Source organism: Pelodiscus sinensis, chromosome 29 (genome assembly GCF_049634645.1).
Source record: "Pelodiscus sinensis isolate JC-2024 chromosome 29, ASM4963464v1, whole genome shotgun sequence".
NCBI classification, from domain to species: domain Eukaryota; kingdom Metazoa; phylum Chordata; order Testudines; family Trionychidae; genus Pelodiscus; species Pelodiscus sinensis.
This window is the reverse complement of record NC_134739.1, coordinates 4,264,583-4,336,671: the sequence shown is the minus strand read 5'-3', so window position 1 is coordinate 4,336,671 and position 72,089 is coordinate 4,264,583.

The window sequence follows — 72,089 nt, the reverse complement described above, 5'->3', positions numbered from 1 at the left end:
TTGGAGAATGGAGCTGTCAGATTGTAACAAACCTCTACTGAACATGTGCAGATGCCAATTTTCAGAAGCTCGTAACAACCGAAATGGAGCTGATTTTGACAGATAGGAAGAAGGCAGCTCTTGGACCTAAAAGGGACACTCCAGCCAAATAAAAATCCTGCTTCCAAATATGGGGTTGCTAGAGCTACTCTGTAACAGTTTAAAGATGTTTCAAATAATTCTAGTAATGTATTTTCCCCTAATTTCATTCCTAGAAATAAAATGGTTTTTTTTGTTTGCTTGTTTGTTTTACTTTAAACAGAAATTCAGCCTGATGTTTGGAAAATGACAGCTCAAAGTTTGGCAAAAATTCCACTGACTTCAGTGGAGCCAGGATTTCACTCTATAGCTACGTCTGCATTGCACGATTATTTCAGAATAAGTTAGTCTGGAAGAAATGTTCTGAAAGAACTTATTTCAAAATCGCACGTCCACACTACAGGGAAGCCTAAAAACTAATCCGAGGCAGGCTCCCCTAATGTGGACACTCTACCTCAATATAGAGCCCCAAAGTAATTACTTTGAATGGCCTGGGGAGGAGCTATTTCGAATTAGCAGCAGCAATAGTCCACACTACTGCAATTCCAAAATAGCTATTTCCGAAGAGGCGTTATTCCTCGTAGAATGAGGTTTACAAACACCGAAATAAGCCTCCCGTTATTTCAAAATAATTTCGAAATAATGGGCTATCTGTGTAGACACTTGCATAGTTATTTTGGAATAAAAGACGTTATTCCGAAATAATACTGCTGTGTAAATGTCTGTGAGTGTAGTTAAATCCCACACCATTCGAACTGGGTGAGAAACAGTTGTCCCAGCTCATGAACATTTTCCAGATATCAAAAAATATTGTCTTGTCCGAAATAGGAATGAAAAGTTGAAATCTTAAAAAAACTCCAGAACCCGAAAATAAAATGTAAACAAAAATTGCTTTGGATCAATTGAAATGCTTTGCCTTGATAATTTTGACACTTTTAAAATTTTAATTTGGATCATTTAAAAAATATTATTTTAGACTGACGCTTAATTTAGATAAAAAGTTTCTTTTGAACCAATGTAGTTCTTTTTGCTTGTTTGTTTGTTTGAGACCTATTGATGCGGATGTTTGATAGTTTCAAAACTTCTGTACACTTTTTAAATAGAAAGAATAGTCAAGATCCACAAAAGCCACTAACCCAGAAGAGTTAATTTGGCCTGAAGCCTTGAATCTCAGTCCTACCTACATGCCCCTCTCCACCATGGGGCTGGAGTGCCAGGGGAGTGAAGTGTCTCAGTTGAGATTGGGTTGGGATTGGTCCTGCCTTGGGCAGTGGGCTGGACTTGATGACCTCCGGAGGTCTCTTCCAGCTCTACGATTCTATGATTCTATCAGTGAGCTTGGAGGTTTTGGAGGGCTTGTTTTTTTGTTTCTCCCTTGTATGGTCCCCAGCTGATTTTTCTCTGGGTCAATGGCCCCCAACCCAAAAAAGGTTCCTGCTCCTCCCATAAATACAGACAATGCTGAAACCTTTTGTGTTGGACATAATATTTTATTCCACAATAAAGCCTGGCCAACAAGCTCCCAACTGGGGTCAAGCCCTCATCTGGCCACAGCATCATAACATTCCTGCACCCCCACAAACCTCAACCCTGAGCCCATCATACACCTGAACCCCCTGCCCTGAGCCCCTCATACACGCCAAACTGATCTCCTGCACCCAACACCCACAAGCCTGTGGCTTGCTCAGCAGCCCAACCCTCCACCTGACCCCATAGACTCAGACTTTAAGGTCAGAAGGAACCATTATGATCATCTAGTTTGACCCCCTGCACAGTGCAGGCCACAGAATCTCACCCACCCCTCCCAGAATAATCTTCTCACCTATATCTCAGATATTGAAGCCTTCAAATACTTTGAAGGCTCCAAGATGCAGAGAATCCTCCAGCTGTGATCTGTGCCCCATGTTATAGAGGAAGGCAAAAAACCTCCAGGGCCTCTGCCAATCTACCCTGGAGGAAAATTCCTTCCCGACCCCAAATATGGCGATCAGCTAAACCCTGAGCATGTGGGCAAGACTCACCAGCCAGACACCCAGGAAGTTCTCTATAGTAACTCCTATCATCCCTCCAGTGACCTATTTCCCACTGATAATCAATGGCCAATTAGTTACCAAGATCATATTATCTCATCAACCCATCCTCTTATCATAGAATCATAGAACTGGAAGAGACCCCAGAAGGTCGTCAAGTCCAGCCCCCTGCTCTAGGCAGGACCAATCCCATCTAAATCAACCCGGCCAGGGCTTTGTCAGGGCAAGCCAACACTCCCCAGCCTGGAGCCACCTCCCTGAACCAGCATCCCCTTCTCCACTTCCTCCTGCACACAGATTCCCTCCCAGAGCTTGCACCTTTCATCCCTTCCCACACCCAAATCCCTTACTCCCACCCCAGAGCCCACACCTCCTGTCTCAACCCAGTGAGAGTGAATAAGGGCTGGGGACAGCAAGTGATGGAGAGGAGAGGAATGGAGAGGGCAGGGCCTCAAGGAAGGGATGGGGTCTGAGCGAAGTGATGGGGTAGATCTTGGCTTGCCCTGACATTTAAAAAGTGATTTTGGTTGGAGACCCCTGACATAAAGCAATAGCTTGGCATTCCTCTGGAGAGTGTTCAGGTGGTTTGTGATACATCAGTTGCTAGCAGAAGTTAAACTTGCCATTTGAATAAATTGGAAGTTCATTTCCTAATCAGAGAGGGTCACAAACAAGTCCTTAACATGCTATCAATCCAGAATTTTGTCCAGGTGTGCCACCTGTTTGATGATCTATTTATCAATGAGGTAGGCTTTAAGTAACTTTCTGGAACCTTGTCTGATTTAGATTAGGTAAAGCTAGTAATAATGTCATAGGAATTATATAACATAATTGTTGACTATCAAACCCAGTGATATGTATCAACAATATCCCTTGCTAATCTAAGTCTTGTGAGTTCTTGTGGTTTGATCACAAGTCTTGTGACAGCAGGCATTTTTCTTAATGCACCAGCTACAGGAGTCATGTGACTTTAAGAGTATTTTAGTTTTTAAAATTTTTTGTTTTGTTTTGTTTTTACAGTGAATTTCCTGCCCTCAACAGGTGATTCAAATGAGGCCTAGCATTTCAAAAACCAGAAGGGAAAGTAAAACAGAAGAAAATGCTTCCCATATCTATCTTCCTCCATAACGATTAGATTTATCGCCACATCTTTTGTGCGTTGTTGGGCTATTTCTCTGAAAAAACTCATGGAGTGTCCACACCTCAAGCACATTTTTGTGCAAAAAAATTGAAAGAACAGAGGGGTTTTTCCGGCATAGGTATTCCTCATTCTACGAGGAAGAACTCTTTCGCAAAAAGGTGTGTGTGGATGGGGAAGCACAGGTGTCCTGGTGGGCATTCTGTGCATACTAATCACAGATTACTTTTGAGAGAGAGCATCCATGCAGTCTGGATGCTTTCTTTTGCAAAAGTGCTTTTTTGATGCGTTTTTGCAGTGTGGATGCATTCCTGCGCAAGAAGTTTTTGCAGAAGATCTCTTCTGATAAAAGCTTCTTGTGCAAGAAGCCTGCAGGCCAGACATAGCCTTGAAGTCCTACATTCCATCCCAGAATAGGCAATTTCAGTAATGGATAAAGCATCAAGAGTTCTGGAGACACATAGGTGTGAATTTCGCTCAGAACGAAGAGAGGACTTTGGTCTCAGAAACTTTCACCGGGATTAAATTCACTTGAGAATTTTTTCCATTAAAGTAGCCGATAGAACTGCTCTTTCTGCCTTGGGGGCTGCCCCTCATCCCCCCCTTCTAATTAACCTGCCTAAACTCATCCACGTCTGGGCAGCATTAAAAAATAAAAAAGACCCGGGAATTCGGTTAACAAAAGTAGATTTTGCCAAATTCATTTCTATTCTGTTTATCACTTTCCACGTAGCAAAGTCAAGACCAGGCATGGATGTGATAGAAGGAAGTCAGTTATAATTTCTGTGTCCTTCAGGTGTTTCTCTTTCCCCGGGAATCATAAATCTCCCTGCCAAAAATAAAATGCTCAGCTTGGTGATCTCACATTGCAGGCTCCCAGGGCTATCAGGAGTTAGAAATTATCCTCACTCACTTGCCGAGTTGCAGCAGGAATTGGCTTCATTCTCAGCCATCAATCCACGCCTGGTAACTCGCTTCATTGATGATCTCTGGTGTGGCTGCCTGCTGTGTAAGAGGAAAGGGCCGGAAATGGCTTTTGGGGGGCTGCATGTTTATCTGAAATCAAGTTTAACCTTAGGGTGGAAACTGTACTCGGTGTAGTGAGCCTGGAAACTTTGGGTACGTCTAAACTACATGGCTCCGTTGATAGAGTCCTGTAGATTTGTTTGTTCAGCAAAGGGAAATGAAGCCGCGATTTAAATAATCGCGGCTTCATTTAAATTTAAACGATCAGCTGATCAGCTGTCTGTCGGCTCAGCGCGGCAGCCATTTAAATTTAAATTATTTAAATCGCGGCTTCATTTCCCTTTGCCGATCAGCCTAATCTACATGGCTCCATCAATGGAGCCATGTAGTTTAGACACACCCTTTGACTTGAATGTACGTGGTAACTTATAGGTGCTGCGGCCTAGGGCCGTCCCTACCCATTCGCGGAATGTGTAGCTGCGTAGGGCTTCCAAAAATGTGGGGCGTGCCTGGGTCTTAATATCCACCACCCACGTCTTCCTGTGGCTCTGCTTCCTCCAGAGAGGAGCTAGTTAACTTAGCAGTGACACAGCCTGCCAGAGCGATCAGCAGGACGCTGAACCCGAGAAAGAGCTGTTCAAGTGGAGCCATTTACCAGGCATTTGCCCACCCCAGCTACAGACGGTCTGACTTTACCGTGTTAGTTCACAGGACCGGGCTTTCAAATTTGCTTTTCAAATATTTCATTGGTGTGTTGGTGCAGGTTATAAAGTCTCATCCCCCGCCTCCTGGACTGCCATGGGAGATAGGGACCGCATAGGGCCCCCTCAGTCCTAAGGACGGGCCTGCTGTGGCCAGGTTAGTCACAGCCCTTGTTAATCTCATTGCCACGCTCCGCTCTGCCTTGCGGGGCACAGAAGAAAGAAGGGTGCGACCCAAAGGGCCCCCCGTGAGTCTGTTGGTGAAGGAGTCAGACACAGCTGCCGTGCTGGCATCTGTGATATGGACGCCTGTCCCCTCGGGAGCAGGGCTGACACGCACTGAATCATTTCACATCCACTCCCATGGAGCCAGGCTCTCCAGGGGGCTGAGTTAAGCCGATAAATACCTCTGGGGATCTGACTGTTGATCAGAGCCGATTGTAACCGTCACTTGGGAAGTGAAAAGATCCGTGTCCTGCCACCCATCACTCGTGCGATCCACGTTGTTTTCTTGACTCTTAGGGTATGTCTACACTACCCCGCTAGTTCGAACTAGCGGGGTAATGTAGGCATACCGCACTTGCAAATGAAGCCCGGGATTTGAATTTCCCGGGCTTCATTTGCATAAGCGGGGAGCCGCCATTTTTAAAACCCCGCTGGTTCGAACCCTGTGCAATGAGGAGTAACGGTAGTTCGAACTAGGAAGCCTAGTTCCAACTACCTAGTTCGTGCCCCATGTAGCCGCGCTGCACGGGGTTCGAACCAGCGGGGTTTTAAAAATGGCGGCTCCCCGCTTATGCAAATGAAGCCCGGGAAATTCAAATCCCGGGCTTCATTTGCAAGTGCAGTATGCCTACATTACTCTGCTAGTTCGAACTAGCGGGGTAGTGTAGACATACCCTAAGAGCCAGACTCTGCAGCCTTTATCTTACTCCTGACATGGCCCCATTGTTTTCACACTGAGAACCCAGGTAGAAACGTATGACAGGGTGTAAATCAAGATGGGAGGGGGATCTAGTTCTTCCTCCCCTTTGAGTTCGTTAGGGAGCATGTCTGGGATCATTTAAACACAGAGGCACAGCAATTCTGAGGTTTTAGTTCAGTGTTTACTCAGGCTAAATGCTCATTGACTTCCGTGGGAGTCTGGTGGAGTGAAAACCTCACAGTGATTCCAAGACAGAGTTCATTGTTTGTCTTAATGTCTGTCATTCACTCCACTTCAGCTCTCTCTGCACTTTAGGTAGAGACGTAGCCACCCATTACCACGGTAGCTATTCAGCTTCACAAAGAGAAGAGTCGGGGTGACTTGGTCACGATTTATAAGTACCTACACAAGGAACAAAAATACCGTACTAGAGGGCTCTTCAGTCTAGCAGACAAAAGTCTAGCAAGATCTAATGGCTGGAATTTGAAGTGAGACAGATTCGGCATGGAGATCCGACACACATTTTTAACTCAGAGAGTACTTAACCACTGGAACATTTTAACAAGCCCTGTCCTGCATTCGTCATCCCTGGGGATTTTTAAATCAAGATGGGATTTTTTCCCTAAAAGATCTGCTCTAGCTCAAAGAGGAATGAATTCAGAGAAGTTGTATGGCCTGTGTAGTGCTGGGGGTCAAACGAGGTGATCATAATTGTCCCTGCTGGCTTTTTAATTTAGGAATATGAGCAACTCCCATGCCTGAAAGTACTGATAAGGGCTAGAAGAGTGTGTCTAAACTACATGGCTCCATTGATGGAGCCATGTAGATTAGGCTGATCGGCAAAGGGAAATGAAGCTGCGATTTAAATAATCGTGGCTTCATTTAAATTTAAATGGCTGCTGCGCTGAGCCGACAAACAGCTGATCAGCTGTTTGTCGGCTCAGTGCGCTAGTCTGGACGCTCCTGCGCCAACCTGAAAGCCCTTTATCGACATCCCCGTTATGCCTCGTGGGATGAGGTTTACCGGGGAGGTCGATAAAGGGCTTTCATGTCGGCAGGGGAGCGTCCAGACTAGCGCGCTGAGCCGACAAACAGCTGATCAGCTGTTTGTCGGCTTAGTGCGGGAGCCATTTAAATTTAAATGAAGCTGCGATTATTTAAATCACGGCTTCATTTTCCTTTGCCAAACAAACAAATCTACATGGCTCGGTCGACGGAGCCATGTAGTTTAGACGTACCCGAACAGTGCTAAGTCCCCAAGAATGGGGCCAAAGAAACGAAACAATTTGCACACGGAGACAGTAACACAAAGGGAGCTGATCGCAGGTTTTGTACGGCGGAGAGAGGAGCGCCAACCACTGGACCACCTTTTCCTTGCTGGGAACTCAATCCTAAGCAGAAGTAGGTTTTTGTGAATTTTCCTGACATCCTTGGGGTGCTTTAAAAAACGGGGGGAATCCTCCTAGAGATCTTTGGAAAGGCCTCTTGCTCAGCAATTATTTACACAAAATAAATTGTTGAATGAAATCTTGCATTGCAGCAGCGCCTTCGAAAGAATATGATCAGCACTTGCCACTTGTGGACCAATTGCTTTTAATTGACATGCTATCTACAGAAGAGACGGACACAGTTTTGGAGCAAATGTTTCATAGGGTACGTCTAGACTACAGAGCTTTTCTGGGATACCGAAGATATCCCGGAAAAGCTTTGCTGCATCCAAGGAATACGTCTGCTTTTCCGGAAAAAGAATTGGAAAAGCAGACGTGTTTTTTCAGCATCCCTGTAAACCTTGTTCTACAAAGAAGCAGGGATGTTCTGAAAGAGGGTTTTTTCCTGACATTTGGCCCCAAGTAGATGGGCCAAATGTTGGAAAAGCCTCTTTCGGAAGAAAAGAGGAAAAAGATATACACATTGCGGTTTGCAATTTGCGTATCTTTTTCCAGCTTTTCTTTGTAGTGTAGACACAGCTTTGAATATCTATATCTGCATATCTACATCTTCATGGCTTTGAATATCTACATCTGCATTAGCACAGGCCATAATTTAGTTTGAGATTATCTAATCCATCTCACCCCTCTCCCTGTAACTCTCTAAGCATATAATGCAGCAATATCTTGCCATTTAGTCTGACAATATTGCTGGTTTCCGGAAAGCCCCTGCTTCTGGAGTCATGTTAACATGTGAGACTCTCACCTTCTACTAAAAGTGGTTTTCCTTTTTGCTGTGAGAAGTTGGGGAGGGTGACTCATGTACACTCTACAGCTCAGGAAACAGAATGTGGATAAAAAAGAGTTCCCAGATGATTGTATTTTGAAAAGCTCCCGATTTTAATGCTTGGGGCTGACCAGACTACCGTCTGCTCACAGGGCCATCGACCACAACAACATTTTGAAAAGCAATTTCCTCTCCCAGACATGGTGTATCATTCCACCGTGTGTCACTGTCTCGGGTACTTTGTGTTTGAAGAAGGAGCTTTTCCCTCATTCTTTCTTCCTGATGCATTCCATGGGGGAATCGGATCTTTTTTTTATCCCGGCATACCTCATCTTCCCCCTGTACTGGAAACACTGAGCTGTAATACCATCACCACTCCCCTAGGAGCTAGGGAGTGTCAACAGATTGGGAAAATGTAATCACCTGGCTAAAGCAATCAAAACACTCAGCCTCAGAGATGGAAGTGGACCCATTTCCCTGCATTGCACCTCACGTCCATTCTCTGTTTGTGGCACATAATGGACGAGTGCCCTGTGGGCTGCAATATTTGGGTCGCATTTTGGTTTGGGGCTGGTGTGGGTACTGGGTGGGGCTGGTGGCCTGTCATGCTGGAGGTCAGACTGGATGATATAGTGCTCTCTTCTGCCTTAAACAGTATGAGTATGTCTAGACTGCATCCCTCTGTCGGCAGGGGGATGCAGATTAGGCAGGTCGACATTGCAAACGAGGCAGGGATTTAAATATCCCGCGCCTAATTTGCATAAAAATGGCCACCACATTTTGCCGACTCAGCGCTTTGTCGGCAAAAAGTGGCAGTCTAGAGGGGGAATCTGTCGAGAAAGAAAGCCTTTTTCGACAGATCCTGCAAACCTCGTTGCGGGAGGCGTAAGGGATCTGTCGAAAAAAGGCTCTCTTTCTCGATAGATCCCCTCTAGACTGCCACTTTTTGTCGACAAAGTGCTGAGTCGGCAAAATGTGGTGGCCATTTTTATGCAAATTAGGTGCGGGATATTTAAATCCCTGCCTCGTTTGCAATGTCGACCTGCCTACTCTGCATCCGTCTGCCAACGGAGGGATGCAGTCTAGACATACCCTATGACTTTAACATTGCTGGCTCCAACCCAAGGCTCTGATCGTTTGTCCATGTGTGATGAGTCAGTGTTTTCAGGACCGGAGAGGCCAAGGTACGATAGTCATTTGGTGTAAAACAGAAATCAGTTACATGGAGAATAATTGAAAGCTTATGGCCTAATAAATCTGTTAGTCTCGAAGCCCTGGTCTACACTAGGGAGTTGTTTCGAAACAACAAACGGAGCGTCCACATGACCAAGCCCATTATTTAGAAATGAGGGGCTGGTTATTTTGAAATAACTCCTGTTTTCTGTGAGAAATAACACTTATTTTGAAATACTGACAGGGCGGATACTCCGCTGCTGCTATTTCAAAATAACGACTCCCTAGAATCAGTCTAAGTAATTACTCTCCAGTGCTTCCTGGGGCTGTATGTCGAGATAGCGCATCCACATGAAGGGAGCCTGCCTTGGACTCATTTTGAGGCTTCCCCATAGTGTAGACACTCTATTTCAAAATAGTTATTTCAAGAGTTATTATTTGGAAATTATTCCCTTGTGTAGACATGCCCTAAGGTACAGACTAACACGGCTACACCTCTGAATCAATTCAGAGTTAGCTGTTTTCGCAGGAACTACCACAAGCAAATACACAATTCAGCAGACCATAAACCCACCCGTTGTACGTTCCCTTTTCCATGTCTCAGTTTTCAGCCTCCAGAGGCCAGAGTTTGGAGGACAAGCTTTTATGATGTTTAGCTGCCCTCTTGTGCAGTCTTGTTTCCCGGTTTGAGTTCCAAGTTAAATAAAAACACATATTCCTCGGTGCAATGTGTTGGCTTCTTGACTGATCACTTATCCCACCTCTCCTTGTCTGGTCTGCAGCGCAAGGTCTTGCGGGGTGGCGGCTGCTCTTCCCTGCTGTTCCTCTCTGCCCCTCAAACCCAATATTGTCCTGTTCTAAGCTCGCCGTGCTTCAGAGCTAGGCCCACCAAATTCGGTAAACAGCTTCCTGTTATCCGAACTTAAAAGCAAAGTCAGGGTTTGGTTGTGTGTGTGTGTGGCGCGGGGAGAGGCTGAAACTCCCTCCGATGCTTTTCGGGGCACGTAAAACCGTACAGAAAAGAGACAGAATCACAGATGAAAGAGCCTCCTCCCCCAGCTGGGACTGTCCCAGCCCCAAACCTCCCACCCTTCAGATGCCCTTTAGGAGGGTTTTGGGGGGATGAAGCTCCCCCCATTCATACAGGTGACATTGCTGGGTGTTCCCCTTTGTCAGGGAGCCAGGGGAAAGTGCACAGTTTGCTTCATTCCTCACTCTGGCTGGGGAGCACAGGGGGCAGATGAACCCGGACCTGCACCAGCCAGGGAACATGCCCCTCTCTCCACGCTTTGCCCATGGGAGCTGCAGGGGAGAGGCGCTTCTCCCTGGCCCCCAGCCACTGTGCTGAGAGAGGGCTGGGGTAGTTCTCTTCCCAAAGCAGCCTGCATCCCGAGCCCCTCCTGCCCAGCCCCACCCCAGAGCAGTGATTCAAATGAAGAAAAACGTAAATAAATTGAGTTAAGGATGTGAGTAACTTTTGAGTAAATCTGCTATAAAATAAATCAATTGCCACACAAATACTGTACGTACTTTTCAGTGCATAGTCTATGGTTCAGTATAAGCAAGTCATTGTGTGAAGTTTTCGCTGGTACTGACTTTGCTAGTACCTTGCTGTAGCCTGTTGTAAAACTGGGCCAATATCTAGAGGAGTTGATGTATCCCCAGCATACCTCTGCGTAGCCTGGCCTGAGAAGCCCTGCTCCAGAACAGCCCAGCCGAGAGCAGCTGTTCTGGGCTCTCCTTCTAAACATTCTAAACACCATGGCTGTGTCTAGACTGGCAAGTTTTTCCGCAAAATCATGTGATTTTTGCGGAAAAACTTGCCAGCTGTCTACACTGGCTGCTTGAATTTCCGGAAAAGCACTGACTATCTCCTGTAAAATCATCAGTGCTTTTCTGGAAATACTATGCTAATCCTGTTCGGGCAAAAGTCTTTTTCCGAAAGACTTTTTCGCAAAAGGGCCAGTGTAGACAGCACAGGACTGTTTTCCGCAAAAAAGCCCCGATTGCGAAAATGGCGATCGGGGCTTTTTTGCAGAAAAGCGCGTCTAGATTGGCCACGGACGTTTTTCCGCAAAAAGTGCTTTTCCGGAAAAGCATCCTGCCAATCTAGACGTGCTTTTCCGAAAATGCTTTTAACAGAAAACTTTTCCGTTAAAAGCATTTCCAGAAAATCATGCCAGTCTAGAAATAGCCCATGAGGCTGCTTCTGAGCAGACAACTTGCTCTGCTCCCATCACCCTTTGGACATTACACAGGCTGCCCTATCCACATATTTGTCTTAGTGAGGAGGCATTGATTGATTGATCCTGTTGTGGTCCTACATACAGCTGAGGATACTTTGAAATCCTGCTAGGGCATGTTTGCATCTGTAGGTGCCTAGCTAGATCTGACCTTTAGTGCATTAGACCAGGTATGAACTGCACTGTCAGGCACACTGGAAACAACACATCCCTATGACCATCCCTCCTGGAAGCATGAATCACGGTCATGCTAACATTTAGGATTCCTTTGCAGGCTTCACTGAGACTTCTCATTCCTGTTCCAAGATGGAGCATAATATCTTTCTAAAGAAGCACCCAAATAGCCAGAGAACAATCCAAATATCACTGAAGCATCCCAAATGGGCTCTTTTTGAAAAGCAGACAAGGATTTATCGTCCCCGAGAGCTCGTTACAGTAAGCGAGGAGCCTTATGGCACTAGTAACCATGAGATTTACAGCTTCCCATCCGTCAGCGGGGAAGTTCTGTATTATACAGGCTTTTACCGCTGGAACGCCATCAAGACGAGGTGGGCACATGAAGATGAAGTCTCTAGTTTCCACAATAAAAATGACAATTTAGGGGTTGTGTTTAAAATAAAAGATTCCTCCAGCCTCTGGGGATATCGAGCTCTTGCAAACAGATTTGTCGGGAGGCTGTAGAATTGAGTGCACCAAAGCTAACGAGGCGTAATGAATTCCAAGCTTGGGAATGTTCCATTACTTAGAAAATGATTCTTCCTCACATTTTCCCTTCTCTCTCGGAAGAGGGCCAGTTCATTAAAATACTCTTTGTGGAGGTGGTTAACAAGGAAACCAATGATATGCTACTCCCTGGGTGGGGAACCTAGGCTGTGTCTAGACTACATGCCTCTCTCGGCAGAGGCATGTAGATTAGACACATAGGCAAAGGCAAATGAAGCCGCGATTTAAATGATCGCGGCTTCATTTACATTTACATGGCTGCCGCGCTGAGCCGACAAACAGCTGATCAGTTGTTTGTCGGCTCGCCGCTAGTCTGGACGTTCCCCCTGTCGACATCAAAGCCCTTTGTCGGCAGCCCCGTTATTCCTCGTGGGATGAGGTTTACCGGGGCTGCCGACAAAGGGCTTTGATGTCGGCAGGGGAGTGTCCAGACTAGCGCGCTGAGCGGACAAACAGCTGATCGGCTGTTTGTCGGCTCAGCGCGGCAGCCATGTAAATGTAAATGAAGCCGCGATCATTTAAATCACGGCTTCATTTGACTTTGCCAAAAAAACAAATCTGCATGGCTCTGTCGACGGAGCCATGTAGTTTAGACATACCCATAGGCACTAACCTCCCTCCCTCACCCCCCTCTGTTCTAAAATCTGATTTGTCAATTGTATATGTGTTCACTTTTCTTTGATTGTATCCCTTTGGTATATATGGTCGTGCCAATTTTCTTCCACAATTTGATCTGAGGAAGTGGGTCTGGCCCATGAAAGCTCATCACCTAATAAACCATCTTGTTAGTCTTTAAAGTGCAGCATAGAATCATAGAATAATCATAGAATCATAGAATAATAGGACTGGAAGGGACCTCAAGAGGTCATCGAGTCCAGCCCCCCGCCCTCAAGGCAGGATCAAGCTCCGTCTACACCATCCCTGACAGATGTCTATCTAACCTGTTCTTAAATATCTCCAGAGAGGGAGATTCCACCACCTCCCTTGGTAATTTATTCCAATATTTGACCACCCTGACAGTTAGGAATTTTTTCCTAATGTCCAATCTAAACCTCCCCTGCTGCACTTGAAGCCCATTACTCCTTGTCCTGTCCTCAGAAACCAAGAGGAACAAATTTTCGCCTTCCTCCTTGTGACACCCTTTTAGATATTTGAAAACCGCTATCACGTCCCCCCTTAATCTTCTTTTTTCCAAACTAAACAAGCCCAGTTCATGAAGCCTGGCTTCATAGGTCATGTTCTCTAAACCTTTAATCATTCTTATCGCTCTTCTCTGTACCCTTTCCAATTTCTCCACATCTTTCTTGAAATGTGGCGCCCAGAACTGGACACAGTACTCCAGCTGAGGCCTAAGACATAGTCCTGTCTTTTGTTTCTAAACTCCTAGTAATAGCCAACTGCTAAGAACTAGGCATGTCAGCTACTAGTCGACCAGCTGACTAACCTACAAGTATAAGCTTATTGGATAGTCGACTAGTGATGTGACTAGTTGCTTCCCCCGACCTCTATCAGAGGCAGCAAAGTGGAGGAGCAGGAACTGGTGCTGAGTGGAGCCAGCTTAAAAGCCAGGTCCCCCAGCACTGTCTCCATGGGGAACAGGGGAGGGAGAGACCCAGCAGGAAACGATGCGAGCGCGGACTGAAGCAGGCTCCGCTCACGCCGCTTCTGCTGCGATTCTGCTTTTGAAATGTGTTGGAGCCGCGCCGGGGTTCTTGTACATTTCAAAGGCTGAGGGACCGCAGGAAGCACAGGCCCCGCTCCGTGCAGAGCTTCTGCTTTTGTAATGTACAAGAGCTCCGCTCTGCAGTTCAAAGGCAGGGCCCTTATGGACTATTGGATCGAGTAACTCATCTAAATTGAACATCCCCACTAAGAACTACACAAGCCGCTTTGATTCCATCCACAGACACATGCGCACAGGCACACACAGCGCATGCTGTCCAGCAGTAGATCATAATGGGAATGACACTGCAACACCAGGGCTTGCCGCACTGCTGAGAGGAGGGCCTTGCATAGATGAAGTGGTTTCCCCATTGGAGAGATGGCAGCCTGTCCTCACTGAGCTTCTGCCCACTTTGCTTTGGCAGGTGCATCATTAGGAGAAAAGCCCCAGTGCCACTGGTTATCAGTGTTCAGACTTTTCAAATTTCGATGATTTGGGGGAGGGGGAGGGTGCAGAACTGTTTGGAATGCTTCTGTGAGCAAAGTACCTCAGGTATTGTGAGGTAGTAGGTTTGGGGGAATTTCATTTAAAAATATGCTGGCTCAGTTGGAGTGGATGCAAATTTCTCCTAAATACCAATCCCCTCGGAGGATTAATGCTAGGGCTTTCACTGTAAGATAGATGGTATGACATTTTGAATTGCATACTTAAGAAGTGGGAATCTTTCTGAATATAAATAATGTTTTGCCTTAATTTTCACTTTAGACAGGCACAAATAACTTCTAGGAGTAAAATCTATAGCTGGCAAAACTTCCAGATAATTCAGGCCACTCAATTAACTTCATGCATGGCTAAATGTTGCAGCTTTCTCCCCCAAAGGAATCAGAACATTACCTAGTGCTCATTAGCATAGCAGAGATAAGTCACTACTGTCTGAAAAAGATAGCTGTCTAGTAACACTATGCTTCTTTGGGTTTGTGACTCTATTTTTGGCCATGGATGGAAAATTCCTTCTAGTTCTTTGGAAAATAGGAGACAGAGGAAACCACCCATCCTATTTGGGCCCATCCATTTTTTGAAAATTCTGTGATTTTTCTGGAGATTTTTTTTAACTCCACCCAGAACCAAACCAATAAATCTAATCAAGAAAAGTTTTCCCTAGAACAAAATTTCAAAGAAGAATTAATGTCAGGGTGACCAAAATGTTTCATTTTGATACAAATCAAGCCATTGTGTTCCCATTTTGATTTGGAAAAAACAACTTTAAAAAGTTTTTATCTCAAAACCAACTTTCATTTTGAAGTGAAGAACAGAAGCTTTTCATTCCAAAAGTGTTGTGCTGGATGGGAGGGACATCCCAACATTCAGTTAACTAAATTGCTTATAAAGGCTTAAACCCAGAACTGTTGGTATTCAGGAAGTGTTGGCAGGGAGCCAGGAGAGCCAATGGGAAAAGACTGTTATTTGAATAAAACATTTTTGCCTGCTTCAGTCTCCTGTGTGTGTGCGAGGGGATGAAAGTCAAAGATGAAGTGAGCAATAGGAGCCAGACATGAAACTTTAGCAATATCCATGTCTAGAAAGGAGGCAATCTTGGAATAACATATGTGAGTAGACAGGGAATGTGTAGTTAGATGTGATCAGGTTGTTTTCATTATTACTGGGTTTGTGAGACTCCTTGTGCTGACTTACCCCACCCCTCTACCTAGTACACTGTAGATGTATGTCCACATTGCGGTGCTATTTTGGGATAACGTCCATTATCCTGAAATAGCATTCTGCACTATCTACACAAGAATCCTGTTATTTCAAAATGCATTTTGAAATAACTGGCTTCTTATTCTGGCTTCCTGTAAACCTCGTTGCACAAGTATTAAGGAAGACACCGAAATAGCCATTTATTTTGAAGTTCACCACTGCGTAGACAGTGTCAAATTTTGAAATAAGCTACTTCGAAATAAGCTATGCAATTTGCATAGCTCAAATTGCATACCTTATTTTGAGGTATGTGCTATTGTGTAGACGTTCCCAAAGTGCCAGAATGGGGAACAGTCTTTGCAAGTGTCCAGGTAGGACTTTCAACCACATCAGAATGCTTCATTGTGCTGTTTTCTTCCCCTGCATTAAATGTGGTGATATTTTCCAAAATGTTTAGATTCCAACAAAAATTGACATTTTTCAATCCAAAACCGATTTTTAAACATTTCCCCATGAAATAAAAAGATCCTCCCACTCCCACCATTTTCCAGCCAGTGGAATGATTACCAGAGACACGCCCCCTTGGAGCAAGTCAGAAGCGAATGCTGATCTCTTTTCCTCACAGTTTTCCTGTGTCAAGTTGCGTATTTGGGGAAACAGACACTTTTGTTTCAACATTCGCTCCCTAAAAAAAAATTATGCTCCCATCTGCCTCCAGCTTCACTGATGACACTGGCCTAGGCCACATATACCACAGTGCATGGGGTTATTCCTCTTTGCATTTGACTCCTCCAGTTGCCCTCAGAAGTCTAAGAAATTCTTGGTGACTAAGTGCATCCAAGGGCCCAAACCTCAGCGCACCCAGCATGCTGACTTAGTGGGTACTGGATCGTTTCTCTTCGCCTAAGCTGAAGGATGCGGCACCGGCTCACTGTAATAATTCACACCTCTGTCAATGTGCAGGCCAATAACAATTACACATAGCATGGTGGGAGAAGGAATTACCATTCAACGACAGAGCAGACTCTATAAGTAATTAGCATCTAGTTTTATGTGCATTTGTCTGGAATTTATTGCACGAGAAATTGCTATCGTGGGCTCGTTGCTTTTAACTAATAAATCTGTATGTGACATTATGGCTCAGATTGTTGCTGCAGCTGGTGCCACGGCAGTGTCACTACTTTCTGCAAAATGCCACCACAAATTGTATCACTTGAGGTGCACAGATCAGTTAACACTGATTTGTGCACCTCAAGCAATACCTCTGGCTCCTCCTCGCCTTTCACCTCGCTGTCTTTTCTCCAAGGCTACGTCTACACTACAAGGTTTTTGTGCAAGAAGTCTTTTGCAGAAGAGTTCTTGCACAAAAACTGTGTGGACACTCTTGCACAAGAAAGCTCTGATGGCCATTAGCAGAATGGCCAGAAGAGCACCTATGCTTTTTCGGATAGGCTCTATTTGCGCAAGAAACCCCTGTGGAGCGTCCACACATGCTGTAGCACAAAAAGGAGTTATGTTTCGTAGAAGGAGGTTTACTTACATTGCAAAAAGCCCTGGCTGCGTCTACACTGGCATGATTTTGCGCTAATACTTTTAACAGAAAAGTTTTTCCGTTAAACGTATTTGTGCAAGAGAGTGTCTATACTGGCATGTGCCTTTGCGCAAATGATTTGCTTTTGCGCAAAAGCATCCGTGCCGGTGTAGATGCTCTCTTGCGCAAGAAAGCTCCGATGGCCATGTTAGCCATTGGGCTTTCTTGTGCAGAAAATTGATGTTACCTGTCTACACTGGCCTCTTGCGTAAGAGCACAAGAGGACTTATCCTTGAGCGGGAGCGTCAGAGTATTTGCGCAAGAAGCACTGATTTCATACAGTAGAACATCAGTATAGACAGGCGGCAATATTTTGCGCAAAATCAGCTGCTTTTGCGCAAAATCTTGCCAATGCAGACACAGCCCCTCTGTTCTGCCATTTTACTGTAGATTTACTTGCGCAAAAGCGCGCTTGAGGTGTGGACGCGCTGCGGGTTTCTGTGCAAAAACGAATGTTTTTGCACAAAAACCTTGCAGTGTATACGTAGCCTCAGGTGCTTCCATGGGCCCCCTTGGACATGTGGATGGCCACAAGGTGCCTATCGGAGGCCTCAGGGTGATGTAGTAAGCAGCCTCATGCCTCAGTTTCCTTCTTGGTTCTTCACATCATCTCAGCACGGCTTTCCAGTGGTCAGCTAGCCCCTTTTGCAGGATTAATTTATTGCCACAAGTCCTTCCACCACAAAGCAGAATCAGAGCAGCACAGTGCAACAGGTACATTTTGCTGGTACAAAGAAATAAGGCCAGAAAACTGAAGTTTTGCACCCGCCCATTTTGATGTGATTACTCTGCTGAAACAGAGAGCCTTTGCTTGAACTGGTATTGCAATTTCTACTCTATACTATGTCTAGTCTACGCCTCTCTGTCAACAGAAGTGTAGGCACATCAAAATTGCTAATGAAGCAGGGATTTAAATATTTCATGATTCATTAGCATAAACATGGCCGCCACTTTTTTTTGAAACAGCTTTTTTTTAAAAAAAGGCAGCCTAGGCGCGGATCTGTTGAAAATAAACCCTTCTTCAAAAGATCCTGTATTTCTAAAAAAAAAAGAGGTTTGCAGGATCTTTCAAAAAAGAGTTTATTTTCGACAGAGCTGCGTCTAGACTGCCGGGCTTTTTTCAAAAAAGCTCAGTTTCGAAAAAAAGCGGCCGTGATTTTTATGCTAATGAAGTGTGGGATAATTTAAATCCCTGCTTCATTAGCAATTTCGATGTGCCTAATCTACATCTCTGTCGACAGAGAGGTGTAGTCTGGACATACCCTATGTTCCGTATTTAATCTTATAATGGTGGCGAGGAGTCCTATGGCACCTTATAGACTAACCAAAGTGTTGGATCATAAGCTTTCGTGGGCAAAGACCCACTTCGTCAGATGCAGGTAGTGGAAATTTCCAGAGGCAGGTATAAATATGCAGGCCAGAATCAGGCTAGATATGATGAGGTGGATCCAATCAGGGAGGATGAGGCCCACTTCTAGTAGCTGATCTGGAGGTGTGAATTCCAAGAGAGGAGAAGCTGCTTTTGTAGTTAGCGAGCCATTCACAGTCTTTGTTTAATCCTGAGTTGATTGTGTCAAACTTGAAGATGAACTGTAGCTCAGCAGTTTCTCTTTGAAGTCTGGTCCTGAAGTTTTTTTTGCTGCAGGATGGCTACCTTTACCTTTAGATCTGCAGTTATGTGTTCAGGGAGATTGAAGTATACCCCTATAGGTTTTTGTATATTGCCATTCCTAATATCTGATTTGTGTCCATTTATCAATTTATTCCTCGCCGCTTTTGCAGATTCAGATGAACACGGCTGCCCCTCTGATACTAATCTTATGTTTACATGAGATGGGATTTCGTCAATGCAAGACTGCCAATGAGAAGAGGGGAGCCAGGTACCTAAATCCCTTTTGGAAAGTGACTTAGGCTTCTAAAGCAGTGAGGCATTGCAATGCTGAGCACCTCAACAACTAAATAGCTTACTTAAAAAGTTGGGCTATAGCCTCTCTGGGCCTCAGCTCCCCATCTGTGAAATAGAGATAATAGCACGGCCCTGTCCGCCGTGAGGCTAGAAATGTTAAAGACGTGAGGTGCTCATACGTTAGGATAAAGGCAGATAAGCACATTAGCTAGATAGCAAGATGCTCGTCCCTGGGCTAGGGGAGGTGTGAACTTTCAGATAAAACTGAAGACCTGCAGAGTATCAAAGATCCCATACCATTTGGGGAAAAACAAGGGGAATTAGCCCCAAGACCCTAGCCTAATTCTCATTTTGAATCATTACATTCTAGCTCTCAAACTCTCCCAGCAGCTGGCTATAATAGTCTTCCCTTACAGCCCAGGACTTCCATGTATTCTCTCATTGACTTGCAGTCTTAAGCCGTTGTTAATTTTAAAAACTCCCCAGCTCACCTCCAAAATAGCCTCCAGAGCCTTGCAGTGCAAGATAAATGGGAATCCATGTAATAGCAATAAATGGCTTGTAAGGCAGCGAGCGTTTCAGCTGGTTCCTCGGTATTTTTTTTTAACAGCCTGTTTAGACATGATCTGCCACTGAATTACAGGATGTTTCAGAGCTCCATCTATGGATCCCCTTTGCTAAACTGATGGGCCTGTAGGTGTGGATGTGGTCAGGTAATCGGATTTTTTCAGCACCCACCAGAAGCTTTTGGTGGACAACCTATACTTGTGTTGTTCTATATCTCACAATATCTGGGTGTCTGACTCATGATTTGTCAATGCTGGAGGTTGGCAGTCCATCTTCATTCAAGTAAGAGTCTTAAAAACACTCCTCCGACAATCAAAGCCAATACGTGTAACAGCAAGTCTTTGGCTAGGGTCCTCACAAGAGGGATTGAACCCACGACATCTGGGCACACACCCCTGTGTGCAGACACACACGTGAACACACATACACAGACCCACACCCACACCCAAACATACATACTCCCTTTGCTGCATAAGTTAAGAGAACACACTAAAGCTCAACCAGTTGTTATGGGCTTGATGTAGAAACTACTGGGCAAAGTTCTCTGGCCCATGATATACTGGTGGTCAGACTAAGTGGGCTCTCCTGGCTTTAATCTCTAGGGCTGCATCTAGACTGGCATGATTTTGCGGAAATACTTTTAACGGAAAAGTTTTTCTGTTAAAAGTATTTGCACAAGAGAGCGTTTATACTGGCATGTGCCTTTGCACAAAAGATTTGCTTTTGCGCAAAAGCATCCGTGCCAGTGTAGACGCTCTCTTGCGCAAGAAAGCTCCAATGGGCATTTTAGCTATCAGGCTTTCTTGCACAAGAAATTAACTTGGCTGTCTACACTGGCTCTCTTGCACAAGAATACTTGCGCAAGAGGGCTTATCTCTGAGCGGGAGTGTCGGAGTATTTGCGCAAGAACCACTGATTTTGTACAGTACAAAGTCAGTGTTCTTGCGCAAATACTCGCGGCCAGTCTAGACAGGCAGCAAGATTTTGTGCAAAAGTGGCTGCTTTTGTGCAAAATCTTGCCAGTGTAGACGCAGCCTAGGAGTCTGTGACAATGCAGGCAGAATTTATGGGCCGCTGACATATATGTGAGCACTAACAGCCAATCTCAGAAGTGGGTTTCTTTAGCAACATAAATGGCATTATCTGTCCCGACATTATTTTTATTTTAATTTTTTTACAAAAAGCCAATTCTTTTTCCCCACAGAAAATTCCCTGTTTTCCAAATGGCACAATTTACCGACCTTATGAGCAGAACATAAAAGACCAGTGGCATGTCCGCATCTGGCAAGGAGAACTAGCTGGGGGAGCTTATTTCTCCTGTGTGGTCAGTCTCCCTAGAAGGGGAAGACTGCTTCCTGGTGAAATATCACTTCACTGAATGGACAACTTGAGGGTCTGATGGGGATTTCCTCCTTCACTGGAGGGGTCACCAAATGTAATCAATAGGCAGCAGCTTTAAAACAAACAGACACAAAGAAGTATTCCTTCACACAAGGGTTTCTGTAGACCTTGCCGAGCCAAAACCCCCTCTCCCGGCTCATACTTAAGGCAGAAGACTGGCTGCAACCGAAATGGAGTCAGCTGCCATGCAGAGATTAAGGAGCAGAGCTCATACTCCTGCCTCTGATTTCCAACTTGGAGAAGCTGGGCTGGGGTAGCAATGTGTGTGCCGGTGGGGAGGGGCAGGGGGATGTGCTAAGGGACGATGCAGTAACCATGGCATGGCACTGGCGCGAAGGAACAGCCCGCAGTTCGATGCCTTACACTCCTGTTTCAAAAGGATTAAGTAGGATTTATTTAATTGGTGCCTTGGCTCTGCGTTGCCCTCAGCACAGGGTCGATGTGAGCGGCAGAGAACGTCACATGCTCCTGTCAAAGCCCAGCCTCTCCTTGTGTGTGCTCTTTAAAACAAACGGATGGATTAACATAACCTGGGAGCTAACTGATCTGATTGGGCAATGGGTTGGGGATATTCTCCAGGGGGAAGAAATGAGCCAGTTCAACCAAAACACGTTGTCCACAAGGACCTTGATAAACATGGGAACAGGGAGATCCATCGCTGCGAGAGATGATGCAAAATACATACAACACGGCACAGTAACTCTTAAGCTTCATGGGATCTGCCAAGCACTGATTGACGGGCACAGGAAAATGCTTCCTCTGATTGGCCAGATGCCAGCCTCTCTCGCCCACTTGTGTAATAGTTCAGTTCCCCTGCTGAGGCCTCCCCCCACACACAGTGGGGCTGTGTCTAGACTGGGAAGTTTTTCCGCAAAATCAAATGATTTTGCGGAAAAACTTGCCAGCTGTCTACACTGGCCGCTTGAATTTCCGCAAAAGCACTGACGATCTCATGGAAGATTGTCAGTGCTTTTGCAGAAATACTATGCTGCTCCCGTTTGGGCAAAAGTCTTTTTCCGAAAAACTTTTGTGCAAAAGGGCCAGTGTAGACAGCAGAGATTTGTTTTCCGCAAAAAAGCCCCGATCGCGAAAATGGTGATCGGGGCTTTTTTGCGGAAAAGCGCGTCTAGATTGGCCACGGACGCTTTTCTGCAAAAAGTGCTTTTGCGGAAAAGCGTCCCGCCAATCTAGCCGTGCTTTTCCAAAAATGCTTTTAACAGAAAACTTTTCCGTTAAAAGCATTTCCGTAAAATCATGCCAGTGTAGACGTAGCTAGTGGTGATAGAGGTTGGGGGGGAGCACACGTGCTACTCTGGGTCCCAGCAGGTCCCAGCAGTCTGCTGTGTTCATTCCACTGCTGCTCTAATTCTGAAGGCCACTTCCCCGCAGCCCTGCACTGTCTTTGCCCTTCCCTCAGAGCCTTGTTTTAGTGGAGTTCCTACCCAGAGCACCATCTGTTCTCCCCCAGCTCCAGCAAGGAACTGCCTTCTGCTCTGGCCCTGAAGCTTCTTTTGTACTGACTTGCTGGGTCCTGATTGGCTGCTTCCCAAACAGTCCCTCTAGGCAGCTGGGAGGACCTCTCCACTGCCCTTTTTTCCTCTGGTGGGGTGTGACAAAGCTCTGCAGTCTCCAGGAGGGGACTTCTGGGCCTAGTCCACCCAGTTATCGTGAGTCTATGGACTGGAAGACACCTTATCAACCACTGAAGCTTTCCTTCTACTAATACTCCCCAGACAAGTTGTCTAACATGTTAGGATGTGCGAATTGTGTCCCATTTTTGGTAGCTCTGAGAGGAAATTAAAGTTTGAAATATGCAACAGGGTGATGATTTGCAATCTTAGTTGCCATGGAGCACAGAACAGAGGCTGATTAAAAGGGGCGGAGAGGAATCCATAGTCATTTCGCACTATTGTGTATTCCAGGCATATTTGCTGTCCATATGTCTTGAAAAGGTGACAGCAAAAAGATGGGGTATGTCGTTACCAAGCTTGCTGTCCTTCAGAGATACCAGATCACAAGTGCTCTGTTTGCAAAGAAGAAGGCGACCTGTGAAAATTCAGCTGGGGGTCTGAGATTCCCAACGTCCACTGTTCTTGGGCACATCTTTGCCAGAGATAAGGGTTCCACCCAACTAAAGCACCCCGTAACATCTGTGCAATGCTGTTTCCTTTGGATTACATCCTCAGTGACACCATTCCTCTATCTATCCTGATACACACCTTCAGGCCCACGCAGGGGAGGTTAAAGGGGGAATTTGCCCCAGGGACCTGTGATTCAAAGGGGTGCAGGGTTCCCTGCCACCATTGCCGCTACAGTGGCAGTGGTGATGACCAGCACCCCAATTCCTCTGAATCACTGCTGGAATGCCACGCCGCATGCTTCGGGCTGTGCTAAAGGCAGAAGGGGGTGGTGCATCTGGGTGGCTCTGGGGGCTGCCTGGGGGTGGCGTGGCGGGCTGGTTGTCCCTGGGCCCACCTCTTCCACCCAAGGCCATGCCCTTTCCAGGAGTATGGAGCCATCCCTTCCTCTCACATTGCCAAGGGCCCACAGAGGCTGCAACTGCCCCTGCACACCTCTCTGTCTGTCCCTGTAACCACCACCCGCTAGTATATATGCCACACTCATCACATAAACACTGAACATCTCCAGTAGGTTTGCTCTACCATAACCAATAGCAACTTCATCATTAGTTCAATTTCTGTTGCACAAGAAACAGTAAATTCCAGGTCCAGGGGCTGTGCTGGGTCTATTGGGCTTGCAAGGAGTAAAAACTTCTTTGAGTCATTCATGCCAGTTGTTCTGGCTTGGATACCCCGGGGAGCTGAGTTGCCGAGTAGGATTGATTTTGCAGTCACACGCCTGTGAGGAAGTGCAGCTCAGAGAAAGGCTGCTTGTACATCTGGCTGACGCTCCATTTTCCATTTATCTTGATGCTACTTGGGCTCTGCCGAGCAAGTCACCTGCTCTCGTGTGGGTTGGCATCACACTGCTTTCAGGGAGCTCTGGCAGCAACTCGGCTCCTTGTTCCACACGGGAGATGATGTCAAGTCAGCCGGGCGTCTGAGCCAAACAGGAAGGTTCAATAGCCAAGCAGGCCCTATGCCAAGAAATTCAGCCCTTGGTTTTCCAGCAGGGAGACTCCAAAGCTCTCTGTAACTAGTTTCTTGTGAGCAGCGCACTGTAATTGGATGCAAGATGCAGTGGCTGTCTGCCTGTGTACCGGCTGGCTCGTTTTCAGGGGAAAGGCGCAGCGCAACACTATTTCCAAGTGGACAGTTATTAAAGACCTGCTGTGTCGGGGCGTGCGGAGAGCAGCACAGGCAGAATGCATTATACCCCTTACTGCCTGCGGCCTGCTCCCAAAGCACAAGGCTAATGCCACTCCGAAATGTGTCTCGGCAGGTATGGTGTTGCGTTAACAAGAAGCACGAGTCCCTTAGAAAGGTAAACAAGCAGTGATGCCCTCGTTTTCCCACTCCCAAGTGTCCTTGCAGCCTCCAGAGGCTATGCCCTAGTGGCTTTCTGGAAAGCTTCCTTGGACCTCCTAGGAAAGCAAGGGGGGCTGGACTTGATGACCTTCTGGGGTCTCTTCCAGTTCTATGATTCTATGATAAGAGGATGGTTGGATGAAATAACATGATCTTGATAACTAATTGACCATTCATTATCAGTTGGAAATAGGTCAATGGAGGGATGATAGGAGTTACTATAGGGAACTTTCTGGGTGTCTGGCTGGTGAGTCTTGCCCACATGCTCAGGGTTTAGCTGATCGCCATATTTGGGGTCGGGAAGGAATTTTCCTCCAGGGTAGATTGGCAGAGGCCCTGGAGGTTTTTCGCCTTCCTCTGTAGCATTGGGCACAGATCACAGCTGGAGGACTCTCTGCATCTTGGGGCCTTCAAAGTATTTGAAGGCTTCAATATCTGAGATCTAGGTGAGAGGATTATTCTAAGAGGGGTGGGTGGGATTCTGTGGCCTGCACTGTGCAGGGAGTCAGACTAGATGATCATAATGGTCCCTTCTGACCTTAAAGTCTATGAGTCAAGGATCTTGTTGGCCAGGAAGACTGGCCTGGGTTTTCCACTTCAGGGAAGTGGCAAGATAGTCAGACGTGCAGATAGCAGAGAAGCACTGCAGGGCTGGGGTGAAGCCACTTCTACCCCTGTGGATGAAGGAGAGGAATTCACGTTCTGCACATGTGGGCTCGTAGTGGAAGCAGCACCTCAGACAAGTTTCCTCTCAAATGCACAGGTCTCTCCCGTGTGACTAAAGGATCCTTCTCTTATGCCCAGATCTAGGGCCTTATGTTTTCTGTTTTTATTTCATTTAATTTTTCCTGGGAATTTATCAAGGCCTACATTGAAAATTGAGAAGAAGAAAACAAAAATCGGTCTCCGAGTATGTTTTACAGCAGAAGGAAGTATTCAAACGTTTCTTTTAAAAATAAACGCAGGAGAGAAGGGTGAAGTTGTAGGCTGTGATGGACCGGAGGAGTGCTGGCCAGCACCTGGTGACTAAGGGGTTAAACTCAGGTAGCCAGCAAGGAGGTTGGCAGGGGGCCAGAAGAACCAACGGGAATACGGTGCTGAAATTTGAATTGTATAAAATACCTTGCCTGCTTTCTTTGTGTGGGCAGGTTAAGCCAAGAGTTGAGGGACACAATATGATTTAAACTCAGACAGGACTACCATGCCCCCAAGGAATTCAGGGCATTGAAATGGACCGAACCAGGAAGGGATCATGAGTAAACAAAAGGAAATGTGTATTTAGTCACAATTAGAGTATTTTGCTTTATTTTTGCGCTTTGGTTTGAACTGTTCTATGTGTATCCATGCTTCCCCTTCCCTTTTCACTATCTAAGGGTATGTCTACACTAGCTCCCTAGTTCGAACTAGGGTGGCTAATGTAGGCATTCAAACTTGCAACTCAAGCCCGGGATCTAAATATCCCACGCTTGATTTGCATCTTCCCGGACGGGCGCCATTTTTGAAATGTACAAGTCCAGACTAACTGCCCGCGTCTACACACGGCAGGGACCCGGTAGTTCGAAATAAAGCCTTAGTTCGAACTACCCTACCCTCCTGGAATGAAGTTTAACAGGTAGTTCGATTTTAATTCAAACTACTGGGTCCCTGCCGCATGTAAGCGCAGGCAGTTAGTCCAGACTTGTAAATTTCAAAAATGGCAACCAGCCGGGAAGATGCAAATCAAGCGTGGGATATTTAAATCCCGGGCTTGATTTGCAACTTCGAATGCCTACATTAGCCTCCCTAGTTTGAACTAGGGGGCTAGTGTAGATATACCCTTTGTTTATATCTCAGAGTCAGTGCATCTGTGACTGGGGAGGGGGCGGAATATTAATAATTTTTCTGGGTAAATATTAGGGTTGATTCGGTTGATGGAAGTTCAGGAGAGGGTATTCAGTAGATCAATGCAGTGATGAATGGAATTCAATATGGCTTGGTGCCATAAATGAAACAGAATTCAAAACACAATGCCACCTCAGAGCTCAAGAAAACAATATATCTCTGATCCCAATACATCTTTTTATTTGAATAAACAGTTTTCTGTAGTAGACTTAGAAGTATCAGCCTCTAAACATTCACAGTAATTGGGCTCCATCATTTGTAGCATGTACGCTCAACTTCATTCTTTTCTTTTCTGCTTGTTTTTTTTAAAAAGCCTTTGGACTACTTCCTTGTGTTGTGAAGCATATCCTAGACAGATTTTTGTTTTCCTCTTAATTTAGTGTGTCAGGTCTTTAAACCATTATTGGCTAACAGCTTGAAATGTGTAAGTGGTGGGTGTGAGATTCATAAGTATGTTCAGATGTGCAGGCACTTCAGAGCTTGCGTGTGTGTCTCTTTGTTTGTTGTGTGTATCTTCTAGACCAGAGGTGGACAACCGGTGGTCCACAGGTTGCATGCAGCCCACTGGGGCTCTACCTGTGGCCTACAGACACCCTGGCTGCCTGCCTCCCCCACGCACTTCTCGTACACTGTGGCACCAGAACCCTGCACTTCCTACGCCTCCCCTTTCCCTCCCAGGATTTTCAGAGTGCAAACATTGCCTGATTCATCCTCCATCATTGCTCCTGCTCCTCCCTCCCAGAACTGGAACATTACGAACAGCTGATTTGTGGCATTCAGCTCTGGCAGGGAGGGGGAGGAACGAGGAAGGAGCACGAATCGGGCAATTTGCATGCTCTGAAAGTCCTGGGTGGGAGGAGGAGGAGCAGGTGAGTGCATGACCCCAGTACGCGAGGTGTGGGGGGGAGGGCGGGAAGACAGGGAGGCTGCGGGCCGCAGGGGAAGGATTGCTTCAGCCCACTGAGGTGAAGGAGGGCCACTCGTGCGGCCCATCCACTATTCGTGGTTGCATCCCTGTTCACCAGGCAGCTTTGCACATGCACATGCACGTGCACCAGACCCGTGTACTATTGCATTACATCTGTCTCAGGCAATGTACAGGCAGTCCCCAGGTTACGTACAAGATAGGGACTGTAGGTTTGTTCTTAAGTTGAATTTGTATGTAAGTCGGAACTGGTACATACTGTAGGGGAAACTCTAGCCAAACATTTCTCCAGAGCTCAGTTTTAGTCTCCCACACCTCACTTCCCTCAGTCCTTTATTCTCAAGCTGAGGTGTCTGCTGAGAAAAGCCGCTCCGCATCTCCCTGGTCTGCTGGGGGGAGGGGGCGCTAGCTTCGCATCTCCCTGGTCTGCTGGGGGGAAGCAGCTAGTGTGGGGTTCCCTCACCCCGTTTGTAAGTAGGGATCTGATGTAAGTCGGATCCATGTAACCCGGGGACTGTCTGTACTGTATTGTCCTCATAAAACCCATTATTTTTATATGCTTGAATGATACAAAAGGAAGGTGAAAATCAGAAAAACAACAAATCATACTTTTTATAACAACACCCAGGATTTTTTCAGTAAAAATCGCTTTACATTGAAAATGAAGAGGTTCACCCACATCCTATAATCCCAGCAACCGGGGGCCTCTCTCCCCTGCTGAGCCAATACACTGCACGCTCCTATTGCTGCCTGCTGCAGGACTGGGTAATTAGGTCAACGTAAATCAGCAGAAAGGCTCCAGATGGCCAAGCAAAGACAAGCAAAAAGCAAAGCTGCCGCTTTGGGGCCAGCCGCATGCATGCGTGATGGTTGGCAGTGCACACAGGCAGCAGGGAATGAGAGCCTGGGCTAGGGAAGAAGTTCTCACGCTTTTTTGTTGATGGACCCCTCTTCAAATGCAATGTTCGCTACAGACTCCCCCCAGCTGAGAAACCGGTTGACAAAGTGCGTGTGTACTCCCTAGACACACCCGCTGTCAGTGAGGAAAAGGGGGAGCTGGGTGTGCCTCCTTCTTACTGCAGAGTCAACCTGTCCTTTGTGCAAATCCACGTGCACCCCTGATTTCTGCCTTCCATGTGACCCCACCCCCTGGAGAGTTGCTGGATCAGGGCAGAGCAGTGCTGTGTCTCCCAGGCTAGCTGCTGCCGGCCCGTGGAGCCAATGGCAGTGAGGTGCCCCCTGCTGATGGCAGGGGGGGGGATCGCTCTTCTGCAGTGATGCCGCAATTTTGGGTTGTGCTCCCCAGCCTGCTGAGGTTAGTGGGGGCAGAGATGGCACTCCCTTGTATTGCCTGCTTGTTCCCCACCCCCGACTACTCCTCTGCTCCCAGTTTTGGGAGGGGAGCAAACCAGGTGGCTCAGGCCAGTTCAGCATGATGCAGCATGGGACGGGATCCCCAGTCTTCACCCAGCAGATATACAGACCCCCCTCTATGTGGTTGCTAAGGACTCCCGAGGATCTGCAAACCACAGTGTGAGAATCGCTGGTTTAGGGCTTCTTCCCTAGGCAGTATATCCTAGTGGTTAGAAGACCAGGACTTCGGACAGCTGGGTTCTCTTTCCAGCTCTGATGCTGGCCTTCTGGGTAACATGGGGCCTTCAGTTCCCCTCAATGTGACCCAGCTTGTGAAATGCTTGTCATGGTACTGACCATCTTTATAGAGCCCTTGGAAATCTCAAGAGGAACCATGCCATTGATTCCTGAAGAAACCACCTCCGGATGCTCCATCCTGCAGCCGGAATGTGATTTTCCGCCAGCAGGGCGCAGAGGGCTTGGGGATTGTCCAGCGCAGCTGCAGGGGAAGCAGCAACGGTGGTGCCAGAGAAGGAATGTGGCTGCAGACTCCCGAAACCTGGTGCTTCCTCTCCAGTCCCGCTCTGCATCCAGCCCTGACCCCCAGCTGCCTGAATCTAACTGAAAAACAAGGACTCTGCACTAGTGTCCATAGAGTGCACATTGCTGCATATCTGAGCACCCCGTTGGGTCGAGGGCATTTGTCCTCAGAAAGGGGAGTACCATAGCTCCCAGGCTCCAGCATACCCTGATCAGAGCAGCGTATGGCACATGCACGCAGCCTCACCTTCCCGGATAGCTCAGGCCAGCCTCCAGCACCTGGCTGCAGCCGTCACTAAGGGAACTTCTACTCTTCACATAGAAGCCTGTGCCTGGGGCAATTAATATGGGCTCCGGCTGCAGGGCTGTGAAGGGCAGCACAGACATTCCTGCTTGGCCGGAGCCTGGGCTCTGACAGCCTCCCCCTCTCCAGGATCAGTACCAGGGCCCCAGCCTTAGAATCATAGAGCCCTCAGGAGGTCTTCGACTCCAGCCCCCTGCCCAAAGCAGGACCAACTCCAACTCAAGCATCATACAAATATCTACCCCACTCTTGTTAGCCTCACAGCCAGAGCACTGTGAGCCTGAGCCAGCTGGTGTGGGCTCTGAGACAGGATGTGGTGGGATTTGCAATGTAAACACACCCAGACTCTTCTACCCCTCCTGTGGCTCACAAAATTCAGAATAAAACAAGCGCCAAACAAGATAAAAACTTTTCTCCAGGAACCTGCTAGCACCTGCTAGACCCAGCCTGCCCCCCGCCCACAGGGCAGCACACCATGACTGCCCCGACTGGCTGTATCCCATTGACACACAACACACAATCCACCTGTGGAACCCATAGCCAGGCTATGTTGTCAAATCCAACACAGTAACAGGGTTAAAGGAAAAATGAGGTCACTTTAGAGAGGCTAGGCCAACCAGTGGCTACTAGCCAGAACCGTTGGGGGTACAACCCCATGCCCCAAGTGTCTCTAGGTTCTGTTTGCCAGAAGCACATGAAAGGGGGTGGGTGGATCTACTGATGATTGCCTGTTCTGAAGCACCTAGCTTGGTCACTCTCGGAAGACAGGATACCGGGCTGACTGGAACATTGCTTTGACCCAGTCCTGTCTCGCACAGCCCATTACAGGCGGGAAACTGAGGCACATCGCCATGAAGTCACTTGTCCAGAATCCCCCACAGACTGGCAGAGAAGTTCTGAGTCTACAAGTAGCTCCCAGGAGCTGTGTTTTAATAACAGGGAACAATCAAATCCCTCTCGACCTCAGCAAAAGCCGGCTCCAACCCACTCTCCTTTCCATCCCCCCTTTAACCTCAGGCTACTACAGAGGAGAGGCAAACAGGCATCTCCAAGATGCGGGGAGCATCTGCAGCCTTGTCTAAACAACCTGCTAACAACTGACTGATAACGGTAACTTAGAATAAACCGGGGAGTGTCCCATGGGGGGGGGGGGATGCTGAAGCACTGGCAAGTGATGTTAGCCGTTACCATAGCAACTGTCTCCAGCTCATACGAATCTGGAACTGGCAGCCTGACCCCGGCATGGGGTGTAATGAGTTAAGCTAGGAAAGCCAGGCTGCAGACTGCTCCGGTAGCTGGGAAACGTCAGTTACACACAGCCCGTAACTGAGCGGTCTCGCTCCATGTCTGCTAGTGTGCCACATGCAGAGAGGCAGGGTGCTGTCTGGTGACAGGACAAGTACAGTGTATGCAGAAGCTAGGTAGGCATCACCCCAGTGTGCATCAACTTAGACCCGCAGAGGTCAGATCTGTGGGAAGAATTAGATTCACTCATTGGTCTTTTTTCTGGGGCCGCCAATCAAAAGGGCAAAGTTATGATGGTTATTTTAGTGTTGTGGACATGTGTCTATGAAGACTTGGTCTGATATTCTTACCGCATTTCACACTGCTGGCTACACCTTCCCTCTATAGGAGCAATGGGAAGCATCTTTAGCAAATCTAAGGGTATGTCTATATTGCAGTGCTATTTCGGGATACTAAAGTATCCCAAAATAACTATCCCGCATCCTCACAGCAAGCCCATTATTTCAGGCTCGCTATTCCGACATCCCTGTGAACCTCATCCCACGAGGAGTAAGGGACATTTTGGAATAGCAATGTATTTTGAAATTTGGTGCTGTGTAGACAGCACCACGTGTCGAAATAAGCTATTTCGAAATAGCATTGAAATAAGATACGCAATTTTCTTATTTTGAGTTACAGTGCAGTGTAGATGCACCCTTAGGGTATGTCTAGCCTACATGGCTCCGTCGACGGAGCCATGTAGATGGGTTTACTAGACATAGGAAAATGAAGCAGCGATTTAAATAATTGCCGCTTCATTTACATCAAAATGGCCTCCGTGCTGTGCCGATCAGCTGTTTGGAGGCACAGTGGGGCAGTCTGGATGCTCTGCGGTCGACAACGGAAACCTTTGTCAAACGCTCCGTTATGCCTCGTGGAATGAGGTTTACCGGAGCAGTCGACAAAGGCTTCCGTTGTCAACCGCGGAGTGTCCAGATTGCCCCGCTGTGCCGCCAAACAGCTGATCGGCACAGTATGGCGGCCATTTTGATGTAAATGAAGAGGCGATTATTTAAATCGCCGCTTCATTTTCCTATATCTAGTAAACTCATCTACATGGCTCCGTCGATGGAGCCATGTAGTCTAGACATACCCTGAGTCTAGACAATCCTTGCTTTTCAGGGGCCCAGAATGAATCACCTAAGTTAGAGAGGCCTCAACAGTAGGGGCTCATGGCAGGTCCTCGGTTTCACGTCTCTTCTCGTGTCTGGTGGTTTCAGAGAAGTAGCTCCTCTTGCAGCATGTTGGCTCAGAGAGACCCAGCCCTGGGGCTGTCACAGGCACCTTGAGTTTAAAGCAATGCGGTTCACAAGCTGTTGTCCAGCAAGCTGAAGAACCACAAGGAGGTTCAAGAGAGGAACGAGTCTTTACAAAGCATCAGCAGCAGCCACCAGTTGCTTCCCCTCCAGCCTGATGGATTTCTTTATTTCTCTACATCCGTGATTTGAAATCTCCTGGGAAGCTCACCTCGATGCATTACCCACCACCCTTAGTGCCATCCCAGCTCCACAAGTGCATGCAACCCGTTGTAGTAGAAATATTTTATTTGCTCTCCGGTGGTTCATTTTGCCATTTAATATTGTTACAAATCAAGAAGATTTACTGGTGAGGAGGCAGCCTTGCATGTTACTTTTTAATCAAAGTGTTATTTAGCTGCTCAATGCTGCCTCTCCCTCTCCACATGCCCACGTGGGCCGGATGATCCATCAATGCCTGAGACATTATTCTTGGATCCACACAAGGGGGAGGAGTTTCAAAATGATCATTATCAAAATGCTGCTCAGCCAGAGCCGTGGGAAAGCTTTGGGATTTCAAGAGGGAACATGTTAGCCTGTCTCACAACCGTGCTCCTTGTCCAAAGACAGGCGTGAAAGGTGGAGAAGCATGTTTTTCCTAGTACAGATTCAGTCATTCCTCCCCAGATGGAGTGATGGAAACGCAATGGAAATAGAGAATGAAAGGGTTCAGAGAGACAGCGAGAGAGGGAGAGAGTGTGTTCATGTGTGTATGGCTACGTCTACACTGGCATGATTTTCCGGAAATGCTTTTAACGGAAAAGTTTTCCATTAAAAGCATTTTCGGAAAAGCGCGTCTAGATTGGCAGGACGCTTTTCCGCAAAAGCACTTTTTGCGGAAAAACGTCCATGGCCAATCAAGACGCGCTTTTCCGCAAAAAAGCCCCAATTGCCATTTTTGTGATCAGGGCTTTTTTGCGGAAAACAAATCTCTGCTGTCTACACTGGCCCTTTTACGCAAAAGTCTTTCAGAAAAAGACTTTTGCCCGAACGGGAGCAGCATAGTATTTCCGCAAAAGCAGCGACAATCTTACATGAGATTATCAGTGCTTTTGTGGAAAGTCAAGCAGCCAGTGTAGACAGCTGGCAAGTTTTTCTGGAAAAGCAGCTGATTTTCCAGAAGAAGTGGCCAGTCTAGACACAGCCTATGTGTGTGTGTGTGTGTGTGTGTGTGTGGTAGAGAATTCACAGTGCTGCCCATTTGCAGGGCAAGTTTCCACTTGCTCACTCTATACAAGGAGTGCTTAGCCACCCTTACTTAGAAAGCCTACCTGGGGTTTGCAGGACTTATTTTCCCTCCTTCCTTTGTATTCAGATGATCACAGCATCATTTAAGGCCTCACTGACATTTCAGCTCACACTCCTTAGTTTACAACACACGTGCTTGCATCACTGAGCTGTAGAGGGTACCAACCTCATGGCCATTCATTCTGTGGATATTTGTTCGATGGCAAGGTGCCAGCATTTCGTTACAGATGTGTCACCAACAGTGTCCCCTCTAACCTTTTCCATCCACGTGCAGAATAATTATTTTATATGCACCAAGGCATGTGAGAATGTGCACCATCAGCAGAAACAGAAAAACCTATCTGTGGGTGCTCTGCTGATCAGCTGAGCAGTATATGAACTGCCCCGGAGAGGCACACGGCTTACAGGGAACACTCCCAAACAGCCATCAGATCTGGGTTGCTACCATGCCAGAAGGTTTTTTTTAAAGTAACAAGGGGGACGTTTGGCCGGGCATTCACCAGGAAGCTCTTGAAATGCTGGAGGGGCTCTTCTAGACTACACCCTTCTTTCAAAAGAGGGATGTAAATGAGCCCGATTGAAAGTGCAAATGAAGCGTGGATTTAAATATCCCACGCGTCATTTGCATATTCATGTCCCCGCGATCTTTTGAAAAAGGGCATTTCGAAAGTGAAACCAGTCTAGATGCGGTTCTTTCAAAAAACCCCTCCTTTTTCAAAATATCCTATACTCCTGAAGAAGTGAGGAGTACAGGATCTTTTGAAAAAGGTTGTCTTTTTTTTCAAAAGAACTGCATCTAGACTGCAGTTTCACTTTCGAAAGACCTCTGGGACGAGATTATGCAAATGAGGTGCGGGATATTTAAATCTCCGCTTCATTTTCACTTTCAATCGGGCTCATTTACATCCCGTTTTCGAAAGAGGTATGTAGTCTAGACAAGCCCTAATTGGGCAACTATCCTGTGCATATGCTAATTTCAGATGAACAGCTCCTTGTAAACATAGATGTTCAGTTTGCAGCAACAGGGGTTGTGTACTAAAAAGCGAGGAATAATTTCCTAGGCCAAGATATTTCACACATATCCTGGAGGTGTAAAAGGTAAAGCTAGAATTACAGCAGAGCAGCCAGACAACTTCAAAATGTATTGTGAGTAAGTCCATGTGAATGAACCCTTCTTCCTCTGTGCTTACAGCTGATTTCCTGCTACATACTGTGGCTGAACTTCAGAAAGCCCAGAGTTTATGCCGTTCTCTTTGAGCAGATGTGTGACACCTGCCTCGCTGTAGTATCTTGAAAGGAAACCTCAGCCAAGGGTTCTCATGTCAAATCTGATACAAAATCAGATACAGATTTATTGTACTTTTGATGCAGGAAGAGGTGAAAGGCAAAGTTTCAACTGAGTTGTGCTTTGAGTGTGGACTCATTTGAACGCAGCATTTAAAATCAAACTCAGAGGTCGTGAACCCAAGCAAACTGAGACCAAAGAACTCATTGACGTGAAAGGACTTGGTTTCACACAGCCAAATGTTAACGAGAGGGAAGGTGAAGCTTCGGTGAATCTCCGTGGGTTGCGTGTGTACAGATCCTTGTGCCTTTGAACAGGAAAGTAAATTCACGAAAAGAGAATGATTCGTTAACAGCGCTTTATGTTGCATATCACATGGTATCTTTCGACCAGTAGGCTCAAAGCCCTTGCAAAGCAGGTTGGGGTCTGCACCCTGATGTACAGACGGGGAAATGAGAGACGGGTAAGGGATATGACTTAGCTAATGTCTTACAATCATGGGCATGTGCAGGGCGGCCCCTATTGCAGCACCCTCATACCCTGCCCGTGTGGTCTGTGGATTCCGCAGCCCTTTCTATAGGCTCCATTGGGGAGGTGGCAAAATAGTGCCTCTCTGCACTTCCGTCCTCACTGCCCCATAATGTAGTCTATGAATATGAGGGGGAAATCTCGCTCCCCTGGGGTACAGAGCCCCCAGAAGGGTCCGAGGCCGGAGGTCAAATCAGTGAGGCAGGAGAGAAACCTAGAAGAGAAAACTTTATGATGCATGCATGCAGGCTGTCACACCAAGAGTGAAGCAGCAGCCCTGACAGACAGATTCAGGGAATCTTTATACAGTAAGGCTATGTCTAGACTGCAGGCTTCTTTCGAAAGAGCCTCTTTCGAAAGATCGCGTCTAGACTGCAGGCGGATCTTTCGAAAGAAAAATCCGCTTTTTCGAAAGAGAGCACCCAGCGAGTCTGGATGCTCTCTTTCGAAGACGACCTCTTTACATTGAAGAACGCCTTCTTTCGAAAGAGGAACTTTCGAAAGAAGGCGTTCTTCCTCGTGAAATGAGGTTTACCGCCATCGAAAGAAAAGCCGCGTTCTTTCGAAATAATTTCGAAAGAACGCGGCTTGAGTCTGGACGCAGGGGAAGTTTTTTCGGGAAAAGGCTACTTTTCCCGAAAAACCCCCTGAGTCTGGACACGGCCTAAGTTCAGACAGCTCAGTTGTGGACTGTTTTTCTTTAACATATCAAAGTCTCAGCAGAAGCACTCTGAGACTTCTGTTCACCCCAGGAGTGCTAGAAGTAAGTTTTACAGAACAAAGCCATTTGAGAATGTGGAGTGGAGAAGTCTACAAGGCAAACTGTGACAAAGATAAGGGTTTACATGACAAATTGTGACAGACTAGGAATATCCATGAATTTGAGATGGGAGGCATTGTCAGGGTCTTGATTAGAGCTAATTTGATTTCTCTCTGTTACAGGGAGAGAGGTCTGGAAAACTTTTAACCCTTACAGCAGTTTTCTTTAGAGAGTTTTGATTTCCTGCACAGTCCCCCCTTTAGACACAATTGGAGTTATTTGATTTTTCTCCCACAATTAGGCTATTAATATTAACCTATGAATTGATATTAATCAGCAGGGTGCATAGCTTAGGCACGTTCGTGGGCAAGACTGTGTCGTTAATTCAGATTAACTGTGTCGTTAATTCAGATCAACTCTAGCTCGTTAATTCAGATTAACTGTTACTCCTCGTGGAATGAGGTGTAACAGTTAATCCGAACTAAGGACTTAGTTCAGATTAACTTTAAACTGCCGCGTGTAGCAGTTCATTCGAACTAAGGGGGATTTAAAAATGGCGGCCGGACGGGAACATGCAAATAAAGCCCGGGATATTTAAATCCCGGGCTTCATTTGCAACTCCGGTTGCCTGATTTGCCTACCTAGCTCGAATTAACGAGCTAGTGTAGACATACCCTAAGGCAGTAAAAGAGGCTGTCTCCAGTAGTCTTGTGTCCTTCCATATAATAAGTGGGCAGAGTTAAGGATATGCAGGCAACCTTACTTTCATTGTATGCTGGGTGGAATGAAAAAAGAGGCACAAAGGAGGGTCACTGGCAAATATTCTTTCTCCTGCCCATGTATTATTTTCATTTCCATTCTAGGACTCTTGTCCTAATGAAACAGAATTTACTAACCAGGTACTAGTATGAACTGGAACTTATTCTACTGAGGTCAATGGAGTCACTCTGGATTTACACTGTTATAAATGAAGACAGAATCTCTTTCTGTCTATTCCAGACAAAATCTTACATTAATAGATATTAACTTTGCATAATGATACTCTTCAAAGTCAGGAAATAAAAGTAAGGCTGCCTGCATAGACAAAGCTCTGCTTATTGTCCTCTGGATGGACATGTGACTAGCATGGGAAAAACATTTTTGGCTGAAACCTTTTTTCATTAAATAATTCAGATTCAGGATGATTGCTCATTTGTGAATTCTTCTTGTTTTCAGCAAATTGTTTCAGTTGAAAACATGATTCTGAAAATGTTTCATGTTGATATTTTTTAAATAAAAACTTTTAATTTTGTGGGTTGAAACAACATTTCATTTCCATTTTCCTTTGTATTTATTGAAGTAAACAAGGTTAAAATGCCTGAAACTAAGAGGAAACAATTCATCCCCTGAAATGCATTTTTAATACTTTATTGATTTACAAAAAAATTCCAAAATTGCCACCTGCCAGCAGATCTGGTTATTAGCACATTACTCCATGAGATCTCCTAGCTTAGCTGGGCCTTTCCTCCAGCATCCTCACCCTCTGTAGAGCCAGATGGCTCTGAACATGCCTATGCTACATACAGCTGCTCAGAGCTTTGGCTAGTCCATAGGCAGGTTGCATCAAGAAATCCTATGGGCCTGCACAAAATATATTTTAAAAATTCTTCTCAGAGCTGGTTTTCTAAGCAGACTAGCAACAGGCATAGGCAAGTTATCCTCTTTCCATCACATTTTACACTTCGTTGGTGGTGTGCAGTCACCTCCAGATCCGGGGCAGTGCTGAGGAATGCAATAACATGGATTGTGTAGAGTGGGTGGCAGCTGTATTGTGTTTGCCTTTCACAGGTTTTAAAGTCGTGTAACATTTGGACTCATGGATTATGAAATCCCGAGGCATGTTGTCACCAGGCAATCCAGATGCACACTGCATTATTGCTTATTTATATGAATGACAACCACCCTCTTAGCCTAACCCAAGGGTGTGAAAAGGGAACTTTCAGCCCAGGCAGCCTCAGCTCGCGCTAAAGAGCCACCCCTCTCTAACTGGCTATAACAACTCACCCTCTGAATCAACATAGCTCCTGTCATGCCCGGTACCTGCCAGTGGACTAGAATTCTTCTTAAGCAATAGCCAAGCAGAGGTTCTCTCTGTCAGGCAGGTCAAGGAGAAGAAGCAGAGAGCAATGGGGAAAAGGAGAAAGACCATGAGGAAAAGCCTACGAACAAAATTATTGCAAGAGAACCAGTTCCTGCTGACTTGTCTTGATTGAACTGGCAGCTCATCAGCAATGTTTTATTAAGTAATAGGAAGAGATCCATGTTCACTTGGGCTATTACATTTTTATGTATGAACTCTGTCAATAAACTCAGAGCCAAACCGTATTTTATTTTCTCCTCTCCTGCTTTTACATTGCTTGTATTGTTCAGCCCCAGCCAAAATCAATAGAAATATCTTTGCTTCATTCATGCAATTTCAGATCTAACCCTGATGTTATGAAGGTTTCATGACATCAGAAACCTTTTTATACTTGAGGGTTTATTTTAAAATGAGCTTTGGGTTTTTATGTGGATTTCAATCAGATTGAGATTTGGGGATCAGAAAGTCAGGGTTTTATCTTTGGGAAACAGAAAAAGCCACACACGGAGAGCTAGACGGATGATTATGTGCAGGGTAGCTGGATAGCTTGATGAACCTTAGAACGGGTGTTTGTAACATATTAAAAAGTCCCAGCGGGGAAGCGGTGTTAGTCTGTAACTTTAAAAACAAAACACTTTGTGACTCACTGCTTATAGAGCCTCCTGCTGGTCACTCCGGCTATGTCTACACTGCAGGTTTTTGTCAGAAAAAGGTACCTTTTTCTACTTGTTTTTTTCAGGAGAGGCTTTGTCAATATTTGGCCCATCTACACGGGGCCAAATGTCAGAAAAAACTCCTCTTTTGGAACATCCTTCTTTTGGAATAGCCTCATAAAAGGAGGAATACAGGGATGTCGAAAGAACGTGCCCGCTTTTTCGGAAATTGTTCCACAAAAGCAGATGCGTTCCCAGGACGTGGCGGAGTTTTTTTGGGATACCTCTGGTATCCCAGAAAACACTCTGCAGGGTAGAAATAGCCTCCGGGAATCAGCTCAGTCCAGGCCTAGAGTCCCCTCTTCCGGATGGTGTCTCACCTGCTGTTAGCTGGTTTCTGTTCTCCAATCATCAGAACCTGCATCCTCCCAAACCACAGTGTCCATCCCTCGGATACTGCCCTGCCTCACTGACCCACTGCCAGTCATCATCTAGCTCTTAACTTAGGGGCAAACTGCAGTCTGAAATGGCCAAGGAGCTGTGGACCTGTTGCCTTTGCCTGCCCAAGTCTCCTTGCAGGCCTAGTACCCCTCAGACCCCTTTTGCTGGGCCTCTGTCTGGGATTACTGGTTCTGCCTTTCCCCAACACTGATCTGTCCATGGTACCTATGCTAGCAGGCAGCTGGGTTCCTCTCTCTCCAGCAAGAGTGGAGCAAGAGTGTTCTCTTCTCTTTTGAGTGTAGAATAGTGATAGAGATGCAGCCGTATTAGTCTGGTCTAGCTGAAACAAAAGACAGGACTATGCAGCACTTTAAAGTCTAACAAGATGGCTTATTAGGTGATGAACATTCGTGGGCCAGACCCACTTCCTCAGATCAAATTGTGGAAGAAAATTGGCACGACCATATATACCAAAGTGATACAATCAAAAAAAAGTGAACACACATAAAATTGACAAATCGCATTTTAGAACAGAGGGGTGAGGGGGGGAATGTTACTGTCTGTGAGGTAAAGACATTGGGGTGATAATTGGGGAAGCTATCTTTGTAATGGGTGAGATAATTAGCATCTTTGTTAAGACCCATACGTAAAGTGTCACATATAAGCATGAATGACAGTTCTGAGGCTTCTCTTTGAAGTCTGGAGGCAATATGCATGTTTTAAGGTCATTGAGAGAATGGTCAGTTTGGTTAAAATGGCAAGCAACAGTTTTCTCTTTGGCTGTGTCTAGACTGGCCAGTTTTTCCGGAAAATCAGCCGCTTTTCTAGAAAAACTTGCCAACTGTCTACACTGGCGGCTTGAATTTCCACAAAAGCACTGACGATCTCATATAAGATTGTCAGTGTTCTTGCAGAAATACTATGCTGCTCCCATTCAGGCAAAAGTCCTTTTGCACAAAACTTTAGCGCAAAAGGGCCGGTGTAGACAGCTCAGATTTGTTTTCTGCACAAAAGCCCCGATTGCGAAAATGGCGATCGGGGCTTTTTTTGCAGAAAAGCACGTCTAGATTGGCACGGACGCTATTCGGCAAAAAGTGCTTTTGCGGAAAAGCGTCTGTGCCAATCTAGATGCTCTGTTCCGAAAATGCTTTTAACGGAAAACTTTTCCGTTAAAAGCATTTCCGGAAAATCATGCCAGTCTAGAAGTAGCCTTTGTGAAAGAGCCTGCTGTCTGTTTTATGTGCATTGATTCTTTGGTGAAGTGTCTGAGAAGTTTGACCAATATACATAGCAGATGGACACTTTAGGCACATGATGGCATAAATTATATTTCTCGATGAACAGGAATGTGTATTCTTGATCTTGTAACTGGCATGGTTAGGTCCAATAATGGTGTCAGCAGAGTAAATATGTGGACAAAGCTGGCACTGGGGTTTGTTGCAAGGGAAAGTTCCAGGGTTGGTATTAGTGTGGTATGTCCTGTGGTTGTTGGTAAGAATCATCCTGAGGTTAGGTGGTTGTCTATAGGAGACTATGGGTTTGTCTCCCAGAGTCTCTTGGAGGGTAGTATCCTGTTCCAGTATAGGTTGTAGTTTATTGATAATGCGTTGGACGGGTTTAAGTTGGGGACTATAGTAGATGGTTTCTGGGTATTCGTCTGGCTCTTTCAATTTGTTTTTTTATTTCTCCAGGTGGGTAATCGAGGTTTAGAAATGCTTGGTAGAGATCCTGAAGTTTCTGGTCTCTATCAGTGGGATTAGAGCAGATGCGATTGTATCTAGGGGCTTGTCTATAGATGATGGATCATATGGTGTGTCCTGAATGGGAGCGGGAGGCATGTAGGTAACTGTATGAGTCAGTGGGTTTTCTGTAGAGAGTGGTGTCTAATTTACCTTTGGTGATTTGTACTGTGGTGTCCAGGAAATAGATCTCTCGTGTAAAATGGTCCAGGCTGAGATTGATAGTGGGATGTAGGTTGTTAAAGTCTCTGCGGAATGCATCCAGCATTTCTTGGCCATGGGTCCAGATCATAAAGATGTCATCAATGTAGCATAAGTAGAGAAGGGTAAAAGGGGATGGGATCTGAGGAAATGTTGTTCTAAGTCAGCCATAAAGATGATAGCGTATTGTGGGGCCATGGCTGTGCCGCTGATCTGAAGGTATAAGTTGTCCCCAAATTGGAAATAATTGTGGGTGAGAACAAAGTTACATAGGTCTGCTACCAGATTAGCAGTGGTACCCTCTGGGATAGTGTTTCTAATTGCTTGTAATCCGTCTTCATGTGGGTGTTGGTGTAGAGAGCTTCTACATCCATGGTAGCAAGGATGGCGTTATCAGGGAGGTTATCGATGTGTTGTAGTTTTCTCAGGAAGTCAGTAGTATCTCAGCAATAGCTGGGAGTGTTGGTTGCGTAGGGTTTGAGAAGAGAGTCTACATAGCTGGATAATCCAGTAGTGAGTGGATCGTACTGTAATCATAGGAGAGTGCAGCACATTTCATTAGGCTGTGCACCCAGGGAATTTTATTTTTTATTTTTTTTAAAGGCGAACATTCATTGAATACTCAATCATAAAGGACATTATTTTTATTCATCAAACAAACTAAAGAAACTAAAACTTAACTAAACTTATTTTTTTTAAATTAACCACAAAACTTTACTTAAAAGAGTGTATCATGCAATTCAATTCAAACGCAAAGCCACTTTTTTTTTGAGACATTAGGGTGTGCCTGGGCACAGCCGGCACACCCCCTGTGCACGCCTATGACCGTAATGATGTTCTGGCCCATGCTGGCTCCAGTAAACTGTCCGGAGCCGTGTGATTCTTATGGGAATGCCACCAGATACAAGAGAACGTAAAGTGCCCTCAGTGGATTGGGCAGACTTTGTCTTGTCACAATTCTGAGCTATTAGAACAGCTGTGCTGTGCCCAGCAGAGTAGGGATACAGTGGGCATCTCCCAGAGAGCTTAGCTGCACCTTTCTGGCTCCGTGGTCACAGAGAATTAGCAGGGAGACTGGCACTCCTGGGTTATTCCATGCACAGGGGCAGCAGGGAGACATAGGCTAAACTCTACGAGCTCATTGCAGAAACAATTGGATTTTTATTTTACAAGAACAAACACCCTTTATTTAAGCTGTAGTGTTGATAACAAGGCATGGCTATTACATTCGCTGCAGGGTTTCCAAACATCTTAGCTCAGCTTGCCAATTACTATTCTTTCCACTTTGTATTGAACTCTCTTGCTTTCAACAGATTATATTGGAAGGGAAAATAATATCCAAATGAAATGAGCTGGCTTTCTCATTTATACTCTGAGGCTATGCCTGCACTGCAGGGTTTTTGCACAAAAACCCATGGAGCATCCACACTTCAAGTGCATTTTTGTGCAAGAAAATCTACAGTCAATTGACAGAACAGAGGTCTTGTTGCGGTGTAGGTACACCTCCTACTATGAGGCATAATTCATTTTTGCGCAAGAGTTCTTGCACAAAAAGGTGTGTGTGGACAATCCACAGGGGTTTCTTGTGCAAAGAGAGTCTATGGGGGTATGTCTACACTAGAAAGTTAGTTCGAACTAACGGACGTTAGTTCGAACTAACTTTCCTATGCGCTACACTAGCGCTCCGCTAGTTCGAATTTGAATCGAACTAGCGGAGCGCTTAGTTCGAACTAGGTAAACCTCATTTTACGAGGACTAACACCTAGTTCGAACTAGCTAGTTCGAACTAAGGGCTGTGTAGCCCTTTAGTTCGAACTAGTGGGAGGCTAGCCCTCCCCAGGTTTCCCTGGTGGCCACTCTGGCCAACACCAGGGAAACTCTATGCCCCCCTCCCGGCCCCGGACCCCTTAAAGGGGCACGGGCTGGCTACGGTGCCCGTGCCAGGTGCAAGCCTGCCAGCACCCAGCTAGCAGACCCTGCACCTGGCACGGCACAGAGCCACCCACCCGATGCCCCCCAGCCCACCCCCTCTTGCCGGGACCAGGCTGGCGGCTCCCGGGAGCTTGCCCTGGACCGCAAGAGGCGGGCACCTTCCTGGGCTAGTGCGGACATCGTGGACCTCGTCCACGATCTCCGCACTAGGCACAGGAAAGTGGCCGTCTAGGGCAGGAGAGCTGCCAGCCTGGCCACCCAGGACCAGGTGTGCATGAAAATCAAGGGGGTCCACTGAGACCCCCGACACTGAGCCCTGAGCTTACAATGGCCGTACTGGGTCAGACCAAAGGTCCATCTAGCCCAGTAGCCTGTCTGCCAACAGCGGCCAACCCTAGGGACCCTGGAGGGGATGGACCGAAGACAATGACCAAGCCATTTGTCTCGTGCCATCCCTCTCCAGCCTTCCACAAACTTTGGGCAGGGATACCACTCCTACCCTCTGGCTAATAGGACTCCATGGACCCAACCTCCATCACTTTATCTCACTTCCCTTTCAACTCTGTTCTAGTTCTAGCCTTCACAGCCTCCTGCAGCAAGGAGTTCCACAGGTTAACTATTTGCTTTGTCAACAACAACAACTTTCTCTTACTAGTTTCAAGCCTGCTACCCAGTCCTTTCCTTTGGTGTCCTCTAGTCCTTCTTTATGGGAACTCAGGAAGAACTTTTCTGAATGCACCCTCTCCACCCAACCCCTGCTTTTAGAGACCTCTATCCTGTCCCCCCTCCGTCTCCTCTTTTCTAAGCTGAACAGTCCCAGTCTCTGTAGCCTCTCTTCATCTGGGACCTGTTCCCAACCCCTGATCATGTTAGTTGCCCTCCCCTCTCCCAGCCTTTCTCTTCCCCTCTCCCACCTCCTTTTCCCAGTCTCCCCCAGTTTTGTTCAATAAAGACAGAGTCAATGTTGGAAGAAACGTTATCTTTATTTTGTACATCAATAAGAAGGGGGGCTAGGGAAGGGCAAGTGGAAGGAGGTGAGGGAGGAATGGGGTACGAGCCCCCGATGGGGAGGACTGGGCTGGCTCTGCGGGCTTCTGGGGGTGGAAGCTCTCCTGCAGCCCCCCAATTACTCCCTCTCCCCAGATGGCAGCCTGCGGCAAGTGCAGCCGGGCTGATGGCCGAGTGGTGTGATGTGCCCAGTGTGGGCACTCAGGGCACTCCAAGCCAGAACTTCTTTGCAAGCGGGGCACCCCTTAGAACTGTGTGTCCGGGGTGGGGGTCGGGACCCTTTAAGCGCAGCCCTCGGCTAGCCTGAGACAGCATCTCCATGCTCTAAGTCCTCCTTTTATGCCCTGCCGGCACTGCTTCCGGCCATCATTAAGCCCTGTTCAGAGTCCACTCAATGTGGACTTACTAGTTCGAACTAGCAAAACGCTAGTTCGAACTAGTTTTTAGTTCTAGATGCGTTAGTTCGAACTAGCTTAGTTCGAATTAACTAATTCGAACTAAGTTAGTTCGAACTAGCGCTGTAGTGTAGACGTACCCTGGGTGTGTCTAGACTACATGCCTCCGTCGACGGAGGCATGTAGATTAGCCAGATCGGCAGAGGGAAATGAAGCCGCAATTAAAATAATCGCGGCTTCATTTAAATTTAAATGGCTGCCCCGCTCTGCCGATCAGCTGTTTGTCGGCAGATCGGGGCAGTCTGGACGCGACGCGCCGACAAAGAAGCCTTTCTTGATCGGCACAGGTATGCCTCGTGAAACCATTTCCCTCTGCCGATCTGGCTAATCTACATGCCTCCGTCGACGGAGGCATGTAATTTAGACGTACCCTATCTGTTGACAAAACCTCTGTTGACAAAACCCTGTAGTCTAGACGTACCCTAACATTCATGGACTGGGCATAGACACTGGATTTGTGGCTTATTACAACAAGCCATAACCCACTAAGCCCCTCTGTTTCTCCTAGGATGGCAAATGTGTTAACAGGCCGCTTGACCTTGACTGGTGGTTTAGAATATGTGCTAACTACTCCTGCTAAACAACCCGTTCCACCTTCTTTTGAGCTGTGGTGCTCGGGGAGTATGTCTCCCAGACCTGAGGCAGAGCTCTGTGGATCTTGAAAGCTTGTCTCTCTCACCGATAGAAATTAGCCCAATAAAGGATATCACCTCAGCCACCTTGTCTGTGGGTGATGAAGGGAATTCACAGGTGAGACAGGGGTGGTTGTTGTGGTGCCTGCCTGCCGTCCGTCTGTGTTTTGGGACATCTCACATAGTCTCCCACTCGCTTTCTCTCATATAGCTCTTGTTGTGGTATCTGGGCCATAGATTCGCATGGGGATCACCCCCAGAGTCCCTGCAGATACTATGGGAGACATGGTCATGTCTGTGTGAGGGACCTTAAAGACCTGAATTCCTTGGTGTAGTGTCATGATGCTCATTTGTTCTTCAGAAGGGCCCTTGCCAATGGACGCTCGACAGGTCAATGCGCAGCTCCCAGCTGATCATTCACAACCATAGACCCTAAAGGGGAAGCAACCCCAGGGGACATCTTTCATTTTACTCAGGGCCTCCCACACAGCAGCAATAGGTGTCCAGGGACATGCTGGAAGGAAGGGAAAGGGAAAAAGACCAACATGAGCCTCACAAGTGCCACAATGGGAGACAGGGGGAGGAGGATGGTGCAGAGCCACTGTGCAGATCCTTAGCTGGCTGTACTTCCTTAGAGCCTGTCATGAGGCAGAGCAGCCCCATGGCTACACTGGCTTGAGAATCAGGAAGCTGTAAGTGGCTCTTTGATCGCTCCTTTCTGCTCCAAAGATCAATTTGACTCAGGAGCTAGCTGGGCCTTATGTCTGTGGGCTGGAACCTGGCGCCTAGTGCCCCATGCAAAGCTTGATCCACGATGGAAACACCATGAGAACAGTGGTTCCTGTAGTATCCAGGGCACCTACTCTAGTCTCAACCACAGGTGAGAGAAGGGCAACATAAACGAACAACAGCAGTGAAGATTTGGGCCAGTTCCTATTTTACCAAACCCCGTTATCTGAAGTAATTTGACATTATCCAATCAAAATGGTTTGATGGCTGTGAGTCAACAGGATTTGGCCTTTCTGTTCTACAGGAAACATTTGATCTCATTAGGAAAGAAATGAGATACGTTCCTGGAGGCTCTCTGTTAATGCCAAATGCTGGGACTCAAGAACAGAGGATGGATCATTTGATAATTATCCTGTTCTGTTCCCTCAAAAGCACCTGGCGTTGCCCTGTGTTGGAAAACAGGGTCCTGGGCTAGACGGACCATTGGTCTGACCCACGATGGCCATTCTTATGATTTGGAATGAAAACAAATTTTGAAATGTTTGACTTTTCCTCTGGAACAGATATTCCAATTTCCCACCAGCTCTGCTTGTCCTTGCTTGACTGCCAAATCTTTTCCCATTTCCTCACATTTCTCAGAATCAGGCTTCAACCCAACCACTTTCTCATATTTCTATTAGCATCATTGCCCACGCAATTTGCATGAGGGGGAGCACGAGCGCCTTTTGGAAATTGGCAGAGCTCAATCCATTGATTGTCTCATTTAGCTCTTTGAACTGAAACAAAGGCCCAAAGTCTCTGTCTCACCGACTGATGAGAAGTTGGAAGCCAACCAGACTGTTTGTCTCTGTTGCAAACGACACATAAATACAGAAATTGTTGTTTTATCTCCTACCAGTATAATTACCAAGTCAGATGAGCGATTATTGCACTCACAGCATTTGCCATGGAATTACAGAGTAGTTACATGGCTAGAAAGTTCTGTACGTGCCTTGGGTAATCGAGTTGTGTAACCTGAATATTAATGCATGTGTTCTAAAGCCCAGTGCTGAGACAGGGCATCTTGTTTTCTCTTCCATTCCCTAGATTTAGATTAGTTCCAATTTGCCTGGCCCCCCGTTGGAGATCCCTTCATTCAAGGTTTAGAGACTTTGAGGCCGATGAGAAATACTCTGATTTGAATACCACCTGGGGTCATTAGAAGCGGGTTAAAGATGGGTGAGACAATCTCAGATCTGTCCCTTGGGAGGAGGCTCTTCTGTCATTAACTGGGCTCCTTGCTAACAAATGTTGCAGAGTTATGAATGGTGCAGTCGGCATGGAGACTGGACTTTTGCTGTCGCTGCCAGTGGAGATCTGAGGAGGCACATGGACAGGGGCAGGTACAAACCAGGACTGCTTGTTCTGATACTGCTCAAGTGTAACCAGCTCTAGAGCTAATCAAGAGAGAAGCTTTGTCTCTGGGGCTATCACACTGTCAGCCGACGGTCAGGGCAGTGTGTGTGGGTATGTCTCCTAAGTCTTTGACTGCTAAGACACGAAGTCTCGTCGCAGTGGGCAGCCCAGAAATGCTTTTGTGCAAGAGGGCCAGTGGTGATCGGGGCTTTCTTGCACAAAACCGCGTCTAGATTGGCACGGATGCTTTTCTGCAAAAAGTGCTTTTGCGCAAAAGAGCAACTGAATAAAACAAATTAAATCACAGAGAAAATCTCTGGGAACAACTCTTAGATAATGAATGGAGGAGGGAAGGTGTGCATTCACACAGAGAAGTTTAAACCAAACAACCAAAATAAACAAAAATACCCTGATCGCGACTAGATACACTTCTCTCTCTACTCACGATCCATGATGATCCGTACATCAACACCCAGTTCACTCCCATGTCCAATATTTCTCATAGGCATGGTAATTCTGATTACTGCATCTGTTCCCTCCAGCCTTTACTGAAAGTCATCCAAAGAGAAAATGGCTGAAGGTATGTATTTACAATTTAAATTTCAGCATTGTATCCCATTGGTTCTTTTGGATCCCTGACCACAACACCCTTAGCTACCTGAGTTTAACCATTTAGGAAGCCAGAACTCCTCTTAGCCATCACAAGTGCCATCATGTTAGATATAATATTCAGTAAAATGGTCCTGCCTCTCGTAGATCATTTGATCAGTATGTTACGTTTCAAAGAAGCACACAGGACCTTCTTCAGGGGGATAAGGCAACATGCCACATTTATTGAAAATATAACAAAGCAACATATGCATTTACACACACACACACATGCTCTGCTGATGGAATAGTTACCAGTCTGTTGCTCGGCCCAACCAATTGGCCAGATAGGTCGAGTAGGAGGGGCAAAGTCGGCTTCTTGTCAGGCTGGACCGATGCTCCACTTAGCAGGACAGGAACCCGGAGAACCATACAAGACACCACATCTTTTATAGGATTTTCCTTCCTTCCAAGTCTATGCATTTTGCTTTGTCAGGCCTTAATCAGTCACTCAGCATCACACTCAGTCTTCCTATGATATATGCTTATCGGGAAGAAGTTGTTCTTACAGTCATTTGATATCCATATGCTGACGACCCCTAGAGGGTGTAGTATTTCCAGTGATATTGGTTATCAAGGGGTGCTTGCCACTAACTCCAGGGTTGGTCAGTCTGTGTCAGTGGTCTGCGTCTTCAGTGTGCTTTCACTTACTTGATAATTATTTAATGCTTCTGAGTCTCCAGCTCCTCCTCTGACCATTTGAGCATGCAGTGGCCTTCACACTTATCTCTCCTAAAACATTCTCTCTCTCATTCACACAAACAATACATTTACAGAATTGTGGCATAGAACAAGAGTCACTTTAACAAAGATACAAAGTCTTTCAGCATTAAACTTCTTTCTATCTACTACAAGGCTTTATCTAATGCTGACATCACTATGCATTAAAATACTCCGTCTCTCTACTTCAATATGCTAACATAAAACAGAGCTGGAGCTAAGTTAACAAAACTGCTTAGCCTGTTTGGGGCCTAAATCTTGTATTTAAGCTTAATCCAAACCTTTTGCTATAACATACATTCATTATAACTAACTGACTTCTTAGTTACAAAATTCCAGGGTTACAAGTACAGATGGCATGATATAGCAGAAATTTATATTTATCATGACACATTTATTCTAATACTTTATATTATTACTAAAGACTGATGCTATGTTTGATATCTCCAAAATTAATAAACAGAGGCGGGAGAGAGCTTAAATGTTCAATTAATTGTAAATGCCGCAATTTCAAAAATTCTGAAATTGAATGAAACCCCAAAATGTGGAAATTTAGACCAGTTTGTTCAGATAAAATCAAAACATTTCATTCCTGTTTTGTCTTTTCCAAACTTCAAAATAAATGTTTCATATAAAAAAAGAATTTCATTTTGAAAAATCATGTGGAAACAAAGATATTAAATTGTACCACTCATTTTTATCAAAGTGAAATGATCAAAATCAATACATGTTTCTAAACACATCCATTTTGATCCAAATAACATTATTTATCAAAAACAGTTTAAATCAAATAATTCCAACTTGCTTTAATAAATGGTTTAAAGGAATCCATTCTGAAGCACTTGGAAGAGGGGAAGGTGATCAGGAATAGTCAACATGGATTTATGAAGGGCAAGTCCTGCCTGACCAATCTGATTAGCTTCTATGATGAGGTAACTGGCTCTGGGGATATGGGAAAGTCAGTGACTGTGAAATACCTTGACTTTAGCGAAGCTTTTGATACGGTCTCCCACAATATTCTTGCCAGCAAGTTAAGGGAATATGGTTTGGATAAATGGACAGAAATAGATAGAAAGCTGGCTAGACTGTTGGTCCCAACGGGTAGTGATCAACAGCTCAATGTCAGGTTGGCAGCTGGTTTCTAGCGGAGTGCCCCAAGGATCTGTTCTGGGACCAGTTTTGTTCAACATCTTTATTAGTGACATGGATGAAGGGATGAATTGCACCCTCAGCAAGTTCACAGATGACACTACGTTAGGGGGAGAGGTAGATATGCTGGGGGGCAAGGATAGGCTCCAGAGTGACCTGGAGAGATTAGAGGATTGGGCCAAAAGAAATCTGATGCGGTTCAACAAGGACAAGTGTAGAGTCCTGAACTTGGGTCGGAAAAATCCCAAGCATAGTTACAGGCTTGGGGCCGAATGGCTAAGTAGCAGATCTGCAGAAAAGGACCGGGCGGTTGCAGTAGATGAGAAGCTGGACATGCGTCACAGTGTGCCCTGGTAGCCAAGAAGGCTAATGGCATATTAGGGGGCATTGCCAGCAGATCCAGAGAAGTAATTATTCCCCTTTATTCGGCTTTGGTGAGACCACATCTGGAGTTCTGTGTCCAGTTCTGGACCCCCACTAGAGAAGGGATGAGGACGCATTGAAGAGGGTCCAGTGGAGGGCGACCAAAATGATTAGGAGTTTGGAGTGCATGATGTATGAGGAGAGGCTGAGGGATTTGGGTTTGTTTAGTCTGCAGAAGAGCAGAGTGAGGGGGGATTTGATAGCAGCCTTCAACTTCCTGAAGGGAGGTTCCAAAGAGGATGGAGAAAGGTTGTTCACAGTAGTGACAGGTGGCAGAACAAGGAGCAATGGTCGCTAGTTTACAGTGGGAGAGGTGTAAGTTGGATATTATGAAAAACTATTTCCCTAGGAGGGTGGTGAGCACTGGGATGTGTTACCTAGGGAGGTGGTGGAATCTCCATCCCTAGAGGTTTTTAAGTCTCGACTTGACAAAGCCCTAGCTGGGTTGATTTAGTTGGGCTTGGTCCTGCCTTCAGCAGGGGGATGGACTTGATGACCTCTTGAGGTCTCTTCCAGCTCTGTGATTCTATGATTCTATAATAATGAGACAAAGAAACAGAAGAAAGAACTGGGGTTCAGAGCCAAGACTTCTGGGTTCTATTCCTGGCTCCCTGTGTGATCTGTAGTGGTTGTTGCTCTTTTTAACCATCTGTAAATTGGATTAGTATAACCTGCCAATGAGGCACTCAAATGTGATTGTGCCAGTGGTTAGGCAGGCAGCTAGATGGAGAGGGGGTTTTGTAGATGGTTGGCTGAATGAGTTCTTGTTGCACTGATCATATTAATGCTGCTTTTGGTTGTATTATAGTGCGTTAGGTTAACAGTGTGTTATTTAAATCAAAACAAATACATAAAATATAGACAAATAGCTTGCATGGCTTCATTAATGATTGTTTGCAAGGCCACTATGTCAATGTACAGCAGAATCTCACAAAGCCATACACCCCAAAATGTGTACACAAAATTCTGGCTGCATCACGGCAAACACGGAATAGCAGAAAGCATGTTACAGAACCCTACAGCAGCTAAAAGGTTATTGCTGTTGCAAACTTATACCTCAGGTCAGTTAGTACACCCAGAAGAATAGCCATAAAGCAATTGATGCCAATGTCCCTTTGCCAGATGAAGGCATGAGGCAACCAATGGGATGCGCTACCTTTGCTTCACTGGGGTTGTCTTTGTGTTTCCTAGATGCTGAGTGAGGGGCAGAATGCGGCTGGTCTGTTGGTGAAGCCAAGAGGTGACAGGGACATTTGCACCGACATGAGCATTCTGACTGCTGGGGTCAGAGGCTTATTGCAATGGTCACCAACAGGGAGAGAGGGCTTGAAGGGAAAATGTCCCCAAGAGAAGAGATCAGGCCTAGGTGTGAGCTGCATTTAAAGGTGAAGGCAATGAATCATACTCTGACTGCAGGGAAACTTTGACTTATGGGAGCTATCAACCTGAATTTTCAATCTCCTGTGTTAATTGTCATGATTATTATTGTTACAGGCAGTCCCCGGGTTACGTACAAGATAGGGACTGTAGGTTTGTTCTTAAGTTGAATTTGTATGTAAGTCAGAACTGGTATATACTGTAGGGGAAACTCTAGCTGAACATTTCTCCAGAGCTCAGTTTTATTCTCCCACACCTCACTTCCCTCAGTCCTTTATTCTCAAGCTGAGGTGTCTGCTGAGAAAAGCCGCTCCGCGTCTCCCTGGTCTGCTGGGGGGAAGCAGCTAGTGAGGGGTTGCCTCACCCCGTTTGTAAGTAGGGATCCAATGTAAGTCGGATCCATGTAACCTGAGGACTGACTGTATTATGGTGGCGCCCAGGAGTCGCAGACATGAGCCAGGACCCAGAACAAACAGGCAGCCCATGACCCAAAGGGCTGTGGATCCAAGAGAGAACAGGAGGATACAGGCAGACTGAAGAGTTGAAGGAGACACTGTTGCTCCCCAGATAAGCTCTCTGGCCTTTGTGGACCACTAGGGACTTGAACCCAGGCTGCTTAAGACATAGGCAGGCCTGTTACCCAATGGCACTCTAGTTAGGGTCAGAAGGAAGGTCCCTTCTTCGGGTAACATTGGATTGGACTGATCCATAGATGGATAGTTCTGTCTCTGAAGACAGCCACCTATTGGATTGCTGGGGCTGTTTTGGTAACATGTTTTCTGTGACAGTCTCCCATCCAAGCACTGATCTGACCTAAGCCTCCTGGGCATGTGAGATCTGGTGAGCCCGTTGCACAAAGGGGACCGGCATAGATGTGATTACATGGAAGGGAATAGAAAAAACAATCTTTGCAGCATGGCTCAGCTGCCTGTCAGCCTGGCCATATTGATTAATCACCGTCTGAACATCAACTGGAGAACTAGAAACTAGCACAGATGCGTTAATCATCTGTACCAGGCTCTGGCAGTGCAGGCAGGTTTATCTGTGCTGAGTTTTCTATTTCCCAGCACTCACACCTTGATCTCCAGATACTGAGGCAGAGAGTCCTGAATGGATTCAAAACTTGTATCCACATCTGGTCTGCAATCTGGAAACGTAGCTGCGGATAGCCACAGATTTGCAGGGCTCTACTGAGACAAGACTGCTTCACAGCATCAATAGCAGGAATAGCACTTTAGTGAAGAGAAGGATAGTACAATCATTAGACCCTTCCATGGAGTGCATATGTGAATTTTGCGGAACCCGGGACCCCATAAAAGCCAATGGGAATTTTGCTGCTGACTTCAGGATTTCACCCCAAGAGCGATACTGCCCAGCTCCACAGGCTGAGTTACCCCAGCTAGGAGAAGCTACGGAGCCAGAGAGAACCACATGAAGAGATGTTGTCCAAAATAATTTATAGAACAGAACTTTTAGGGAAAAAAATCCAATCTTGATTTAAAAGTTGATAGAGAATCCACCATGATCCCCCTTGGTAAGTTGCTACAATGATTACTTACTCTCACTATTAAAACATCCCCCTTATTTCCAAGCAGAATCTCTAGAGCTGAAGATTGCAAATCTTTCCCTACTATCAGACTCTCTGGTTATGTCTAGACTGGCATGATTTTCTGCAAATGCTTTTAACGGAAAAGTTTTCCGTTAAAAGCATTTGTGGAAAAGAGCGTCTAGATTGGCACGGATGCTGATTTTGCGTGTCTAGATTTTGCGGAAAAGCGTCTGTGCCAATCTAGACGTGCTTTTCCACAAAAAAGCCCCGATCGCCATTTTCGCGATCGGGGCTTTTTTGCGCAAAACAAATCTGAGCTGTCTAAACTGGCCCTTTGCGCAAAAGCTTTGCACAAAAGGACTTTTGCCCAAACAGGAGCAGCATAGTATTTCCGCAAGAAGCACTGATTTCAGACAGTAGGAAGTCAGTGTTCTTGCGGAAATTCAAGCGGCCAGTGTAGACAGCTGGCAAGTTTTTCTGCAAAAGCGTGTGCTTTTGCGGAAAAACTTGCCAGTCTAGACGCAGTCTCTGTGTTTTATCTCCACTTGTCTCCAGGAAGATTCCAACTCAAGCAAGAGAAAACAGAGCTCCAAGGTGGCAGTGGATAAGAAATGATTTGTGGCAGGTTTATAGATTGGTTGATACCAGCTGTAGAGAAAGTGAGTGCTTTCCATCTCTATAGGTGGTTATCACAAATATGTAGCAAAGTTTTCAAAGGACCAATAGAACTCATTGACAATGCTTCCTGTGTGGAGTTCTGAACATTAGCAGAGATGACATGGATGTGGTGGTTTCTTTAGTGTTTCTTGGCATAACTTGCACAGCCTAACAGCAGAGATCCAGAGCAACTTGTGAGCGTGTAACACAAGAGAGGGGGTAAAAGGACAAAACCAGTTCCCGGACCAGGACCTGAGGTCATTGACACCAGCGTAAAGCTGGAGTGATTCCAGACATGAGATTACATCAGGGGAAGACCAGTGACTTTTGGGCCAAAGTCAGGTCTTGCTGAAGACCCACCTCACTTTCAGCCTGGCCATGGAAATGGAAGGCAGAGAGTTATTGCCATGAGAGAAAACATCTTCCCCCAAGTGGAATGTTACTGCACGGAGAGGAATGGCACATGCTCAGAGGCCAATGGGGCCTAACGAGACGAAGAATACACCCCATCTCTAGGGGCTGCAGATGCAACATGTACGGGGGAGCAACCACCTGGACTGACCTCCGACCCTGCTTGCCGCCCACATGGTGTGAAGGCTTTGAACCCTCATTGATCAATAGAACTTCATAGGCCTGGTCCATTGAGAACTTCCTTCTCTCTCTGAAAGCCTCAGGGAGCCCCCTCCAGTTCCAGTTTGGCCCATGAGAGACTGAAGCCTCTCCTGGTAGTTTCAGATGCAGAGCTAGACTGAGATCTGATCTGTGAGCGGTGACGGGAGGTTGCTGGCTTGGTCCTATTGTTTCTCGATATTGGAGTGCTTGATGTGAAATATTTGCCCTGCTGCCCTTTTTGAGTTAAACCACATTGCAAGCTCCACAGGGCGCTGTTATGCAGGGTTAGGGACTAAGGTGACTATCCTAGCTGAATGGGATTTATCCCTACTCCCTAGAAACTGACAAAAAGCTGCAAAGTTAGCAGCACTCTTTATCATTCTTGAGAAGCAATCACTCATCAGCTTGGAAATCAAAATCTTTCCAAATGCCAGAGCTAATCAGCTACTGATTTACTGCTTGGGTTTCTCACGTCATTTACGAAACACATCCATGATACTTTCTCAAACGGTATATTCTGTAATTCCCTGAATGTATCTGGCTACATGTATCAAAGTACGGAAGAGAGTATTTCAATAGACTACTCAGAGAGAGGAAACGTAAATAGAGAGAAGGAACTTAAAGAATTCAGCAGCTAATATGACTTTGTCCTGGATGTGAGAGGTGTAAATTGGCATCTTACAAACATTCTTTCATGTGATCTCTTTCTTCTCATAATTTTGCAAAACATCTTTCTGTAAAAAGATTGAGCAGTACTTGTGTCATTTTCAAACTCATCATTCTTTGATCAAGCAAACGTCCCAGACTTGCATCTTGTGGTGGGTGATGCCTTTGAAAGGAGAATGCACCTGAACTAAGTCTTTAGGAATATTTAGACCAGTGATGAGGTTAACCCTCTCCCCCACATACTCAGGGTAAATACACCCTCAATTTCACCAAACCCCCTAAATGGAAGAAACCCCTCCAATAAATGTAGGAAAGATTGGGGCATCTTACCATAGACTCATAGACTTTAAGGTCAGAAGGGACCATTATGATCATCTAGTCTGACCCCCTGCACAGTGCAGGCCACAGAATCTCACCCACCCATTCCTGGAATAATCCTCTCACCTATATCTCAGATATTGAAGCCTTCAAATACTTTGAAGACCCCAAGATGCAGAGAATCCCCCAGCTGTGATCTGTGCCCCATGCTACAGAGGAAGGCGAAAAACCTCCAGGGCCTCTGCCAATCTACCCTGGAGGAAAATTCCTTCCTGACCCCAAATATGGCGATCAGCTAAACCCTGAGCATGTGGGCAAGACTCATCAGCCAGACACCCAGAAAGTTCTCTATAGTAACTCCTATCATCCCTCCATTGACCTATTTCCCACTGATAATGAATGGTCAATTATCATATCTGTAGGGGGCACATTACAGCATTCTCCGAGGCAGGAATGGGCAATAATTTTTGGCTGGGGGCCACTTCAAAATTTTTTGAAGTGGCCCCAGGTTGCCCCAGAATAGGCGGAGCCAGGCTGCTTCCAGGCTTCCCCACCCACAGACCATGATTGGTCTAGAGGTGGGGGATCCCCTTTGCTCCGCCTTTCCACTAAGCACCCATGCCCATAGCACTTCAAAGTGCCACACACTCCTTGCAGGGTGGGAGGAGGCTTCGCACGCTCCCCCACCCCCAGGCCAATCAGAGCTTGGGGGCAGCAGAGTGTACGAAGTTTCCTCCACCCTGCTAGGCACCGGCACTTTTCTAAGTGCTGCGTGCTTCTACATGGAGGAAACTTTGCACTCTTCTCCCACCCCGAGGCCAATCAGAGCTTGGGGGTGGGAGGGCGCGTGAAGTCTCCTCCCTTCCTTCTAGGAGCGCACCGCACTTCAAAGTGCTACATGCTCCTGGCAGGGCAGAGGAAACTTTGTGCTGCAAGGCCGCTGCGGGCTGGATCAACTCGCTTGGCAAGCTGGAACCAGCCCACAGAGGCCCTTTTGCCCACCCCTACACAAGGGAATAGCCCATATAAAGCATAACTGCTCAGTGCTGCTCCAAGTTAGAGGACTCCATCTTCCAACTGGTGCTATGGGTCTGACGGGCTCGGTTCAAATCTTACTGCTGACTTACAATGGATAGCATTACATAGACTCCTTTTGGTTAGGGTTGGTCAAAAACAAGTCAAAACTGTTTTTCAACAGAAAGTTGGATACAGTAATTATTAATTTAACACGTGACCTCTTAACATGTTTTCGAAATAGCACAATTTTTTTTTAAGGAACGTTTTTCAAATAACACAACCGTCCCTGAAATAACACGAAAATAATCAAGTGGTGGACTATTTCATGCGGCAGTATAAGTTGGTGAAAACAGTGGTAATACGCATGAGCGGATGAATATACGTGGTCACAGCTTACCTTCGCTCACTCACGTGTTCCTCTTTGTGTTTTAACAAACTATGGCGACTTGTGTTGCTAGATATCGAATGCTGACATTGACGACCCAGCACCAACAAAAAATTGACTTTGCTACCACCACCTGAAGCGCAACCCCCACGTTTTCCATTATTTTTAATGGGAAAATTGACCCCGCATAGCACATTTTCACTTAGCACGAACATTTTCAGAAACACATCTATAGTGTTAAATGAGGAATTACTGTATTCAGTTACTTTACTTGGAAAAAACTCTGCTTTCCACAGAAAACTTTGGTTTTTTTCCTGTGAGAAACCAAATCCCCCAAACCCCAACTATGTCATGGGTGAAGTGGAGGTCTCTTAGGGGCAGTAGGCACTGTCCGGGGTTCTCTGCTTGGTGTAACCATCTGGCTTCCTCATTTAACCCTTTGACTCAACTCCTGTCCCTGTTTTCTCTTTATTTGTCCCCCATAATCACTTGGCATTCTGGGTTCTGTGGACCCTCCCTTTAGGCTTGGGGGAGGTCTTTTAGATGTGGGTGAGTTTATGCCTTCCCACTTCCCAGACTCCAATAGGACCAGTGAACTGATTTGTCAATGTGTGTGTGTGAGATGGCTGATCTGTCAATGTGCGTGCGTGTGTATTGTATCGTGAGCTTTCTGAAGAAGTGGGTTTTGCCAAAAGCTCATGATACCGTCTATTTATCTATTTTGTTGGTCTCGTTATTCTTAATAATGTTGGAACAGAATGTTTTGACATTTTTAAAATGTGTTGGTTTTACCCCCAAATTAATCAAAACTGACCTGTAAATCAACATTTTCAGATGGAAAACATTTCATTGGAGAATTTCTGATCGGCTCTATCTAGGTGCCAATTCCTATAGTTCTTGGGCAGCAGCTAAACAGCATCTAACTTCACTGGAAGTTTTGCCCAGCTTCAGAGATGCCTCCTTTTTTACTCCTTTGTGAAGGAGCTACACGGGTTGGAATAGAATCATAGAATCATAGAATAATAGGACTGGAAGGGACCTCGAGAGGTCATCGAGTCCAGTCCCCCGCCCTCAAGGCAGGACCAAGCTCCGTCTACACCATCCCTGACAGATGTCTATCTAACCTGTTCTTAAATATCTCCAGAGAGGGAGATTCCACCACCTCCCTTGGCAATTTATTGGAGCAGGCAAGCTTTCTTTACGTACACAAAGCCACACAGCTACATCAGAAATGGAAGACTATCTCAAAATATTTGGAGAAGTGGTGAGAGTCTACCAAAGATTCCCCCATTCCTAATGCAGTAATAAAGAATAACGAGAGTTAAAATGTTGATGCAAGGACATTGAGGGTGCATCTACGCTACACAAATTGCGTACCTTATTTCGATGATATTTCGAAATAGCTTATTCGTCATTTGGCTCTGTCTACTCAGGGCCAAATTTTGAAATAAAGTGCTGTTCCAAAACGTCTCTTACTCCTCATAGAATGAGCTTTACAGGGACATCGGAATAGCAAGCCTGAAATATGGACTTGCTGTGAAGATGCGGGATAGCTATTTCGAGATACTCCAGTATCCCAAAATAGCAATGCAGTGTAGACGTAGCCGGATTGATTAGGGCATATATACAGAAATATGAATTCACTTCAAATGACAGTTATTCGGACATCCAGTTAAACCTCTGACAATAGCATTTTGTAGTAAGTTCATGTATTAGAGAGGTAAGCTCAGAATAATTACAGGAGAGCCACCATTAAGTTAATGTATGACCATTCTACAAAATGTATGTGTTAAGTATGGGGCTAAAGATGCATTATGTTAAGCTTCTACATACGTGAATTAGTGGTTATTACAGGGGCAATCATTAGACCCATATTGTAATTACATAATGCCATTAATATACCCACATTAAGAAGTGCAGCCAACTCATCTGATCTAAAAGGCATTTATGTATACTGTGTAAGGACCTGATTCAGCAAAGGAATTAAGCACATGATAACTTTAAGCACAATCTTACATCTATCGCCATTCACCAAAGCATATTCGATTTGTTGTGGTTGTTGGCTCCGCTCAGGGCCTATGCTCTCAAAATAGATCATAAAATGGGATTCACTGGACCCACAGGTCTTGAGCTGCAGTTCTGCATAGGGGGAACAATGTCACCTATTTTAAGGATGGACTGAGATATTATTTAAAAATGGTTTTCATAGTGAATGTCAGGAAAGGAATGGAAAAGTAGCTGAAGGTGTAATTCAATAGGGAAAGATCAAATGATATGCACTTTGTAATTTAAAAATAATTTTCAGAACCAGTATTCAGGAATGGATCGATTAAACAAACCTTCTGAAGTACAAAGTGCTCAACATAAATATAAGCGAGGAGTTATCACAATGGGGGATGAAATAAAGATCTTCAAGTGACTTGGATGTTAAAGAGAATCAAACAAAGAAAATTATTAATATATTATTCTAATTACAATCAAGCAGTAACGCACACACATTTCTTTTTAAGCATAATGGATCATATTCAAATCTAGGCAAAGTAGAACACTTTTACCAAAAAAAAAAACAAAAAAGTGGGGGAGGAGAATTGGAATGCAGTCAAAAAAGAATTAGAGAATTTCGCTTAATTGTTCCGTTCTGCTATTTCTTTGTTATCAAACAAATACATTGTCGTCATCCAAGTGAAAGTGTTTTGCTGATCTTTAAGTGAGAAAAAGGATCAAGGGTTTAGGCCCCAAACCATTAGGGTGTTTAGGTTTGTGCTTAAATTCAAGAATGCATTTGAAGTAAGGGCTGGATCTAATGCATCCAAGGGTACTGAGGATGTAGGCTGATGTGACTGCAGAGCCATTGGGCATTATCTCTGAGAACTCGTGGCGATCGGGGGAGGTAACAGATGATTGGAAAAAGGCCAATGTAGTGCTGATCTTTAATAAAGAGAAGAAGGACAATGCAGGGAACTATAGACTTGTCAGCCTCACCTCAGTCCCTGTAAAAATCATGGAGGGGATCCTCAAAGAATCCATTTTGAAGCACTCGGAATAGAGAAAAGTGATCAGGAACAGTCAACGTGGATTCACCAAAGGCAAGTCATGCCTGACCAACCTGATTGCCTTCAAGGTAACTGGCTCTGTGGACATGGGAAAGTCAGTGGACGTGATACACCTTGACTTTAGCAAAGCTTTTGATAGGGTCTCCCACAGTATTCTTGCCAGCAAGTTAAAGAAGTACGGATTGGATAAATGGTCTGTAACAGAGATAGAAAGCTGGCTAGATCATTGGGCTTACTGCGTAGTGGTCAATGGTTAGATATCTGGCTGACAGTTGGTATCAAGTGAAGTGCCCCAAGGGTTGGTTCTGGGGCCAGTTTTATTCAACATCATTATTAATAACACACAGCCCTGTGGCACACTAGAAACTAACAAAATATATAATATCACGGGCTTTTGTGAGCAAAATCTGCTTCATCAGAATAACAAGACAACCCCTCTGAATCTTTATTAATGACCTAAATGAGGGGATGGCTTCCACCCTCAGTAAGTTCGCAGATGATGCTAAGCTAGAGGGAGAGGTAAATAGGCTGGAGGACAGGGATAGGGTCCAGAGTGACCTTAAAAAATTGGAAGATTGGGCCAAAAGAAATCTGTTGAGGTTCATCAAGGTCAAGTGCAGAGTCCTGCACCTGGGACGGAAGAATCCCAAGCATTGTTACAGGCTGGGGACTGTCTGGCTAAGTAGCAGTTCTGCAGAAAAGGACCTGACAAAAGAGAAGCTGAATATGAGTCAACAGTGAGCCCTTATAACAAGAAGGCTAATGGAATATTGGAGTGCATTAGTAGGAGCATTGCCAGCAGGTCTAGGGAAATGATTATTCCCCTTTATTCCACTTTATTTGGCACTGGTGAGGCCACATCTGGAGTATTGCATCCAAATCTGGACCCCCCCCCCCCTTTAGAGAAAGGATGTGTCTAGCAAAGGGCAACAAAAATGATTACGGGGCTGGAGCACATGACTTATGGGGAGTGACTGAGGGATTTGAGCTTATTTAGCCTACGGAAGAGAAGCGTGAGGGCGGATTTGAGAGCAGCCTTCAACTCACTGAAAGGGAGGTTCCAAAGAGGATGGAGAGAGGCTGTTCTCAGTGGTGATGGATGGCAGAATGAGGAGCAATGGTCTCAAGTTACAGTGGGGGAGGTCTAATTGGATATTAGGAAAAACTATTTCAGAAGGAGGGTGGGGAAGCATTGGGATGGGTTCCCTAGGGCAGTGGCTCCCAACCACCAATCGCAAACTGGTGCTGGGCTGTGAACTGCTGGCTGCCGGGCCCTGGCACACTACCCGAGCTCGGGGCGGGTGTTGTGCTAGGTCCCAGCAGTAGCAGGTAGGGCCTCTGGCAGCTGGGGCCAGGAAGGAGCTGCAAAGCAGCAGGTGTCAAGCTAGGACCCAGGAGCAGCAGCAGGCAAGGAGGAAGCAATCTTTGGGCTCTGCCCCACAGCAGAAAGTGACTCGCAGCCGCTGCTTGCAGAGACTCTGGGGCCAGGCTCCAGGTCGAGGGGCGGAGGGAGCGGGGGACACTGTTGCTAGCCCAGGCTGCAACTGGGAGGGGAAATCTTCAGCAGGGCCAGTCCCGCTGCTCCCCAGGTTCCTCTCCCAGAGTAGCATCCTCGACCTAAAGCCCCTGCCCCAGAGTGGGCAGCACTTGGGAGGCAGGAAAGAGAGGCCCCCCCGCCTGCACAGGAGCAGTGTCCCTGGTGCCCTGGAGCTGCAGAGGGAGGGTTTGCTCCCAGTGGAGCTGGCTACGATGCAGGGGAGTTATCAGGAAGGCGAAAGCGCACTTGGAATTGAGTCTAGCAAGAGATGTGAAGGGTAACAAGAAAGGTTTCTACAGGCATGTTAGCAATAAGAGGGTGATCAGGGAGGGTGTGGGGCCCTTACTGGAGGAGGGAGGTAACCTAGTGACAGATGATGCGGGGAAAGCTGAAGTATTCAATGCTTTCTGTGCCTCTGTCTTCTCAGATAAGGTCAGTTCCTAGACAAACAGACTAGGCAACGCAAGATGGGATGAAGATGGACAGTCCTTGGTGGGGAAAGAACACGTAAGGAACTATCTAGAAAAGCTAAACATACACACATCCATGGGCCTGGATTTAATGCATCCGAGGGTACTGAGGGAGTTGGCAAATGTCATCTGGGGGCTTTGGCCATTATCTTTGAAAACTTGTGGAGATTGAGAGAGATCCCGGATGATTGGAAAAAGGCAAATGTAGTGCCCATCTTTAAAAAAAGGAAGAAGGACAATCCAGGAAACTATAGACCAGTCAGCCTCACCTCAGTCCCCGCAAAAATCATGGAGGGGATCCTCAAGGAATCCATTTTGAAGCACTTGGAAGAGGGGAAGGGGATCAGGAATAGTCAACGTGGATTCACCAAGGGCAAGTCGTGCCTGACCAATCTGATTAGCTTCTATGATGAGGTAACTGGCTCTGTGGATATGGGCAAGTCAGTGGATGTGATATACCTCAACTTTAGCAAAGCTTTTGATACAGTCTCCCACAATATTCTTGCCAGCAAGTTAAGGGAATATGGATTGGATAAATGGACGGTAAGATGGATAGAAAGATGGCTAGACTGTCGGGCCCAATGGGTAGTGATCAACGGCGCGATGTCAGGTTTGCGGTCAGTTTCTAGCAGAGTGCCCCAAGGATCTCTTCTAGGACTAGTTTTGTTCAACATCTTTATTAATGACCTGGATGAGGGGATGGATTGCACCCTCAGAAAGTTCGCATATGACACTAAGCAAGGGGGAGAGGTAGATACGCTGGAGGGCAGGGATAGGGTCCAGAGTGACTTAGACAAATTGGAGGATTGAGCCAAAAGAAATCTGATGAGATTCAGCAAGGACAAGTGTAGAGTCCTGCACTTGGGATGGAAGAATCCCAAGCATTGTTACAGGCTTGGGACTGAATGGCTGAGTAGGAGTTCAGCAGAAAAGGACCAGGTGATGACAGTGGATGAGAAGCTGGATATGAGTCAACAGTGTGTCCTTGTAGCCAAGAAGGCTAATGGCATGTTAGGTTGCATTAAGAGGAGCATTGCCAGCAGATCTGGAGAAGTGATTATTCCCCTTTATTCAGCTCTGGTAAGGCCACATGTGCAGTATTGTGTCCAATTCTGGGCCCCCCACTATAGAAAGGATGTTGTCACATTGGAGAGGGTCCAGCGGAAGGCGACCAAAATGATTAGTGTGATGCAGTGCATGACCTGTGAGGAGAGACTGAGGGATTTGGGTTTGTTTAGTCTGCAGAAGAGAAGAGTGAGGGGGGATTTGAGAGCAGCCTTCAACTTCCTGAAGGGAGGTTCCAAAGAGGATGAAGAGAAGCTGTTCTCAGTAGTGACAGATGGCAGAATGAGGAGCAATGGGCTCAGGTTGCAGTGGGAGAGGACTAGGTTGGATATTAGGAAAAACTATTTCACTAGGAGGGTGGAGAAGCACTGGGATGGGTTCCCTAGGGAGGTGGTGGAATCTCCATCCTTAGAGGTTTTTAAGTCTCGGCTTGAAAGGGCCCTGGCTGGGTTCATTTAGTTGGGATTGGTCCTGCCTTGGGGGGATGGATGACCTCCTGAGGTCTCTTCCAGCTCTATGGTTCTATGATTCTATGATACGATCCCTGCCTAGGGCCCAGGGAAGCTGCCACCAGCTCCTAGTGTGTGCGGGGCAGGAGGAGCAAGCCCTAGGGGGGTCAGCAGGGGGCTTAAGAGGGGCAGGGGCAGATATGGGGGAGAGAGGAACAGGGCTGTGTGGGGCGGGGGCAGGAGGGGGATGCAGGAGCCTCTGAAGGGAGGTTGGGGGATTCAGGGAAGACTTATGAGGTGAGTGGGAGTAGAGGTGAAATGGAGGAAAACTGAGGGGGGTCACAAGGAGGGAAAGGGGGAGAAGAGGAGAGGGCAGGCTGGAGGGATACTGTGGAAGAAAGAGCAGCCTGGCTGGGGCAGGGAGAGACACAGGGCAGGGGCTGTACAGAAGGAGACAGGGGACATATAATGGCAGCTCTCCCACCCCATGGGAAGAGAGTTAAAATTGCATGTGACCTCTTAAAATTAATTACCATAACTAATATGCAAATATGCAAATAAAATGTTACCGGTCCACCAAAAGTCTGTGAATGGGTTTGCTAGTCTGTGGTATAAAAAAGATGGGGAACCATTGACCTAGGGTCGTGCTGGAATCTCCATCCCTAGAGGTTTTGAAGTCCCAGCTGGACAAAGCCCTGGCGGGGATGATGGAGTTGGGGTTGGTCCTGCCTTGGGCAGGGGGTTGCCCTCGGTGACTCCTGAGGTCTCTTCCAGCCCTGGAAGTCTGTGATTCTATGACCTTGTTCCTCTCTGAAGTCAGTGGAGCCATTCGCCTGCTTCAGAGCTTTGTTGTATCGGAGCCTTAAATCAGATTTCAGCAGTGCACGGCTCCTGCACAGGACGAACATGCTTAGCTGGATATTCCTGGGGGCTGGCTGCAGAGTGCGTGGCCGCTGGACAATGAGTTATATGAACATTAAGCATTTGGGAGATGAGGTTTTACATTTATTAATTTCTTCAAAAGACCAGTGTTAATAAAAATAACCCCCGAACAACCTTGGAGCCGGGTCCTCCCTCCTATGGGAGGCAGATAGATCCTGCAATCACAGCCATGACATTCTCATGGCAAGGACTATAAACAAATCCAACGCACAATGGAGACGGGACTCCGGACCCAAGTGCAGGCATGTGTCTGTGGGATTCAGTCCAGCCAGGACGGTTCTGGAGTGGCTGCCTCTCATCTGACTTTTAACTCTCTTGCCTAAGAAATCAGATTTCACTCCGTAGTACCTGCTCTGTGTTAAACGTAGCTATGCACATGTGGTAGGGCCTGCTGCATTCCCTCCCCATGGGAAGATAACCTCAGAGGCTACGTCTAGACTGCAAGCCTCTATCGAAAAAGAGTGTCTAGACTACAACCAGTATTTCAAAAAAGCAAGCCGCTTTTTCAAAAGAGAGAACCCAGGCAGTCTGGATGCTCTCTTTTGAAAAAGCACAACTTGCGTTACATAGCGCCGTTTTTCAAAAGAGCACTTTTGAAAAAAGGCGTTCTTCCTCGTAAAATGAGATTTTCTGCGGGCGAAAAAACTGCCGCATTCTTTTGATTTACTTTCAAAAGAATGCGGCAGCAGTCTAGATGCAGGGGAAGTTTTTTTGAAAAAAGCCTGTGATCTAGACATACCCAGAGAGTTGTCTTCCTTCTTCCAAAGGCAGTCTGGTCACGGAATGCCCAGTCTGCCAGTACCTGTGTGCACCATCCCAGTCTGCTGGTACCTGTGTGTGCCCACCTAGTCTGCTGGTACCTGTGTGCGCCCACCCAGTCTGCTGGTACCTGTGTGCACCATCCCAGTCTGCTGATACCTGTGTGTGCCCACCTAGTCTGCTGGTACCTGTGTGCGCCCTCCCAGTCTGCTGGTACCTGTGTGCGCCCACCCAGTCTGCTGGTATCTGTGTGAGCCCAATCAGTCTGCTGGTGCCTGTGTGCGCCCACCCAGTCTACTGGTACCTGTGTGCTTTGCGTTCCTGGCAAAGCTTTCTTGGCCCCCGAATTAGAGCCGATCCAGGCTGCTGCACATTGCAGCAGATCCCCCTGTGCTCTGGACACATCCACCAGAGCTCCCTAGGGAAGTCAGTGCAGTAATTACAGGCAGAATAATGAGTGATGTACAGAGACAGACACTCCAGAATGTCTCAAACTGTTTCCATACACTTGTCCATTCTAAGCTAGCCTTCCCCATTAGGGTGACTGGCAACCATAGACTCATAGAATACTAGGACTGGAAGGGACCTTGAGAGGTCATTGAGTACAGTCCCCTGCCCTCATGGCAGGACCCAGTACTGTCTAGACCATCCCTGATAGACATTTATCTAACCTACTGTTAAATATCTCCAGAGATGGAGATTCCACAACCACCCTCTAGGAAATTTATTCCAATGTTTAACCACCCTGACAGTTAGGAACTTTTTCCTAATGTCCAACCTAAACTTCCCTTGCTGCAGTTTAAGCCCATTGCTTCTTGTTCTATCTTCAGAGACCAGGAAGAACAAGTTTTCTCTCTCCCTCTCGTGACACACTTTTAGATACCTGAAAACTGCTATCATGTCCCCTCTCAATCTTCTCGTTTCCAAACTAAAAAAGCCCAATTCTTTCAGTCTTCCTTCACAGGTCATGTTCTCTAGACCTTTAATCATTCTTGTTGCTCTTCTCTGGACCTTCTCCAATTTCTCCACATCTTTCTTGAAATGTGGCACCCAGAACTGGACACAGTACTCTAACTGATGCCTAATCAGTGCAGAGTAGAGCGGAAGAATGACTTCTCGTGTCTTGTTCACAGCACACCTGTTAATGCATCCTAGAATCATGTTGGGGTTTTTTGCAGCAACGTCACACTGTTGACTCATATTTAGCTAGTGGTCCACTATGACCCCTAGATCCCTTTCTGCCGTACTCCCTCCTAGACAGTCGCTTCCCATTCTGTATGTGTGAAACTGATTGTTCCTTCCGAAGAGGAGCACTTTGCATTTGTCCTTATTAAACTTCATCCTGTTTACCTCAGACCATTTCTCCAATTTGTCCAGATCATTTTGAATTATGACCCTATCCTCCAAAGCAGTTGCAACCCCTCCAAACTTGGTTTCATCTGCAAACTTAATAAGCGTTCTCTGTATACTGATATCTAAATAGTTGATGAAGTTTTTGAACAGAACTGGTTCTAAAACAGACCCATGTGGAACCCCACTTGTTACTCCTTTCCAGCAGGATTGTGAACCATTAATAACTACTCTCTGAGAACGGTTATCCAGCCAGTTATGCACCCACCTGATAGTAGCCCCATCTAAGTTTTATTTGCCTAATTTATTGATAAGAATATCATGCGAGACCATATCAAATGCCTTACTAAAGTCTAGGTATACCACATCCACTGCTTCTCCCTTATCCACAAGATTCATTCTAGCAAAGAAAGCTATCAGATTGGTTTGACATGATTTGCTCTTTACAAATCCATGCTGGCCGTTCCCCGTCACCTTATTATCTTCCAAGTGTTTGCAGATGATTTCCTGAAATACTTGCTGCATTATCTTTCCTGGCACAGAAGTTAAACAAACACAACCAAGGAAACTACAGACCAGTTAATTTCCCTTTTTATAGATGGGCATTATATTACCCTTTTTCTAATCTTCTGGAATCTCTCCTGTCTTCCATGATTTTCCAAAGATGATAGAAAAAGGCTCAGATACCTCCTCTATCAGCTCCTTAAGTATTCTAGGAGGCATTCCATCAGGCCCTGGTGACTTGCAGACATCTAACTTTTCTAAGGGTATGTCTACACTACCCTCCTAATTCGAACTAGGAGGGTAATGTAGGCATACCACACTTGCAAATGAAGCCCGGGATTTGAATTTCCCGGGCTTCATTTGCATAAGCCGGGCGCCGCTATTTTTAAATCCCGGCTAGTTCGAACCCCGTGCCGCGTGTAACCACGCGGCATGGAGTAGCTAGTTCGGATTAGGCTTCCTAATCTGAACTAGCTGTACTCCTCATTCGTGTAGACATACCCTAAGTGATTTTTAACTTGTTCTTTTTAAATGTTATCTTCTAAACCTCCCCCCTTCCCACTAGCATTCACTGTGTCAGGCATTCCTTCATCAGACTTCTCGGTGAAGACCGAAACAAAGAAGTCATTAAGCATCTCTGCCATTTCCAAGTTTCCTGTTACTGTTTCCCCCTCCTCACTGATCAATGGGCCTACCCTGTCCTTGGTTTTCCTCTTGCTTATAATGTATTTATAGAATGTCTTCTTGTTTTCCTTTATGCCTGTAGCTAGTTTGAGCTTGTTTTATGCCTTTGCCTTTCTAATCTTACCCCTGCATTTCTGTATTGTTTCCCATATTCATCCTGGAACTTTCTTAGGAGGAAGACATGATCCTTTTTTGGAGGAAGACATGATCAGTGCAGTCTCTGGGAAGCATTAGGAACACTGCAGAACTATTTAATACTGCACTGAAGTCCTAGATTGTCATGCCCTCTGTTTTATAACAGAAAAGTCAAAGCCTTGTCAGAAAGCCAAATCATCAAAAAGCGCTGGTGCCAGCTAAAAAACAACAACAACAACAAAAAAACCATGGTTCTGTGTCATAACATAATAAGTTTGTGTTCTGTCCAAATTTGTCTTGTGTGTCTTAATTGTAATACATATTGCAAATATTGTTGTGTATAAAATATTGTTTTAATAAAAAATAATTTAAGTAAAGCAAAAGCATTAATTTAAACCAACAAAATTAATAATTGGGCCCGATCAGTTGGCAACTCTAAACTTAATCAATTGGCAACTTTAAAATTTAATAAAAAAATAATAGTTTGGTAATTGTTTAGGCTAAAAAATGTTAACAATGTCTCCACAGGTAAACAAACAAAAAAAAAAACCCTAAAAAAAAGCGAAACGTGCATCACATAAACAAAAAAACTGGAGGTGGGGTACCAGCCCTCTCCCCCACCAAATTGGTTTTGCTTTAATGGCCACACAAATAAAATATTTAGCTTCTGTAAATTTGCACACCAACCATAAAAGTGGTTTGGCCAAAAATAATAAGAAATCTATAAAAAAACAACACGGGCAAGTGGGACATCAGCATATTTAAGTAAAAATGCCCACAACAATAAAAAAATTAGTAACCTCACCATTGCAATAACAGCTACTTGCCCTGCTACTCACTGGTGCCTAATGCCTTAAAAGGCCTCAAAAATTATAAAATTGCATGGGTTAACAATTAAACATCTGTAAACCATGCTTGGTCCTATAAAAATAACAGTAACTCTAGTCAACGTTACCTCCTTCAAGTCACATACATAAAACAAATACACGCCCCTCATTCGCACATAACTATTTTGTTTATTGTAACAACATAAACACTACAAAAACAAAAAATACACAGTCCTCTAAGTTAAAGTTTGTAGAAAATATTATAAAAAAAAAGCTAAACACTAACATCAGGCCACCAAAATTAAACCTACTAACTCCCACTGGGGCTAACCACTTAAAGCCCAAACAAAAATAACCCCTAAGGCATAGCTGTCACTTGTTAAACAATGGCCATTGCTAACTTGCTCTCATTTAAATATCATCAACCAGGTCCTTAAAAACAAAATAAAGCCTCCCAATTGTGCATCATGCCCTAAATAAACCCCTGTCCCAAAACCAAAACAACTGTCACTCGTCCTTACCTTGGTAATGTTCCACACTGGTATAGACCAGCTGTGTGCTAAACTGGCTAATCAAATTGGCAAGTGCCTAATTAGGCAACAATGGGGCTTAGCAAATACCATCGCAAATTGGTTTGGGCCTAAAAACTCTGTCAGCAACACTTATGTCATAGCCCAAAAATTGTATAAAAATCCAGGCTGGTAAATGCAGTAATATCCAGTGCCCATAAAAGCCTAAACACCAGCCAAGCTAATCAAGTAATCCTAAATAGTTTAAAAAATCTGTCCAGCTCTGTGTCCAATTCCAAATATTTAAACCAAAAACTAATTAAATTGCTAATTAATAAAACTAAATTAAAGGTATTAAAAAAGCAATGTTAAAAATAGCTTTAATCACTCAGCCCTTATGGTGGGTGGCAAGTCCCCATCTCCCCCGTGCCTACCCATAAAAGTAAAAAAGTAAAAAATCCATAAAACCCCAAAAACTCACCAAGACAGGGCATAGTATAACCATTTGTTTTTGGCCCCTCTAAAAATTCCTCACTCAAATCAAATCAAAATGGTAACTTCCCTGCCTATACCAAAGAAAAAGAATATAAATAAAGTTAAAAGCATTGCTTATTCTAAAGGTATAAAAGCCTCCCTATACCCAGAAATTGTTGCACCTACTTTAATAAAAAAATTTTATGCACCTGCCCATTTAACATCATAACAAATCTGCCTAGGTTTAATGTGGTTGTCTCAAAAAACCAAAAACATCAAGCTGGTCCAAATAAACGGTACCTACTGGTGTTTAACTACCCAAACAAATCACTCAATCCTGCCCCTCTACATATCTGTCTGTGTGCTTAACAGCCCCTCACCAGGCAATCCTGGTGCTGGGGGGAGTTGTCTGGTGGTGTGCGCTAATTTCTGGAGCATCCACGGAGTGATGGCTGGTAAATGTGTCCCATGTCCCATGTCTCTACACACTAGGGCTACATCTAGACTGGCGTGATTTTCCGCAAATGCTTATAACAGAAAAGTTTTCCATTAAAAGCATTTGCAGAAAATAGCATCTAGATTGGCACGGACGCTTTTCCGCAAAAGCACTTTTTACAGAAAAGCGTCCATGCCAATCTAGACGCGCTTTTGCGCAAAAAAGCCCCGATCGCCATTTTCATGATCGGGGCTTTTTTGTGCAAAACAAATCTCAGCTGTCTACACTGGCCCTTTTGCGCAAAAGCTTTGCGCAAAAGGACTTTTGCCCAAACGGGAGCAGCATAGTATTTCCGCAAGAAGCACTGATTTCAGACAGTAGGAAGTCAGTGTTCTTACGGAAATTCAAGCGGCCAGTGTAGACAGCTGGCAAGTTTTTCTGCAAAAGCAGCTGCTTTTGCGGAAAAACTCGCCAGTCTAGACACAGCCTAGATGTATAACTAACTAGACATGAGCATCTTCCTGACTAGTTCCTTAAACCCCCAAGCGTCACAATGTTACAATGGTTTTATTAAAGCAAAGAAAGGCAAATAACCGTCTCTCCTCCACCTCATACGTGCACCAGCTCTTGGGTCCCATGTGGCCTAACAGCAATCACAGGGACACCTCTGGATGGTTAAACATTGGGATAAATTGCCTAGCAAGGTTGTGGAATATCTGTCATTGGAGATTTTCAAGAATAGGTTAGACAGACAACTGTCAGAGATGGTCTAGAAAATCCCTAGTCCTGCCTGAGGCTGTTAAAGACTAGTAGCTATCCAATAAGCATATGCTTATCGGATAGTCAGTCGACTAGTCGATTCCCATCCGCCTCCCCTTGCTGCCGCTATCTAACAGAGGCAGCAAAGGGTGGGGAAGAGGAAGCACTTAAAAGGACAACGCTGCACAGCTGATCCTGGCTCAGCTGTGTGGCTCTGCCCATTTTTAACTCCAAGGCAGCATTCAAAGGGGCAGAGATCAACTAGGCGGCGCTGCCATGTGTGGAGCCCAGGGTCAGCAGGGAGGATGTGGAAGTGTCTATCGACTACTCGACTAGTAAATTAAGCTCAATTTAACATCCTTAGTCCTGGACTGGATTAGACAACCTTTCAAGATCCCTTCCTGTTCTAGGATTCCATGAGTCTAGGTTCTTAGGGTTATGTAGAGCTGCTCATCATCATAATATCTGGACACCTCCCTGATGCCTACACAGAAATCCCTAGTGGACTTCATGGAGGTCCTGCTGCCTAATGCAAAGCACAGCCCCACATCTGTGCTCTCCCTTGGTGCATTAGTGCTGTATTTCTAGCAAGGAACCACTAACACCTGAGGCACTGATGCCCTGGCTCCATGATGTCACTCCTCTCAAGAAGGAATAGAAAGGGCTTGAGGACAGGCAATTAAAATGATTTGAGGCCACCAGAGATTGAAGAGACAGAGACTGTTTGCTTGAGAGACCAGATGAATGAGAGAGACACGATAGAGGTTTACTCAATAACAAATGGTACAGACAAGTACAGTCGTATTTACCATGTCACAAAATACAGGAGCCAGGGGACAGTCAGTGAAAATGAGCAGCAGCCGATTTAAAGGCCATAACACAAAATAACTTTTGATACGTGTCATAATTAACCAGAGCTGGATGAGGGGGCAAGACCGCTCCTTTATCTGGATCATGAGAACATGATGAGTTACATTAGTGGGAATCATTGTTTTTAGAGGGATATAGATCCGCCAGCTCTGAAGACTTCAACTAAACTAGCACTGATGGGATTTGGGAAGAAATGTTAAAACATAAGAACATAAGAACGGCCGTACTGGGTCAGACCAAAGGTCCTTCTAGCCCAGTATCCTGTCTGCCGAAAGTGGCCAGCACCAGGTGCCCCAGAGAGGGTGGACCAAAGACACGATCAAGCGATTTGTCTTCTGCCATCCCTCTCCAGCCTCTGACAAACAGAGGCCAAGGACACCATTTTATCCCCTGGCTAATAGCCTTTTATGGACCTAACCTCCATGAAATTATCTAGCTTCTCTTTAAACTCTATTATAGTCCTAGCCTTCACAGCCTCCTCTGGCAAGGAGTTCCACAGGTTGACTACACGCTGTGTGAAGAACTTTCTTTTA